This window comes from Microcebus murinus, chromosome 6 (assembly GCF_040939455.1).
Source record: "Microcebus murinus isolate Inina chromosome 6, M.murinus_Inina_mat1.0, whole genome shotgun sequence".
NCBI classification, from domain to species: domain Eukaryota; kingdom Metazoa; phylum Chordata; class Mammalia; order Primates; family Cheirogaleidae; genus Microcebus; species Microcebus murinus.
In genome coordinates, this window is record NC_134109.1 from 54938047 (window position 1) to 55010135 (window position 72089).

Here is a 72089-nt window from a genome sequence, read left to right on the forward strand (position 1 = left end):
GGATTTATGAAATATAAAAGTAGTATTTATGCTTTTGATATTTAAAAATATTTAAATCAAAATAATAAAGGCTCATAGTGAAAAATTTCAAATTGTCCCAAAAGACTGTTAAATTAAATTTTGCATTAGGATGCCTCTGTACCTTTAGTCTCTACGTAATAAACTACAGCCTAACTTAGTATATAAACAAACTGAAAGCCTAACTTAGAAGTATACTTTTGTGTAACAACTACCTTAGACTCAGCCAATCACAGCTGAGCTTCAGCCAATCATAGGCTGCCAACTGATTAGACCATGTTCAAATAAAACAAATATTGAGCTGTAATCAATCATGACCAATCAACCTGTTAGGTAAGGGTTTTGTTGTTGTTGTTGTTTTAGATTTTTGGTCATTTTTTACTTCACTTCTATTTTCTGTCTATAAATGCTGCCTACCCACGTGGTAGACCAGAGGTCTCTGAACTTCTTCTGATTCTGAGGGCTGCCAAATTCATGGGTCATTCCTTACTCAATTAAACTCAATTAAATTTTATTCATCCAAAGTTTTACTTTTAACATGACATAAAGAAGAATAATAGTCCTTGCCTAACTCATCCTCATTCTTCCCTGCTGTCTACCCTTGCTCCCCGTGGGTAACCATATGTAATTATTTTACTTATCTCTTGTGGTAGTAACCTCAATGTCTTCAAACATTATATTTATATTACTTGATGAATTCATATTTTATCTGTAGAAAAGTTTTTACAATGTAATAAGTAAGCCATTTATCCACTATCACCATACTTACCTATTCAGTAGAAATAGAATTAAAAAATAAGTTTCAAATGTTTGCATGAAATTTATCTGAATGGCTCTTTGCCCATGAACTTGAAGTAGACTAATAGAAGTTGAGGTTTTCCACTTTTTTTTTTTTTCATGAAGACATAATGGAAAGAACTTCTTAATATATTATGTTAATCTATTTTTACTAGCTTGGAGGACTTTGTTATATGTCATATGATAGTTACTGGTGGCAGATGAAAGGATAGTAGGCATTGCATAATACTGGTCTAGTAAATGGCTTGGCTTTTCCTGAAGAAAAGGTCTGGCTTTTGACACTGGCTGCTGGAAAGGAATCTTTGGAACCTTGGAATATCATACTTGATAGGAGCAATTTTTTTTTTCTCCTGTTCTGGAGTCAAACTATATATGACTCTTAAAAATGTGATTTAGGGTGGGTACTGGCCACACCCATATACTCTTAGGGTAGGACCTGCTTACTATAGAAAGAACAACAACAACAAAAAAAGACTTAGGGATGGGGTTTTGAGTTATATATTAATTGGCCTGAAGGTTGAGGTCCATCACATAAAAGAATCAATCAAGCAAGCAATCATGCTTACATAATGGAGTCCCAATGGAAGCTCTGAACACTAAGACTTGGGCAAACTTTTTCAGTTGACCAAATTCTGCATATTGTTACACATCAATGCAAAGAGGGTAACACATCCTAAATTCATGAGGAGAAGAAAATAAATTTCCATGTTTAGAAAATTCCTGGACCCTGTCCTTTGTATCTCTTCCTTTACCTGATCTTAATTTGTATATTTTCTGTAATTGGCTTTAACCATATATCAAGGCACACCAAAGTCAAGGGGGAAAAAAGCAGTCTGAAGAGACAAAGCAAGTATCAAGATCAGACTCAGAAATGGCATATGTAGGCATTATCTGGAAGAGAATATAAAATAACCATATTCACAGAATATAAAATAACCATATTCACAGATTATGATATACCCATAATCATTAGAAAGAAAAAAATACAGAAATCTGATAAAGTGATCACCTCAAAATACATTTTCTGATTAAAGTTAAATGGGAAAGTAATATATATATATACACATATATATATGTATATATATATTGTTAAGGGCTCTAATAGGAAAAGTAGATGGCATGCTAAAAGAGATGAATAATTTAAGAAGAAAGAGACAGTTAAATAGATGACTTATTTGAAGTCATAATGCCTGATAATTTTCCAAAGTTAAAAAGCAGCATCAAACCATATATCACAGAAACTCAGAGAACACTAAGCAGGCTAAATATAAACCAATCCAAAACAAAACAAAACACTACACCTAGGCATCCTATACATAAAATTCAGAAGACCCAAGAGAAAATCTTATAAGGCAAACAAACAAACTACAAACACCTTACCTATGGAATAATAAGAATTACAGCCAATTTCTTGTCAAAAACTGTACAAGCAAAAAGGCAGTAAAGTATTTAGAATGCTGAAAGAAAATAAACAAAAAACTAACAAACATGCCAATTTTCCTTCAAAAATTCAGAAAAAATAGACTCAATCCAATAGTAAGAATTTACTTTTTTGAGTTGTTCTGTAAATCTAGATTCTCTGCACAACTAAAAGAATTGGATTCCTCTGTGTCAGATATCTACCTGTAAACAAATCAGGCATACACAACTTAGGAATGATTAGTCTAATATATAAAATTCTATTCCCTATTAGTTAGGATATCTCTATTTTTTATAATTCTTTAATCCTTTACTATATTTTCCAAACTTTCTCTCACACACTTCCAAATAGTTACAATGATATCTTATATGCCAATTTAACATCTTTGATCATTTAAAAGTTTGCAGTATTTTCCATTATTAAAACATCTTTAAACTTGATTTTCTCAAGATTATCGTGTTGGTATTTTCTCCACGTACTCAATTCCTTTCAACATCTGTTGCTTCACAAAATCCGTTTTCTCTGCTCACTCTACTGATACCGAATTTTTACAAGGGTCTATATTTGGCCCCCTTTTTATACTACACATACCAATGTGTTATCTCAATAGTCATGTTCAATTAATATATGTTATGATTCTGAAATGAATATTTCAAAACTAAACCTCTATCATGAGTTATTGAGTGACTGCAGCAATATACTAACCATAAATGAAATGAAATACTAATAGGAGAAAAATAATGTTATGTCTCAATAACACAAATCATTGCAAACTAAGATAAAATGATGAGTAAATATGGCTCCTGGCTTAAAAGACTTCACATTGGAGAAGGTTAATCAGATGCATGAATACACTATTACAAAATATTAAGTAAAACCAGAAATTTATTTAACATGATGGAGCTTCATAGATTAAATGTTAATGGAGTTTGTTTTTTATTGCTCTCTGCTCTGGCAAAGCTTCACCTTGGTTAGCTATAAGAGGACATAGACCTTTTGTAAATCTTCATATAATACAGATTATAGAAGTTTCCCCAACCCATAGATTGCATGGGAGCCAGTGGAGGGATGGACTAGAATAAGATATACTGAAAGTAAAGAATTAGGAGCCAATTGTACTGACCAGGCAAAAAAACAAAGAACATTTTAGTAAGTATAGATATCTCAAGACAATCTAAAAATACTTTAATTTTCTAAAGTTTTGGCTCCATTTGAGAATCAAAGTGTTTGTATCAAGGAGGAAAGTTATAGAGATCATATTGTGTTTCATGGACAAGAAATAAAATTAGTGAATATCCTCGTGAGACTCAGGGCCTGGGACCAGGGAAAGTTTTTGTTGGTTCTAATAAAGGTAGATATTTAACTTACTTTAGAGACTATATCTCTGGTGTTGAAAACTGTAGGTGCAATGTCTGTATCAATTACCTAAAAATTTATACGAACCTTGAGATATAGGGGCTGATCAACTAAGGTGGACACACACAATGTTAAGCATACTATTGAGAGAAAAGCATCTTTAGTGGTGTTTTTTCACTTTAAAATCACCACTTTGATCTGTGTTGGCAGTTGGATATGTAGGATTTAGCTCTAGTACAGCTCTGATTTGCTGGCCAAATGTTCAAGGACACATATACCAGCAGTTCTCTGTGTCAGTAAAAAGGAATAACTGTAGCAACTGTAATGCAAGATAGACAATATGAATTTTCTCTTTGCTCTAAAAGTTTGAGACACTGTTTCTACTATGTATGCCTCTAAATAGAAGAAATTCAGCCCTGTAATAATTTTATTTTATTTTATACTGACAAATGGAGCCATTCAAACTGGCTATTAATGTAAAATTAAAGAATCAGTACATGCCCATGTATGGGGAATTTTGTTACAGAAAGCTTCACAGTAACTTTGCTTAGCCAGAGTTCAAAATAATTTCTAGAATGTTTGCCAAGTAAACATGGTAGTAAAGAGTATGCTGCTAGAGAGAAGGAAAACTTTTTTGTTTTGTTTTGTTTTTGTTTTGAGACAGAGTCTCACTTTGTTGCCCAGTCAAGAGAAGGAAAACTTGAAGAAGTGAATTTACAAGTAAGTGTATTAAGGTAAGAAACGGCATGATATATTCAGGGAATTAGAAATTTAGTTGTGGTAAGATATGTGCCTCAATATAACAATAAATATATTTGCCCGGAGCACTGTGGCTCACGCTTATAAGTCAATCCTAGCACTCTGGGAGGCTGAGGAGGGAGGATCACTTAAGGTCAGGAGTTAGAGACCATCTTAAGCAAGAGTGAAACCCCATCTCTACTAAAAATAGAAAACATTAGCTGAGCTTGGTGGCATGCACCTGTAGTTTCAGCTACTTGGGAGGCTCAGGCAAGATCCCAGGTGTTTGAGCCTAGGAGTTTGAGGTTACTTGAGCCCAGGAGTTTGAAGTTGCTTTGAGCTGTGATCTCGCCACTGCACTCAAGCCAGGCAACAGAGTGAGACTCCGTCTCAAAACAAACAAACAAACTATATATATATACATATATATATATATATATATATATATATATATATTTACTAAAGTTCTGCTCTTTGCTTGAAACTGATTTGGTGCTATAGATACTTGAACAAATATGTATATGAACAAATATGTATATGTGTATATATGCACATATATACACATACACATATACACACACACATACATATATGTGTGTATATATTTGTTCAAGTGTTCAAGTATCTATAGCACCAAATCAATTTCAAGCAAAGAGCAGACTTTTAGTAAATATATAATTCATCAATGAATACCTTTATAAATAAATAAAATATATATACTCAATGAATAAATGAGCACTTTAATTAATGTAAAGTGGGGAGGAGAGTGAAATAGATGAAACATTTAAGAAAAGGTTAATATATGTATGAATTTTCTTGTAGACCATACTAAAATAGTTTGGTTTTACTCTATGTAATTTATTGCTGAGTTACACTTTTTTCAAGTTTTCTATGAAGGCAATATGGAACATACCAGATACAAGGAAGACTATAGCAACAAATCCTCTAAATGCAAATGTTCTTTACAATTAGTACTTGAATTTGTTTCTTAAAAAGAAATTGATTAGAGATGAAGTTTATTTAAAATTGTAGAGGTATCACAAAAAATAAAAATCACATATCTTAAGAATCATATTTTTGCATATTTAAATTCCTTAAATGAAAGTGAAATTTAAAATAATGCAATCGCAATTTAAAGTGTTTTAAATAACCTCATTTACCTCAACACTAGTTTCCTCACCTTATCATCTCAATTACATTTCCATTGCAAATAGCTTTACCTTGATGATTTGTAATCAATTTTATATTTATATTGTGATAACAGAAATTAGTGTTTTGATGACTAAATCACTTAATGCAATAATTTCACAACATAAATTTACATAATTGCTCTGACCAAAACATATTTGTACACACAGCTGGGGAAAATTTTTGTCTTTGATGGTAAACCCATTTTATTGTAATGCTATGCATTTACAATGACTTCTAATTCATTAAGACTGATTGGGGTATAAAATGCCACACGCACGCAAACACACAGCAGCAATGTATGAGTAATCAATTTATATGAATTTATATTTATTATTTGCGTGTGTTATCAATGCAAAGTCTTTTAGATCTCTAGCATTGAAAGAAAGAAAATTTCAGATTCAAGTTATTAGTGCTTTCACAAGGAGTGGATATAACTTATTTTAAAATTTTATATCTTAGTTGTGATGTAATAAAGAAATGCCATGATGAAATGAAATTTACATAATCATATGTGAATAGTGATTCCTATGTATAGTTTCTTAGGATCAGAGGTGGGATTTTATGTTCAATGTTCAGATTAATTGTTATGGAAGATTAATTCAAAAATAAATTAGTGAAGTTCAATAATAGTAATATAATTATTATTCCCTTTTTATGCATGAAATGAAGGAGTTTCCAAAGGACTGCATAATTTTCTTAAGGTTTTAATGATTTTATATAGTACTTTATTAATGAAAGAGATTTGATTTTAAGTTAAGTTGGTAACAAGTGTGGCATATACTATTGAAAAGCTATCTTCCTTGATCTGTACCTTCTAAATTAGTGCTAATGTCTTTGTTTCATTATGTGATTTACTTTCTAAGATAAAAACAAATCAAATTATATTTTGCTACCTGTGACATATATTAACTTGAAAACAAATGCCTTCAAAGTAAATGATTTTAATTAACTCTTCATGGAAACTCAAAGTAATTACAAGATGAAACATTTGAAAAACTAGAACATTTTGATCAAAATTTAGTAATTCTGTAATACTGCTTAATATAATAAAGCTTGTGGTCAGCTTATTGGTAATTTTATTAAAACATTAGCATTCCATTTATTTTTTAGCCTCTGAAATATAAAAGAAAGAACATCTTTAAGAATTTTCGACATGATGTGGATAATTAAAATATGTGTAAAATATAAGCTTTCTACTTTGTATATGTTAAGGATAGACTCCAGAGAAACTCTATTCAGTATTTTAACACTTTTTGCAATTTTATAAGTTTGAGGCACCTATATTTTCTTCACCAATAGTGGTTAATAGTTTTCTCCAGAGATGTCTCACTTGTGTATCATTTATGATATATTTTTAGAAACATTGATTTTTTTCCTTATGATTTAAGTTCATCGCTCTTTAAATTGCATTTTCTCTTATTTGTTGAAAATTAACAATATTTTTTATCTGTTTTTTATTCCAACATTTTGTCAATGTCCTTGGATAATTATAGTAGTAGGTCAATTAACAGGTATTTTGTGGGTTTTTGTTTTATTTGGTTTTCAGTGTTTATGTATGTTTGTAATGTATGTAAGACTGTTTCTGTAAAAACACACACTTATCCTATCTAATTTTTACATTGTCATATTTAAAAAGTTATTTACTTTCTTATTTTATTGCACTGGACAGAGTTTTCAAAAGGAATTTAAATAGTAATTCGGGTCGTCTTTATTTTGTTACTCATTACAAGTATACTTTTAATCTATTTTTATTGAGCACTCTAAGTTTTGTAGTTGCTACCATTTTTTCCAGAATAAGCAAGTTTTCTTCAATTTTTAATTAATTAGGAATGTTTTTACCCCATAAATAATTTTTGAATTTTCCAGGATATTTTTGCACCCATTAAGACAATCATTTATATTTATCCTTAAATCAATTTATATGATAATTCAGTTATTATTATAACTAATATGGAATTAACTTCAAATTTCTGAAACTGAATGTGATAATAGTTTAATAACTCCCATTTGTGGAATGAGGTGGTTAATATTTTAGTATTTTAGTATTTTCTCATTTGAGTTGAAAAAATTTGAATAGGTTAGCTTTTAATTTTGTCCTTATCTAGTTTTGATATTTAATGAATATCAAACACATAAAATAATCTGAGTCATAAGTATTCTTTATCTCATCTCTGAATTAATTACTATACAATAGAAATAATCTATTTCTGGATTACCTTGTAGAATTAGCTTCTATATCCATGTGGGCCTGGTGTTTGCTGTTGGAAGATATGTTATTATTCATGCAAAGTATAATGACAATAGTTTTTTTTTTTTGTTTTCTGTTTTATGCTTTTGTCATTTACATTTTTTAGGAAATTGCAAATTAGCTAATTATACTAAAATTATTTGCAAAATATTTTCCTAAAATGCATGTTCTATATTTTTAGTGTCTCTGGAAGCACTGATGTAATCTTTATATATCAATATATCTATATAACTTATATTTATATGTCATTTCTATAATTAATGTGCACCTTCTTTTTTATTTATTACTTCTGCCAGATTTATTTCTCTTAGTTATTTTATAGAGAAAACCTTTATTTTTATTGTTATACTTTTGTATTAGAGTTCTCCAGAGAAACAGAACTAATAGGATATATATAGATGTAGGTATACAGATTAGATATAGATATATGATATATAGATATAGATTTATTGTAAGAAATTGGCTGATATAATTATGGAAACTGATAAGTCCTAAGATCTGCAGTTAGCAAGTGGGAGACCCAGATAGTGGAATTCTAGTCTGAAGGCCAGAAAACAAAAACAAAAACAAAACAAAACAAAACAATGTCCTAGCTTTAAGACAGTCAGGCACATAGAATTGCCTTATAATCATGGCAGGTGTCCATTTATGTTCTATTCAGGCCTTCAAATGATTATAAGAGCCCCACCCAAATTAGGGAGTGCAATCTACTAAATCTACCAATTCAAATGTTAATCTCATTCAGAAACACCCTCACAGACACATCCAGAATAATGTTTGACCAAATATCTGGGCACTCCATAGCAAAAGTGATTCAATATTAACCATCACAACTCTGTTTTGTGGTGCCTTAATTTCTGGACCTATTTTTGTTAATTGTGTCCTACTTTCTTTAGGCTTATTCTGTTTTTCTAAATGTATATTCTTATGCTGGATAGTTAACTCATTAATTTGGAACTTGTTTTGCTTTCTAGTGTAATTATTTATGATTATAAAATTGCTCCTTAGTACTGCTCTTTCAGATTCTTAGATGAATTACTTCTTTGAAATCTAAATTTTATATATTGCTTATCTATTGGTAAAATAATACTGCATATCAAAAAAGCAAAATATTTCAGTGGCATAAAGCAATAAATATTAACTTATCATGTGTCTCTGGGACATCTGAGGAAGCTCACTAATTTCATTTGAGCTGGTTCAGCTGATCCAGATTTAGCTTAGTTGAGTGGTTCTGTTACAACCTACAGGTTGAGTGGGGCCTGTGTCTTTACTGTGGATTAAGTTCAGGTCTGTTTCAAGTGTATTTATCCTGGGGCCTTGACTGAGAAAATGGCAGCTGGCTACGGGAATCTCTTCTCATGGTGATGGCAAAAATTTAAGAAAAAATCTCCAACTGCACAATCACATTTCAGTTTCCCCTTTGCATATATGGAGCATTCCATTGGCCAAAGCAAGTCCCAAGGCCAAGTACAAAGGATAAGGGTGAAAGAAAACACTCTACCCACCATGACAAGGAGAGAAAAAAGATGATAAAGATTTCTAAAATATAGTTAAAGCTACCTTTTTTTATTTTAACCATATCCTTTTTTTCATTAGGCCAATGAGTTTGAAAGATACCTTTTTTTAAAGTTTTAAATGTGTGTAATTATTTAATTTGTAGTTCTTTTATTCATATCAAAAATTTGCACTTTGGTCAAAGACTGTGATTGTATGACATCAATTCTTTGAGTTTATTAAGAATACTTTGATAAACAAAAATATGGTCAATGTTTGTAAATAGTCCACATGTGCTGAAAATAAGAAATATTCTTTTTTACTTTTTTATTTCATTGTTAAGGGGAAGATATATGGTATAATTTCTATTTTTTTGAATTTGTTAAGACATGTTTTATGGCCTAAGATGTGATCAGTCTTAGAGAATGTTTCATGTGCTGATGAGAAGAAGGTATATTCAGGAGTTTTGAGGTAGAACGTTCTATAAATATCTGTTAGGCCCATTTTCTCTAGAGTCCTGTTTAAGTCCAGTGTTACTTTATTTTCTGCTTGGAGGATCTGTCCAGTTACATCAATGAAGTGCTGAAGTCCCTGGTTATTATGATGCTGTTGTTTATCTCTTTGTTTAGATCTAGTAGGTTTTGCTCTATAAATCTGGGTACACTTGTGTTAGGTGTATAAATATTTAGGATTGTTATATCTTCTTGAATTGCTCCCTTTAGCATTACATAATAACCATCTTTGCCTTTCTTTACTATTGTTGATTTGAAGTTTATGTTATCTGATATGAGAATGACTACTCCTGCTTTCTTCTGATTTCCAGTTGCATGGAATATTTTTTTCCATCCTTTTCACCTTGATTCTGATTGAGTCCTTGTGGGTTAGATATGTTTCCTGGAGACAGCAGATCCTTGACTTGTATTTTTTTATCCATTCAATCAACCTGTCTCTTGAGTGGGAAACTCAAACTATTCACATTTATTAAAAGAATTGATAAGTGGGATGCATTTCTGTTCATCCCATTGGGTAGAACCTTATTGCTTTGTTTTAATTATTGAACTATTATTATATAGGGCTCTGAGCTTTGACTTTTGAGTGCTTTAATACCACAGGGTGTCTATTGTGCTAATTCATGTATAATGCAGACCTAAGTACTTCCTGCATGGCTGATCTGGTCTTAACAAATTCTCTTAGTGTTTGCATGACTGAAAAAGTCTCTTTAAAAATTTTATTTCAGATTATTATGGGGGTACAAACGTTTTGGTTATATAAATAACTTTTGTGTCATTTCAGTCAAAGTTATAAGTGTGCCCATATCCCAGATGGTTTGCATCATACCTATTAGGTGTGAATTTAACCATCCCCTCCTTTCCCGCCACCTGCTTGATTTCTGATGAATGTTATTTTCATAGGTGCGCATAAATATTCACGGATTACTATCAATTTAATGGTGAGGACAGGTGATTTTTTTCCATTTTTGTGATGCTTCACTTACAAAAATGGTTTCCAGTTCCATTCAGGTTAATACAAAAGGTATTAGTTCACCATTTTTTTTTTTTTTTTTTGTATAGCTGAGTAGAACTCCATGGTATAAACGTAGCATATTTTATTAACCCACTCATGTATTGATGGGCACATGGGTTGGTTCCATATCTTTGCAATTATGAATTATGCTGCTATAAATGTTTGAATACAGGTTTCTTTTTTATAGAATGTCCTTTTTTCCTTTGGGCTTGCAGTGAGCTATGATGACCCCACTACATTGCTGGGGCAACAGAGGGAGACTCTGTCACCAAAAAAATAAAGGACATGCTTGTCAAAAAGAATTTTTCATCACACATAACAATATGGTGTAGCAATGGTTCACGTTTTTGTCATAACAACAAAGAAAGGCAAGCTTCAAGAAAATTTTTCTTCTGATGCTCATTTAATTAATGCAGAACCCATCTATCCAGCTTCTTTTCCTTGCAAATTTGTTTCAAATGGTCCAATATTGTTGGAATAGTAATGTCAAACCTTGCTGCTAATTCATGTGTAGGTTGAGATGGATTTACTTCCACTATAGCTTTTAGCTCATCATTATCCACGTTGGTCTCAGGTTGCCCATGTTTCTTATTTTCAAGACTAAAATCACCAGAACCAAACTTCTCAAATCATTGAAGTACTATGTGTTTATTAGCCACATCCTTTCCAAACACTTCATTGATATTTCAAGCTGTCTGTGCTGCATTGATTCCACAATGGAACTCATATTTGAAAATAACAAAAATTTTGACTTAGCCATAGTTTCACAATAATTGCCCCAAATAATTTTTGAAAGATAATCACAAGCCAAACACAAATTTGAAAGACCAAAGATGTTACTTCACAATACACATAAAACAAGATGTGTCCAAGTAAAATATCAGAGATATCAACTGTCAAAATTAGTACTTAAGTAAATCAGACATTGATACTTGATAAACTAATATATATTAATGCTTACAAATATATAAGGAAAAATAATTATATATGCTTATGTGTATATGTATATTTACTCACCCAATTATTCAAACATTTATTATGCATTTTCATTTAAATTATTTTTATGATCCCAAATAATTTATAGACTAAATAAATATAATATTAAATATTTACCATCAAAATTTATCCTGTCAATTAAGGAGCAGATTAAGAAAATGAGTAACTCTTTTAAGGTAATTTAAAAAAATCTTATATTTTACACATTGCTTCTCCATAGTCATCTACACATATTTATTTTTCTCTATTTTGCAACTAAAAAGCACCCTACATAGTATTTTTATACATAAAATGTCAACTTTAGTAACATATACCTAAATAAAATAATGATCATTGCAATGATAACAATACCCTCTTAATACTTGTGTTGAGCTATATAGTTTATAGGCTGTATTATATTGGTTATCTCATTTATGTTAGGAAGGGGTTATCTCCACCTGCTCTAATAAGAAAAATATGATCAGACTGGGATTTTATTACATGTCTTCAGACAATAAATTCAATATTTTAATTATACCTTACTTATCTTCTCATAAAAATTAGTAGCTAAAATAAGTTAAAGTATTAAAATTCATTCACTGAAACTTATCCTATAAATGCAGAACCTATTTTTTCCCCTGAGAATTACATATTCTAATTTGGCTAGAGAAATAATAAAGTGCTGAAAGAGTGCTATGAAATGAATCTCTAATATAATAAAACTGAGATCTTAGAAAAGGCAGATTTCTTTTACACCTTTAAACTAGAAACATAAAAAGCATCTGGAAATTGAATTTTCACAGTAGGGGCTAGAAAGGCAAAGTAAGAACATAGCAATGTAATACTTAATTATCATAATTCACCCCAGGTGTTGAAATGCTCAGAAAAGATATATTTATGATGAGTATCAAACCTTATATTCACAAACTGCTAAAGGGACTTGATTAAACATCATGTGTATTATACAATAATGATAAAGCAAAGTTAATTTTTGCCAAGTTCATAATTTTTTTCTGATAGTCACCTGAAAATGAAAAGTCTTATATAAGTACATGTGTTATAGCCTGCTTACAAATTAGGTCTGTTTTTTTTTTTTTTAAACACACTCCAAAAAGTCTTACAAAAATTTCCAAAAGATATTGTTCACCATTCAATAGCAATTCTATATAAAATGTAATCTTTCATGATAATCTTCTGTTATCACTTCCATTGGGACTATTAATTGTCACAAGTAAATGTAAACATGATATAAACATTAAAAATACAGAGTGCTAACAACATACAGATTCACTAATGTCAAGAATTTATAATTTAGAAAAATCTGAGGGAATTACATATTCAGTGTGAAGTAAAATAAATTCTAACAGTACAACTTGGAAATTTGACTTTTTCAAATTCTTGTTATAATAGCAGAGAAAGAATGAAGAAATCAATGAGCACAGATATTATAAATTCCCATTTCTCTTGTGTATTATAGGAATAGAGATTTATTATTATTTTGCTGAAATACTACATATGAACTAAGAAAGGGGGAGGTGAAAAAAACTTAAAGCACTTTGTGGATAATGGTTCATCTCAGCATATGTATAAAAAGCTAAATATAATGTCTTTCTTAAAAGATTCTCACCAACAAGTTTAGAAATAAACTAATATACTAGTAAACTAATAGTATTAGAAATATAACTTAAGTTCTTATTTGCTATAGGAAAATTGTATAATAAATATAAGACATGCTGTTCTTTAGTCAATAGCTTTTGTTTTTTTTAAACATATATTAAGTGTGAAGCATCCAAGCTCAACAAGTTTACACTGGGGGAAATTCTTATCTCATTAAGTGTCATTAATCAAGTAGGGTGGTTTCTGAAATATTCCTAAGATACCATTATCCTCCAAATAGCTAATACTGAAATAACATTAACCCAATCCCTATAACTGTATGATACAGTGTTGTTATAAAGTTAAAATCTACGGAAACAAAAACCACATATTATAGTTTATCACACGCTAATAAAAAATACATATCAGATTCAGGAAAGCAGTTACTTTAAGTGAGAAGAAGTAAGAGTTTCCTGAATAAAGTTTATATAGGTAGATATCAGTTATTGTCCTTATTCCTGTTTTTGTATTAATAGTTAATTTTTAAGTATTGATTATATTATTAAAACTAAATTTTACATATTCATAATTAATATAATTATACATGTTCATAATATAAACACAGGTGTTTGTGTTTATGTATGTGCATATACTAAATACTATATATACTATATATACACACATACATACACACACATATGGAGGGGAGAGAGAGAGTCAGCCGATTGATAAAAGGAAATATCAAAAAATATAGCATTGTCAGAGGGATAGAGTGTGTTTATTTTGGGGTGGTAAATGTTGCTATTTTATATAAGATTATCATGAAAATCATCACCTATAAGCTGAGATTTAGGCAGTGACTGATGTTTGTGATGAAGTGTGGGGCGTTAGTAGTAATTGAGGCAACACTGTGAGGAGATTAGCTACTTCTCCCCATGGAACCAGGTCTCTAAGATAGGGGTCACCACAGAGGATAAGGAAACTGATAGACAACAGAGAGAAATAAAATAATGCACAGAGACTAAGGTATAGTTTATAGTTATATATATATATCATATATATATCATCTATATATCTATATATCATATATATATATATCATATATATCATATATATATCAGATAAAACACAGCAGGAGGTTCCTAGGGGACTGGCAGAATTCCACAACCACCAGCAAAATGGTTAGATTCATACAGGTTTTTATAATCACAGACATCAATTACCAGTCATCAGTGTAACATATTTGCATATCAGGGAATACAGTTGCTAGGGGATACAGGAAGTGGGTTAGGGGTCAGAAGTCCTCTCAAGGGGCTTCTAATCTATCTAGGTGAACAAACAGGTACAAAGTCTTACAGGGGCTAGTTTCTAAGTTCTAAGAAGTAGTTGTCAATTAACAAAGGTAAAACAAAAGAGGTATAGTGACTCAATATATCTTTGATTAGTTATGGTGAACTTAAAGGTAGACAGACAGGAGAGAACAGGAAGCCCATCTCTAATAAAATAGGTTGTTTATAACCCCTGGGGTGCTTCTCTGGGCAAAGTACACTCATTGTCTCCAGCTCCCATCCTGTGGGCCATGTTTGCCTTGTCTTTCAAGACACAGGGTAGCTCACATGTTTTGAAATGCTGAGAAGCCTTCCTGGAAAACATCCCCACTGGAGATTTGAGAGCTCTCCCATGATAGCAGCCTCTAATAAGTGAACCATTGAGTCCACACATTCCTTCAGGGCAAAACCCTGCAAACTCCTGTTTCTGTCTTTAATATAGTAATATTGGGTTATACAATAAAATAATGGTCTTATAAGCCACACCTCATTAATTCTTCAATCATATTTTCCCCAACAAAGAAGAACTTTAAAAAGTTGTCAAAAAGAAAAATACACTGGCATAGAACACTTTACAGTGCAAATGCTCTGGTATGAGAACATTCTTACATTGTTCAAAGAATAGCAAGTTGGCCTCTGTGGTTTAAATAGAGGACATCACTACAAACTCAACAGTTTTAAACAGGATGCATTGAACAAACTCTATGACAATAAATTTAAGTCTTTGAAATTCTTTGAAAAACACATCTTACCCAATATTGACTCAAGAAAAAATTAGATAACTGTTTAAGAAACTGAATCAATGTTTAACACACCATCCCAAACCCCCCAAACAAGCAAACAAATAAAAACTTTAGTCACAGTTAACATCACTGGATAAATCTTCCAAATGTTTAGTGGTAAATGAATACGAGTCTGACACAAACTCTTCCAAAGAATAAAAAAGAGGAACTACTTCTCAATCATTTGATGAGACCAGCCTCACTGTTTATAAAACATGACAATGACATTACAAGAAAAGAAAGTGACACGCTATCTCTCATGAACATTGCCACAAAAATCCTTAAAAAAATTACTAAATCCAATCCAGCAATTATATAAAAAGGATAATGTATTCTGAATATGCATACTTAGTATAAGGAATGGATATGGGTTTAACACTCTAAAATTATTCATTCACTTAAAAAAAATAAAGGAAAGAAATAATACAGTTAACTTTAAAGGTACAAAAATTTGATAGAATTCAGCCATGTTCATAATAAAAGAGATCCACAATCAAGAAATTGAAATTTCTTAATATAATAATAGACAGTGATTTTATAAATAAAGTTAGCATTTAAAATAACATTAAAAATATTGAAATATGTTGTTTGAAATTAGAAACAAGAATATTCACAACTTCTTGCTAATATGGTGCTTGTGAATCTAATCAGTTCAAGTACTGCAAAAATGTTTAATGGAATATAAATGAAAAGTAAAGCCCTCAATATTTGGATATATTGTACAGGTAGAAAATGTATATATATATTAATATATATAAATATATAATTAAATGAGTAAGTGAACATAGAAGGTCACTTGATGATAAGCTATGATACAAAAATCAGCTATATTATGTAGGTGTGTATATATATATGTATACATAGAAGTTATTTGAAAATAAGATTTAAAAATACCTTTTACAATAGCATTAAAATCAGGTACCTATAAAGCTAATGAGAAAAATATCATGTCTCTATATGAAAAATTATAAAGCATTTTAAGGAAAACCTGAAGACCTAAATAAAAAAGGAATATGCCTTATTAATAAATCAGAAGGCATAATAATGCAAAATTTTTCTCAAATTGATCCATATATTACAAACAATCTTACTACTTTTGTTGTAAAAACTGGGAAGTTTATTCTTAAATTTATTTTGAAATAAAGATATCTAGAATAGGTAATGTGACAGAAAAACATACCTGAAGAACTTATCAAGACTTATTATAAACAATAGTAATTTTAAGAAAACTTCTTGTTGAGTGCAATGGAATGCTCATAGAGCACTATAAGACAATAAAGAGTTCAAAAACAGACTCATTAATGATCATGTCAAGTGGTAAAGCCCGAATGTTTGTGTCCCTCCCTTCGGGTTGAAACTTAACCCTCAATGTAACAGTTCTAACAGGTGGTGCCTTTTAGGAGATAATTGGGCTATAAGGGCTTCACCTTCATGGATGGAATTAGTGCCTTATAAAAGGTCTTGTGGGGTGTGTGTGAATGCTCTCCTTCCATCCCTTTTGCCTTTTAGTCTCTGCTGCCATGTGAGAACATGGTGTTCATACTCTCAAGAGGATGTAACAACAAAGCACTAGCTTAGAAACAGACTAGACCCTCACCAAACACCAATCCTGGCAATGCCTTGATCTTGGACTTTCAGCCTCCAGAACTGTGAGCAATAAATTTCTGTTCTTTATAAATCACTCACTCTCAGATATTTTGCTATAGTAGAACAAATGGAGCACCTTATTTATGGCATGGGTAAAGGATGGTCTTTACAATAAATGGTATTGGGTCACTGTAGTGTCCATATATGATCAAAAATAAATCTTTTTTATTTGTATAAATTTAAGAGGTACCAGTATGGTTTTGTTACATGGATATATTGTGCAGTGGAGAAGCCTGGGCTTCTGGTATACCCATCACCCAAATAATGTACATAGTACACACTAAGTAATTTTTCATTCCCTCGCCCCCCTTACATACTTCCACCCTCTGAATCTCCAGTGTCTATTATTTCACGTTCTATGTCCATATGTACACATTATATAGCTCCCATTTGTAAGTGAGAACATGAGATATTTCACTGTTTCTGAGGTCCTATTTTATAGCATTCACAAATAAATTCTTAATAAGAATTCAATTTATTTGTCCCATTTATTGCATACAGGTTTAGTTAATATATATATTTTTATATAATGCTGTTTGGCATAATAAAGTACATGTTATGTTCCATTATCAATTCTAACTATAAGCATGCAAAGCAACCCTCTTTGTTCAATTTAAGATATACATGAATTATAATTTATTTTATGTTACCACTCCCAGCTCTGTTTTATTTTTGCTTACATTGGTTGATATTTCCATTATTTTGTTTTTAAACATGGTATGCCATTTTGTTTGATGACTTGCCTTTTCATTCCTCATCTAGTTTCCCCAGAATTTCTTCTCAATATTGTATATCTTGTAAGCTTAGTTAAGTATCACCACACATCCTGTATTAAATAGTGGGGGAAAATTGGTATTGATAGGTCTGTGTTTTTCTTTAATGTATGTGAACTATGTTTACACATAAATAGTGACTAGCAGCCAGGTAGATTGACCAATAAATATGCAAGTTTATGTTATTTTAGGTATTTTCTGATTAATAATTTCTAGGATATTACTATCACTATTGCAAATGGAAGGTGCAAATTTGCTGAACAACCAAATTTAGATATAATTGAAAATGTCAGTACAATATAATATTCTGCTACAATTTTCAGAGTATATAAAACATTATAATTATACTGTGTTCTTGTGACAAATTCTTCAATGAAAAATTAAAATTATAATCCATTTATAATATCCAGTTATAATTTTGTACTAAAAGTAAAAATGATTAAATACAGAATTGCATGAATAGCAATAATGTAATAAAGTGCAGAATGTTTACATGTTACATTAGCAGTATTGTGAGTTATCTTTTTCTATTTATTTTGAAGAATAATAATTCATACTTACATATTTCCTCTAAGAGCAAAAGTAGGAGGAAAGCCTAAAATTTCAAGATAACCATAATATGACTGTCATCTTAAGCTCACCCTGAATTATAAGGTGTAAACCATAAGCAGTACAGAATTTAAACCTTGCCATACACCCACAACACACACTCAGAAAATAAATTATCAACATTATATTTGAAAGCATTTGTATTAACATAATTCCAATATTTCTTTAAAGAAAAATTGTACTGTGGCTACAGCTAGAACAAAAATCAACATTTATTTTTACACTTACACATTTGGTTAAAATCAAGTTTACTAAACATTTCTTCATACTTTACAATTATTGAAATCTCTTACCTTGTCTTTCAAACTGACTTTGCTTCAAAATGATCTGTTTTTATTTTTCTGCAGCTTATAAATAGCACAATATAATGCAATATATTATCCCATGGGAAGATTTTTGGTGTCACTCAGTAAAAGTCTGTCCTGTTGCTTTGGTCTTCTTATTGATTTCAGGATTTAGTTTGCAAAGAGTTTATTTTGTTTTTAGGAATATTATCTTATCATTCTTTTCATTGACTATCATTTTGAATTCTGGTATCAAGGATATTTTTCTTTCATACAAAATAATATAGGGAAAAAATTTATTTTGAATTCTCTGGAATAGTTTGGATATGAGGAGAAACATATCTTCCTTTATGGTTGTAAAACAATTACAGATAAAGCCTTGCAGGCCGGCTTAGAGTCCTAGGGTTTTCTTTGTAGATGATATTTTTAACCTACTGTTTCATATCTTCAGTGGTTGCAGGAATAACTTGTTTTTCTATGTCTATTTGAATGAGTTTTTGATATCTTATGTTTTTAAAAATTGGTCCTTCTTATCTAAATTTTCAAATGTAGTGGCTTAAAGTTTTTAATAACATCTTTTTTAACTTTTTGATGGCTGTGTTTTCTCTAGTGGTATCCCATTTTATTGCTACAATTTTGCATGGATGCACCTTCTCTTTCTCTTTGTTCTCATTTTATCAGTTTTAGACTAGTGTTTGTTATGATCTCCCACTGTGTTTGTAGATTTGTTATTTTTTCTGGTAGTCATTTTGAAACCATATTATTCAGTGCTTACTTATTTAGAATTGTAGCTTGGTCAAGAATTGAACATTTTACAATTATAATTATCTTCATTAATTCTTTGTTCTTTATTATCTCTATATAAAAATTTTATTAGATGTAGATTATATCTAGAAGCTTAATTCTGACATTTTTGTGTCTATTAATTCTGACTCATGGTGGATTATTTTCAATGGGAAATTTGTCATTATAGAGTTTGAATTTACTTTAATATGGAAATCAAAGGTTTCTTTGAGATTTTACAGTCTGACCCTCCCCAATAAATTTGTATTTCCTTCTTCCTATGACCTCATGGATATCACAGCTCAGAATAATATTTCATGTTAATTCATTATATTGGGGTATAGATTCAAACCCTAAGCATACGTAGGGAAAATCTATAGTTACAAGTTATCAAGGGAGCTGTTTTTATTTCTACTTAAAACCAGAACAACATAATCTACTTTGTCCACATTATTTGCCATAGAGAAGTATCTGTTTGTGTTTGCTAGATCCTTTTTAATGAATATGCAGGCTTTTTTGGACAATGACTCTATTCAGCAGTCTCATTTTCCATTCTGCAACTAGCTCAAGGCTGCTTCTCCTATAATTACAAGACCATGGGAAAGAGTTGTCACTGGAATATTATAAATAGGTAACCTCAGCTCAAAACTGCCAGGGTTTAACTATTTTAACTATTCTTGTTTCAGTTTCCCTGTTTGTTACTGGCTTCTGAGATCCCTCTTTCTTGAGAATTCAGCTATGGAATTGAAAGAACCATCAAATTTATCCAGCAATTCTAGACATTTTGCAAAGATTTTTGGATTATTTATTCTGCAGAACTGCCAGTGATAGAATCCTGTGCTTATCTTTATAAGCCCTTGAACAATAGCAGATATTTTTTATTATAATTTTTAAAACTATGTAAACTATTTAGCAAAGTGCCTACTACATTGTAAAGCACTTAATATATACTAGATTCCCTTCACCTAGGGTTGAAAACTGATACTTATAGGCTTGCTGAGTTGTTTAATTTCAGTTACCAAGTATTTAAAACACATGAGATTATTCATATGGGTTACAAAGATTAAACCACATTTACTTCTATTTAATATAGCAATGACCTTGAGATTGCTTCATATTTTATATTTTCCATTCACAAATAGAGATAGCTGTCTTAATAAAGTTTTAATTCCAATTCCCATAACATTGTGTAGATGGAAAAGAAGTATCTCTTCTCAGCCTAAGTTCAAGGCTAATGCCCCTGTAACAAAAGATAAACTAATAAAAGAAAAGCATACAAATTTATTTAATGTAAGTTTTATGTGACACAGGAGCCTTCATAAGGAAATGAAGACACACAGGCACAGGTAAACTTGTGTATTTTTACTCTTAGGTTTGGTGAATAGTAGGCAGTTATGGAGAAATACTATTAGAGGACAAAAGGGTATAATGTAATAGTAATAAACAGGGGGAAATTTAGCAAGGCCTAAATTTGATCAGATTCTTGACGTCTCAGTGTCTTTGGCTCCTTTCCTCCAGGTATACAGAGTATACCTTTTAAATGATGATCCTATGACTGGCTTCAGGGGAAATGGGCAGGAGACAGAGAATGAACTTTCTAAGTTTTTAAACTAATTTCAGGGGACAAAGTGGGAAAATGACGGTGACCTTCCTGCTCCTATTTTCTCAAATATCACCACACCATGTTTTAGAGTAGCATGCTCTGAGCCCAATTTATTGTATATCACCTTGGTTCTTTGTTCTCATGGTTTAACTCAGCAGCATAACTAGCATGTAATTGAATGTGTGAAGTAGAGGTCTCAATAGACATTAACCTCCTTTAGCTATGTATGTCTGTGCTTTTTGTAAATTTTAATTGTAGTTTTGTTTTTCCTTTTCTAAAAATATTGTATAACTAGTAGTAAAAATTTATGAATTTTGTGAGATTTTTAATTACTGATAGTGGTGAGATAATTGAGTTTGATCTTTATGACTATCAGATAATATATTGTGAGATGCATGGCAAATGAATTTAAATGCATTTTTGACAGTAATCCTTAAAAGCTTTCTTGTGATAATTAAAATTAGTGGAAAAAATGCATATAGCTTTTCATTATATAGTGAGCTATGTGCTGTTTAAAATTTAATTAATAGTTAAATCTAATTCAGACAATATTGGTCCAAAAGCTGTGAGCAATTGGTAACAGGTAGCTTTTGGGACCCTTCTAATTTAAACATGCATGTATGCTAACTAATTGGGTGAATTTTTATTTGCTTACAGTTTCAGAAATGTTATAACTAAGATTTTCAGATAGACTGCTGATTATTTTCAGACCATATGTTAAATACCTGGATCCTAGCCAAATAGTAGTATTATTTGGATATTCTTAGGGATTTGAAGCAAGTTGATAATATTCTTTGATAGGGGCATATTGCTCTATGTTGACTTGAAATATTTTCATCAAAGTTCTTCTCCACTTTGCTACTCTAGAATTCCATCAGAAATATGAAACAAGTTAATTCATGTTTTATTAAAATTCTTGTCTTAAACATCTTCATTTCACATCCATAAACCAATGTCAGAAACAATATCTATATGTGGTTAACAAAAGATAAAAATATGGTCTGGATCATGAAATTTTTGTAAATCTTATAGGCCATGCATAATATCAATGGTTATCAAAGGCAAAAATTTAACTTGAATAAAACAAATACACTGATATAATAAACTCAATTCCAAAGAGATAAGTATTAGGTTCACAGCATATATTTTCACAAATGTAGATTGTATCATATAGAGAAAACATACCATATGTACTAAATTAATTTAAAAGATCAACCACAGATATAAACTCTTGAGGATTGAAGAAGTTGTAGATATACACGTAATATAAAGTCATGTTCATGGGCCCAGTCATCATATATAAGAGTACCCATTGGAACATTAATAGCAATGGCCAAGTGATTGAATAATCCAAATGTTTATCTAACAGTAGAATGAAGAATCAGTTATGGAATATTCAAAAGTGAAATTCTAACAGCAATGAAAACAATAAACTAAAGCTATATCCAACTATGTGGATATATCTCACAAAATGTATAATTTTTAACAAAGAGGTCAAACACAAAATTTAATGAAAACTAATAAAGCATGAGAAAGAAAGAGAGTAAAGGAGAAGAAATAATAGCATAATTGTGGCCAACTGTCAATAATTATTTTAGCTGACGTATACAGAAATATTCACTACTATTCTTACAACTTCTCTGTATGCCTGAAAATTTTAAAACATAGTATTTGAAAAATAAAGTTTACAAACATGAAAATCTAAGCTATTGTTTCAAGATGCATTTATGAAAAATGAGTATCACAAAATTCAGGGCAGTGGTTCACTTGGGAAGAGAAAAAAAATTGTTATGAGAGAGATGCACAAAGGAAACTTAGGGGTGCTGATGTTATTCAGTTTCTCGAGCTAGTATTGGTGTTTGCATGAGTCTTCATGTCATTATTCTTAATTAAATTGCTCGTATTTCTGCATGTATATTTTATTTCCCAATAAAGGAAGTAAAGAAGAGCAAAAATGTTTACATAGTGATAAGCTATATAAAAATCTTTGGAAACTGAAACAGTTATAAAATTGTTAAACATTATTATAAAAAATAATATAGAATGTTCATAACATTCTTTTTTTATAGTGATTTGCCATAAACAGAGGTAAATTTTTGTAATGCGGATTGTGTAGGGGAAAAAAATTTTTCTTTTTCCTCTGTGCATCATAAGTTCATTTGTGAGGGCTCTGTAAATTAGACTGACAAATGAGAGATTAACAAGAGAAAAACAAAACATGTTTAGTAACATCACGCATGCACAAGGGAGCTTTCAGTAATAAATAACACAAAGGGGTGGTTAGAAGTTGAATTCATATAAAATCTTAGCAAAAAGCAATATATTTGTAGGGAAGTAACAAGGCAAAGGAAACTAACTAGGGGCCAGGAATTATGAGAAGGTAAATATATGGGAAACTAATCGTTCATAGCACTAGTTTTAACATAGTTTGTTGTGTAGATTTCTTTTGCATCATCAGGGGCTGCTAAGGGTCCAGAGTTGGCTCCAGATGATTAACTTCTTTCTGATAGAGAGGAGAGACACCTTTAGAAATGTGTGTTCTGCTTTTAAGCAAATACAAAGGGGCAGAGGGCATTTCTTGTATCTGCTTCTTAATTGTCTTCAGCTCAATCAATATACTAAAGAAAGTCGCATATTTTGGGGTGATGTATTCTGCTACCCTTCAATTAATTACCTGAAATCAACATATCAAAGAGTATTTACTGAGAACCTATTTTTGAAGCCAGCATTTATTAGTGATTTTATTTTTATATAAAACATATATAGCATTAGTTTTAAGTCATGATTAATCCCATAATGACAAATGTTATTTTCTAAATGATACATAATATATCTTGCAATAGTCTGTTTTAAAAACATTTTATTAAAGTCTATTTAACTCAGATTGAAATTTACATATATATAATATAGCATAAACTGAGCAGCTTTTATTATCAAAGTAAGTTTTTCTAACTTCCTATTATGATTTTATTACTTATTTTGTAATGCTTTCTCTGTCAAAATTTGGTTAGATTGCAGTCCTCAACCTAATTTTAACATATTATCTTAATCTACTTGATTTTTATTTTCTGTAAAATCTAAATCAATCACCAAATCTAATTATGAAATTCAAAAACCCCAACATAAGTGTTTAAAGGAACCAATATCAGAAAGTATATTGAAGAAAAATATAATTACGATTTTAAAATTCCCAATAGATAATAGATAAGACTGAAAACTTAATAAAGAGTATTTTAAAAGGGGATGTAACAGAAAGCAACAATAGAATAAAATAAGAAGTATAAAAGGATTGGGAAAAGGGGGGTAAAATGGAAGACAGGTAAATAAGTTGATTCACATTGAAGGGGACTACTAGAAGAAAGAAATCAAAACAATTGGAACTAGTAAACTACAATCCAACAAAATTTTCTAGAACTAAGGAAATATTTGTAACAACATATTGAAAAAGATCATAATGTTTCTGAGAAAAAAAAAGTTTTCAGAAGAGTCAATTCTATGACATAAAATAGTCAACTATTAGAATTTAAAGGAAAAAAGAAAAATGTATGTGGCCAAAAATAATGAAATTATCTATAGCAGTAACAAATGAGTCTGACATCAGTCTTCTCAACAACAACATACGAAGAAATGCATCAGGTGAGCAGCATTTTCAGGAGACTCAAGGGAAGTACAGTGCCATCCAATTCATCCAAGCTTCCTATCAAGTGCCAAACAAACAAACAGTTTTTCAGTATACATGAAGTCAGGCAATATTGTGATCATGAGTCTTTCTGAAAGTATCTACTAGAATATAATATTCTTTAAACTAAGAGATGAATGAGATGTTGCCAGCAAGAAATCTGATAGGGATCATTTAAAAAAATTATATATATATACATACATACATACATATATATATATATTTGTAGATCTAACATTAAATTGAAAGGTGGGGAAAGGGTGGCAGAATAATATGTAAATGTTGATATATTTTAATAAAATATTAATAATTCAACTTTTAAAATTGGGAAAGAAGGGAGAGAGTAAGGTAAAAGTAAAATAAGCACATCATTTGTTTCATAAGTAATAAAAGGAGTAAAAACTGGTTAACTATATGTTAAAGATTATATAAGAAAAATGCTGATCACAGAACTTATAAAAGATGTGATTACAAAAGTTTAACTGCTGAGACAAAATATAAATCTTCATAAGCATGAAAAAAACTAAGCTCCAGAAGGGCCTGTCTCGGTGCTGAATGCTGAGATGCAGACTCCTTCCCCTTTATAACACCTCTCTCAGACAATGAGCACAGAGCTTCAGTGTATTTGTATACATATCTCCCATGACTGTAAAATATTATGCATGTTAAAAATGCACAATGCTAATGAAAAGTGAAAAAGAAATGTGCAATAAATCATTTAAAAATAAAAAAATGGAGAAAAATATTTTATTAGAAAAAGATAAATATAAATAAAATATGTTCAGTAATGTTAACATAAAACAGTATGCATATTTGAGACCCAAGTATATTGTCTATCTAAAAATTGTGAAGTTTAGGCCAGGCGTGGTGGCTCACGCCTGTAATCCTAGCTCTCTGGGAGGCTGAGGCAGGCGGATTACTCGAGGTCAGGAGTTCTAAACCATCCTGAGCAAGAGTGAGACCCCGTCTCTACTATAAATAGAAAGAAATTAATTGGCTAACTAATATATATATATATATATATATATATATATATATATATATATATATATAATTAGCCGGGCATGGTGGTGCATGCCTGTAGTCCCAGCTACTTGGGAGGCTGAGGCAGAAGGATTGCTTGAGCCAGGAGATTGAGGTTGCTGTGAGCTAGGCTGACGCCATGGCACTCACTCTAGCCTAGGCAACAGAGCGAGACTCTGTCTCAAAAAAAAAAAAAATTGTGAAGTTTAACTTCCATGACAACAAAAACAAAAAAATTCAAATTGACTCACAAGAACAAGATCTGATTATATGCTGTATAAAAGGTACAATGGACTCACTTAAATCAAAACTAGAGGAAATGAGGACTAAGATATACCAACCAGTGAGAACAATAAGAAAAAAAGATTCAAATCTTGAAATTACACAAAATAAAATTCATGTTAAAAAGCATTGAATATAACAATTAAAATAATTCTCAAAGATGATATAGCAGTTATGAATTTATATAAACAAAATAAAAGGATTACATTATAAAGGTGAAATTACAAGAGAGTCACATTTGTTAGAAATAGTAAAGGAATAAAATTTTTAGTAGTAAACTTAAGAATTGTACAAAACCTGGATAAAGAAAACTTCAAAATAATCCTAACAGATGCAAAAAACAAAAACACTTGAAAAAACAACAATGTAGTCCTTACTCTTGACTAGGCCCAACATTATAAAAAAGGGAATAAGTTTTTATAGTTTAATTTCTAAATCTAATATTATCCAAAAAAAATCACCAATATATTTTACCAGAGCCAGACTAGTTGATACTTAATTTGCTATTTAAAAAAAGAAACTTGCAAAAATACTTAGAAAAACTCTAATACAGAGAACTCTAGCAGGAGGTCTAGTGCTGTTAACATGAAATCATACCAAAGAGCTACTACAATTAAGACAGTGGTATATTAGTACATGAATAGATAAAAATATTAATAGAATAGAATTGAAAATCCAGAATTATTTCAAGTCCATAAGGCAGTTTATCATATGATAAATGTGGCGTTTCATATCAATAGGCAAATATGACTTTTGAAAAAATAGGCTCAGGAAATGGAAAGCTGTATGGGAAAAATAGATAGCAATTGATCGTACAACACCAAATTTCCATATTGATCAGAAATCTAAATGTTCAAAATAAAATCATTCAGTTACTAAAGAAACCTAGAGTTAATTACTCTATAAATCGACTGTGGGGGTAGGCTTTCTATAAGTTATATGTTAATTTATTTGTTATTAACATACTATAATATATAACATCATTTGTTATATGTTAAATATATGTTATTTATTTGTTAATTGAGGGGATCTCCTTTCTAAGTATTTACTCCTAAGCTACACTTTCAATTATACAAAAATATGTAGTCATAAAGTTATCTACTGCAATTGATGTTTTTAATGGAATAATATTGGAAACAACCTAAATGCTCATATATAAGAAATTCTTTGAAAGAATGTTTGGTTTTTGTGAATGCCATGCATCTGTAGAAAGAGTGGGAAAAAGGATTTATTGTGACATTTAAAAAGTCCAAATGAGCATGGTGTACTTATACAGTATATTATTTTTTGTTAAGATGAAGAGAAATAAAAAAAGAGATAGTATTTACTTTGTAAAAGACACAAGAAAGGTAAAGGAGAAACTAATGAATTTGGTACATGAGGTAAGTGAAACTGAAATATAAAGGATAAGAGAAAGCGACATTATGCATAGATTTGATTTTTTTCTTTTTTTTTTTTTTGGTAGAGACAGGGTCTCACTATGTTGCTCAGGCTGTTCTCAAACCCCTGGGCTCAAGTAATCCTCCCATCTCAGCCTCCCAAAGTGTTGGGATTTCAGGTATGAGCCACTGCATCCAGCCTATTTTGACTTTTGAAAACTTATTGATGTTTCATATACTAAAAAAATAGGATTATATTAACAAGTTTGGGGAGAAATACTAAAAATAAAATCAGCTATACTTCAAATGATTAAGAGAACAACACTAAAGAAAAAAAAATTATCCAAAAAACCCTTTGAAACAGTATTTTCATTATATATTGTCTTTCAAAAGCAAAAATAACTGCAAACTTATCTGAAACTCTACTAATTTAGGCTGTTTTTTCTTTTGAATAGATAGTGGCATTGTCATTCTGAAACTATTTTGTTTTGTAGAATTAAGTAAATGAGTAAATTTGAGACTATATTGGGATCGGGGTTCTCACTGTTGGAGAAAGGAGGAACAACATGGAATCTAGAACACAGAAAAAGTTTTGCTTTGGGTTGGAATGCATATATTGTGCTGAATGGCTTATTTAATGTTTCCACTCTTTGCTCCCTGAAAAGGCCCAGTAACAATGGTGTTTAAGTAGTTATAACCACAACTAGGACAGAGATATTGGTTTGTAAATATTATTCGTCAGTAAAACAAACCCGAGTCTTCTTGGACTGTTAGAGAAATTTGTGATTCCAGGGCTACGGCAAGAAACATGCAATATGAACCTCAACTCTTGAATCAGAAAGTAAGGAAATGCTAAAAAATAATATGGGATCATGCTACTGTCCAATCGGGCATGATTTGACCATTAAAATGCATAATGATAGTATTAGATTATAACCCATTGAATAGATTGCTAATCTAACAATCCATACTTATAAAAATAGCTAATGGTGTTAGATTTTCTCATATAGATAATGATAGAGATAGATAGATAGATAAAGAGAGACAGTAAATTTTTTTTTTTTTTATTTTGGCATATTATGGGGGTACAGATTTTAAGGTTTCAATAAATGCCCATTCCCCCCCTCCCCCCAAAAGTCTGAGTCTCCATCATGACCATCCCCCAGATGGTGCACATCTCACTCACTATGTATGTATATACCCGCCCCCCTCCCCCCTCCCACCTGCCCAATACCCTATTACTGTAGCACCTATGTGTCTACTTAGGTGCTACTCAGTTAATACCAGTTTGCTGGAGAATATATCTGGTGCTTGTTTTTCCATTCTTGGGATACTTCACTTAGTAGTATGGGTTCCAGCTCTAACCAGGAAAATATAAGGTGTGCTATATCACCATTGTTTCTTAGAGCTGAATAGTACTCCATGGTGTACATATACCACATTTTATTAATCCATTCTTTGATTGATGGGCACTTGGGCTGTTTCCACAGCCTTGCAATTATGAATTGTGCTGCTATAAACATTCGAGTGCAGGTGTCTTTTTTGTAGAGTGTCACTGGATCATTTGGGTAGATGCCCAGCAATGGGATTGCTGGATCAAATGGTAGATTCACTTGGATCGCTTTAAGGTATCTCCATATTGCTTTCCACAGAGGTTGAACTAGTTTGCAGTCCCACCAGCAGTGTAGGAGTGTTCCTCTCTCTCTGCAACCACGCCAGCATTTATTGTTTGGAGATTTTTTGATAAAGGCCATTCTCACTGGGGTTAAGTGATATCTCATTGTGGTTTTGATTTGCATTTCCCTGATGATTAGAGATGTTGAGCATTTCTTCATATGTTTGTTGGCCATTCTTCTGTCTTCTTTAGAAAAATTTCTGTTCAAGTCCTTTGCCCACTTTTTAATGGGGTTATTTGATTTTTTCTTCCTAATTTTCGTGAGTTCTAAGTATATTCTAGTTATCAGTCCCTTATCGGATGCATAGGATGCAAAAATTTTCTCCCATTCTGTAGGCTGTCTGTTTACTTTCATGACTATTTCTTTGGCTGTGCAGAAGCTTTGTAGTTTGATCATGTCCCATTTATTTATTTTTGTTGCTGCTGTGATTGCCTTTGGGGACTTCTTCATAAACTCTTTGCCCAGGCCGATGTCTAGGAGAGTGTTTCCAACTTTTTCCTCTAGAGTTCTAATAGTTTCATATCTTAGGTTTAAGTCTGTTATCCAGCGTGAGTTGGTTTTTGTGAGAGGTGAAAGGTGTGGGTCCTGTTTTAGCCTTCTACAGGTGGCTATCCAGTTTTCCCAGCACCATTTATTGAAGAGGGATTCTTTTCCCCAGCGTATGTTTTTGTCTGCTTTGTCAAAGATGAGATGGCTATATGAGGATGGTTTTATATCAGGATTCTCACATCTGTTCCACTGGTCAATATTCCTGTTTTTGTGCCAATACCATATTGTTTTAATTACTACAGCTTTGTAGTATAGTTTGATATCTGGCATATTAATGCCTCCCATTTTGTTTTTGTTGCCTAGAATTGCTCTTGATATTTGGGGTCTTCTTTGGTTCCATACGAAGCGCAAAATTATTTTTTCTATATCTGTGAAGAATGCTGATGGGATTTTAATAGGTATTGCATTGAATCTGTAGATCAGTTTGGGTAGTATAGACATTTTGATGATATTGAGTCTGCCGATCCACGAGCATGGTATGGATTTCCATCTGTTTACATCCTCTGCTATTTCCTTCCTCAGTGTTTCATAGTTCTCCCTGTAGAGGTCTTTTACCTCTTTGGTTAAATATATTCCTAGGTACTTTAATTTCTTTGTTGCTATTGTGAAGGGAATTGAGTCTTTGATTTGGTTCTCAATTAGATTGTTGTTGGCGTATATGAATGCCTCTGATTTCTGTGTATTAATTTTGTATCCTGAGACTTTACTAAATTCATTGATCAGTTCCAGGAGTTTCTTGGTTGAATCCTTGGGGTTTTCTAGATACAATATCATATCATCAGCAAACAGTGAAAGTTTGATCTCTTCTGCCCCTATTTGGATACCTTTGATTCCATTTTCTTGTCTGATTGCTGTAGCCAAGACTTCCAGCCCTATGTTGAACAGAAGTGGAGATAGTGGGCAGCCTTGTCTGGTTCCAGTTCTAAGTGGGAATGATTTCAATCTTTCCCCATTCAGTATGATGTTGGCTATGGGTCTGTCATATATGGCTTGTATCATTTTTAGGTATGTCCCTTCTATGCCTATTTTCTTAAGTGTTCGTATCATGAAAGGGTGTTGAATTTTGTCAAAAGCTTTTTCTGCATCTATTGAAAGAATCATGTGGTCTTTGTTTTTGCTTCTGTTTATGTGGTGAATTGCATTTATATATTTACGTATGTTGAACCATCCCTGCATCCCTGGGATGAAGCCCACTTGGTCGTGGTGGATTATTTTTTTGATAAGTGTCTGTATTCGGTTAGCTAAGATTTTGTTGAAAATTTTTGCATCTATATTCATTAGGGATATTGGTCTGTAGTTTTCTTTTTTTGTTGCATCCTTTCCTGGTTTTGGTATCAGAGTAATATTCGCTTCATAAAAGGTGTCGGGGAGGTTTCCGTTCTTCTCGATGTTGTGGAATAGTTTCTGCAAGATAGGTACTAGTTCTTCTTTGTAAGTATGGTAAAATTCAGGTGTGAAGCCATCTGGACCGGGACTTTTCTTTTTAGGGAGATTTTTAATTGCTGTTTCTATTTCAGCTGTTGAGATTGGTCTGTTCAGGGAATCTATTTCTTCCTGGTTGAGCCTAGGGAGGCTGTGTGTTTCTAGAAATTTGTCCATTTCCTCCACATTTTCCAGTTTGTGTGCATAAAGATTTTTGTAGTATTCATAAATTGTATCTTGTATCTCTTTGGGATCAGTTGTGATATCTCCTTTTTTATTCCTGATGGAGCTTATTAGAGATTTCTCTTTTCTGCTTTTCGTTAGCTTAGCCAACGGCGTGTCAATCTTGTTTATTTTTTCAAAGAACCAACTTTTTGTTTTATTAATCTCCTGAGTAGCTTTCCTGTTTTCAATTTCGTTTAGTTCTGATTTGATCTTGTTGATTTCACTTCTTCTGCTGGGTTTGGGGTTGGTCTGTTCTTCTTTTTCCAGCTCTTTGAGTCGTTTCATTAGATTGTCTATTTGTGATCTTCTTGTCTTTTGGTTATAGGCATTTATGGAGATAAACTTTCCTCTCAGAACTGCTTTAGCTGTGTCCCAGAGGAGTTGATAACTTGTCTCTCCATTGTCGTTTTCTTCATAGAAGTTTTTTATTTCCGTCTTGATTTCTTCATTTACGAAGTAATCATTTAGTAGGAGGTTGTTTAATTTCCATGTTTTTGTGTAGAAATGTGAGTTTCTGTTAGGGTTGATTTCTAGTTTTATTCCACTGTGATCTGAGAAGGTACATGGTATGATTTCTATTTTTTTTAATTTCTTGAGATTTTCTTTGTGTCCTAGGATATGGTCAATCTTAGAGAATGTCCCGTGAGCTGATGAGAAGAACGTATATTCAGTGGATTTTGGGTAGAATGTTCTGTAGATGTCTGTCAGACCCAATTGTTCTAGAGTTTTGTTTAAGTCCATTATTTCTTTATTAATTTTCTGTTTGGAGGATCTGTCTCGTGCCGTCAGTGGGGTGTTGAAATCCCCGGCGATTATGGAGTTGCTATTAATCCATTTGCTTAGCTCCAGTAAGGTTTGCTTTATGAATCTGGGTGCACCTAAGTTGGGTGCATATATATTTAAAATTGTTATCTCTTCATGTTGGACTGTGCCCTTCACCATTATATAATGACCCTCTTTGTCTTTTACTACTTTTGTTGGCTTAAAAACTAAATCGTCTGAAATTAGAACTGCCACACCAGCCTTATTTTGGCTTCTGTTTGCTTGGAATATTGATCTCCACCCTTTTATTTTTAGTCTATGTGCATCCTTGCAGGTTAAATGTGTTTCCTGAAGACAGCATATACTTGGCCTGTATTTTCTTATCCATTCAGCCAGCCTATGTCTCTTGAGTGGAGAGTTTAAGCCATTCACATTTATTGAGAGAACTGATAGGTAAGGTAGATTACTGATCATTCTGTTGGGTTGGATGTTGTTGCTATGATTTGTGTCTTGAGCCATTGTAATATCTGGCCTTTAATATCTTTGGTTTTTGGTTGTTTTTATATCCGTGGATTATTATTATGATGTTCCGTGCATAACGCTGTTTTAAGTACTTCTTGTAGGGCTGGTCTTGTCTTGGTGAATTCTCTGAGCCTTTGCTTGTCTGCGAATGTTTTTATTTCTCCTTCATATATGAAGCTTAGTTTTGCAGGGAATAATATTCTAGGCTGGGCATTGTTTTGTTTCAAAAGAGTGAGAATGGGGCCCCAGTCTCTCCTTGCTTGTAAAGTCTCATTAGAGAAGTCTGATGTTATTCGAATTGGCTTTCCCTTGTATGTCACTTGCTTCTTTTGTCTTACAGCTCTTAGAAGGGCCTCTTTAGTTGATACTTTGGTCAGTCTGATGACTGCATGACGTGATGTCTTCCTGTTTGCATTGAATCTCCCAGGGGTCCTCTGGGCTTCTTGAACTTGTATATCGAGATTTTGAGCAAGACCTGGGAAATTTTCCTCTATTATATCTTCAAAAAGCTTGTCCAGCCCTTGAGTGTTGTCTTCCTCCCCTTCGGCTAAACCTATGACCCTCACGTTAGGTTTTTTCACATAATCCCACAGCTCTTGTAGACTTTGGTCTTTTCTCTTGTTTCTCTGCTGTATTTCTGTGACTGATTTATTTAATTGGAAGGTGTTATCTTCAAGCTCTGAGATTCTTTCTTCTGCTTGATCTACCCTGTTCTTGAGACTTTCCACAGTATTTTGTAGTTCTCTGAGTTGATTCTTCATCTCCAGGACTTCGGTTAAAGTTTTCTTCACTGTGTCAATCTCTTTGTTGAACCTTTGTTCCATTTCTTGGAGGTTTTTTGTGTTTTCTTGGTGTTGGTTATTGAGTTGTTGTTGCAGCTGGGTGAGTGTTCTTATGATCCACATACGAAATTCCTTTTCTGTCATATTGGTTGCCTGATTTTGGTCGGTGTCCGTTTCTAGGGGGCTGGTGCTCCTCCTTGGGGGTGTGTTTTCCGTTTGGTTCTTCATATTTCCTGAGTTCTTTCGCTGATTTCTTCCCATGTTGATCAGTTGTTGTTTCTTTCCTTAGGTTATTGTTTGGGTATTCACACACCTTGTTTAGTTTCTGAGGCGTTAGGTGGTGCCTGTGGGTGAAATTGGACCACTCCCTGTATATTGAGTCAGTGGGTGCCGTGGAAAGGCTGTGCAAGATGCCGTCCCTGTCAGTAGGTGGCGTTTGCTTGGAGGAACAGGCTATGGTGTTGATTTTGAGTCCTGTTATCAGCTCTCGTTCTGGGCGGAGCTGGGTTGGGTAAGCCTGCCCTCAGGCCGTTAGCAGGGGTCAAAGTTCTGTTCTCTGCTGTCAGGGCGGGGCTGGAATGGTCCCGCTCAGCCAGAAAGTCTGGGTGTGGGGGTGGGGCTGTCTGAGACCCACAGTCTGCAGCAGGCCTCGCTTCTTTCCACCCTCCCCAACTCCGCAGCTACTCCTGAGCCTCTGCCAGCAGGCCAGACCACAAGCCACCAGGCCTCCCTGGACTGTGATGCCGGCGGGGAGGTTCCCTGCACAGGAACGCCACCTGGGTTGGGCGCACAGCCTCCTCCTGGGACTCAGTTCCGCCCGATCCGCCCCTGGAGGCACACAGACCTCTAGGACGCCGATCCGCCCCTGGAGGCACACAGACCTCAGTAGGCTGTTCACGTATAATCCTTCTGTGCCCCGGGCAATGCTAGCCCTCGGTGCAGGGGATCTGGTCTGCAGGTCCGACCTCTGGGTCCCAGAGTTCAAACTGTATTCCCACCAGGGAGAGGGTTTCCGGTCCTAATTCACCCACAGGGAGCCCAAGCTGGGTCTATGTCTCTCAGCCTCTGAGTTGGCACCGTTTTCCTGGGAACACGGTGCCAGCAGCACCTGGGAGGGCGGGCGGGGTCCCAAACGGGAAGGTCCCGTTCCCTGGAGGTGCCTCCGGCTGGTGGCTGTATTGTCTCTCTGGGCAGCCGCGGGTAGGGTCGGCGGAGGGGAGGAGGAGGCAATATGGCGCCTACCGCGCGGCTCTCCGTGCACACGGAGGTGCCCGGAGGAAGTTGGGAACCTGGTGCCACGTCTGCTACAGGCTCACCGTTGGCAGGCGGCGGCAGTCTCTGGGCTGATGTCCGCAGGTCTCTCCACCCGCTGGGGAGCCCACCAGCAGTCCCGAATGCAGGGGAGGGGAAACAGCGAATCCACCTACCCTTGCCGCTGGTCTCCGGGCTGCTCCGGTGGTCTCAGCCTCCAGTTCTCCTCCGCAGCTTCCTCCCGTGGAGTCTCCCGGGGTCTCAGGTACCCCTCCTTCCGGCCCTTGTCCGCTGTATGCTCGTCTTCTTGCTTCTTTCCTCTAGTTTCTGCTAGAATCGGTCTTTTCTGCAGAGACCCTCTGTCTGGCGGTGTTATTCGTCCGCCATCTTGCTCCGCCCTCCGACAGTAAATTTTTTTAAGCAATAGAATGCAAAATTATAAATTAATAGAAATAACAGATTTAGAAAATCACCATTTTCAAGCATCATAGTAGTAATTGACTTAGGTAAAATTAATCAATGGAAACAAAGGTTACTGGGTAAATGAATAATAGAATGTTAATAAGTATCAAAAAGTTTCCCTACATATTACTTAAGGAAAAAATGCTTTTACCAAGGACAAATCTGGTGGATACCAACATAACTGTATGATTAAACTTCACCCACCATAGTGAACTAATAATAATACTAATTATCCTACTAAAAATACATACTCTGAATATAATTATGAGAAAATATTAGGCTACCCACATTGAGGTTTATTTTACCAACAACTGATCTGTGCTCTTCAAAATATATCAATATCATAAAAGGAAAGAAAGGCTGAAAAATTGTTTCAAGTTTAAGGGACTGAAGAGACAAAGCAATAGAATGAAGTTTGTGATGGTAGATTGGATCAGGGATGCTGGTGGATATCTAACAGGGCCATCTATTCTTGAGACAACAAAATTTTAATATGGGCTTTGTATTAAATAAATTATGTTATTTTTAAAGGTCCTCAATTTAATCATTTGACTGCTTATGTAACCAAGTGTATTTGGTGTTAAAATATTTATGCTAAAGCATTTGGAAATATAGGAGCAAAATGATGACTTGCATAAATCTGTTTGTAGGATATATGAGTGATCTTTGCAGTTTTATTGCAACTCTTTTGTGAATTTGAAGTTATTTTTAAATAAGAGCTGAAAAATATTTAAGTTAAAATTCAGAAAAGCATAGTAGGATTTTCTGCTCACTATTGGTGCTGAGGAAACAAATACCCATCACCCCTTTTGGACTAAATACTTTTCATTTCTTGGAGAGAATAGCAAACACTTTTAAAAAGTAGTTTTTCTTTCAAACTGTTGCCTAGTATATGCTAAAAATAATAAGTTAAACTGAAAAAGCATGTTAATTATAAATAAGATTAATTGAATATAAATTGACACATCTAACACGTTGACTAAAATTACAGTTTTATTCAAGACTTTTATTTGCCTCAATACTTTGTTTAAATGACTTTTCATGCTATATTTTTAGATAAAATACTGTTCAAATTATAACTTCTAGAATCCCAGAGTCGATATTAATAAATTTTCTCATATTAGCAAAACATATTTTTTCCATTAAAGATGCACAAAATACATTTTGCAACAATTGTGGTCTATATTATTCAACAAAAAACTTAATGAGTTCACAGTGTGGTCACTGAATGATTCTTCTGATCAGTGAATTAAGTAAATGAAGCAGAAATATAGACAATCAAATGAAGATGTAAAGCTCCCTCACCACATATAATCACATATTTAATGTTTATTGAATAAATTCTGATAGTTATTGTGTAAAAAGTTTTTATTTCTTTCTCTTAAAGCAGAATTCAACTGAACAAAATAAAAGTATGTTATATAAGGAGCAAGAAGCTTGTAACATAACTAAATTCTATGCTGCTATTTCAAACAGGATTATACTTAAAAACACAATCAAGATAGTACTATAGATATGAAGGGGTATTAGATAGTATTAATAAGCAGGAAAACTAATTATCACCTTCTGCTTCTAGTACACTTGAACCTTCAACTTGAATGTGATGAGCACCACTTTGAATAGGGTGCTGAACAATTGAGTTATCTTGCTTTTGTGCTTTAGGCAAACTGGATGGCATCACTATTCTCTAGGCTGCCCAGATATTAGCACTACATGTTAAGCACAGGTGAGATTGGCTGGAAGACCAATGAGAAGACTGCTGAGGTTACTGGCAAGAGATGGATAAATACATATGCTGGCTGTTCCGGGGTTCCAGAAATAGGAAAGATTTCTTAACCAGGGTTGCATGTTAGTATCAGAGCCATTGGAACTCAAGAAAACATATGGGCTTAAGCATTAGATATATGTCACACAGAAGTCAATATAGACTGATAACCAAAGCCTCTTCAATAATTTTGATTTCAGTTATTTTATTCTTATAATCCGTACAAATGATTCTCTAGTAGCAGATTACTAGAATCAGATCTTCCAATTTACTTATTAAAATTCAGTTTCCTGATTCCCTTCCTCAAGTATGGAATTAAAATATTCATGATGGATTTCTAAAATCTGCAGTTTTACAAAACATCCCGGGTGACATCTGTGTACTAAAATTTGGAAACCAAGGTACTATGCTCTACTGCATTAAGGAAGATTCTTTCCTTGAAAGATCATTTATAAGTAATTCCTAGGAGAAATTAAATCCTTTTTCAAAACTCATATACATACATACCTATTAACAACCAAATTGCCACCTTTATTCTGCATGAAAAGGTAAAAAAAAAACACAAAATAGTAAATAAAGAGTATAAATTTAAAAAATAAGAGCTTGAAAGCAAATTAGACAGTAGCAATGAGAAAAGAAAAACATGAACATATCTATTTACTAGAGTGCTTCATTACATTGAGGTTTCTAACTATGGGGAAATGGAAATGAAAGTGTAATTCTATAACTAATTGTATATGCTTATAGTAGCTTCAGAAAAATATATTATTTCATTAAATTGCTTACCCTCAAGTTGTCTTTTCCAACTCTTTTAATTGGCTCTTACAGTATGCTAATTGTGAGGCACAATTAAAGACTCCAGATGCGACTGTGATTTAGCTTGTTGAAAGAAATTGTGAGACATTGATGATCAATGCTAATTTCTTACATTCTGTTCAAATCTTGGCAGTAACATGAGAAAATCCCACACAATGTTGTTGCACCACATTAATTATTTTTTCTTTCTTTACTCAAATATGTGACACATTTGAAATTAATAGATTTCTTCACTTAACAACAAATAGAGGAATCTCCGAATATGTATATGTATGTGATTTTTCTAAGTCAGAGACATATACCTAGAAAAAAATTTTAATGACAACTGATTTATCGTTTTATAGCCTGGTAACAGTGCACACAAAAGTACTCTTTCTTTCCTTTTTGTGTGTATTTTGTCATTATTGTAAAGTCACCTAAGTTAAGCATAGGGATTTCCACAAATGAATATTTTCAATATTAGTAAATGATCTTAACCTTGAAGTCAATAATAAATATCTCAAATAACATTTTATATAATAGGTTCTTAATCTGCTTTTTCTGTTATTAGAACTTTGGGCATCAAATATATAGCACCATAAATCCACTGAGGGAGGAAGCGTATGACATAGAATATATTGGCTTAGCCAGATTTGAGTTACATTTGGCTTTGCCATTTACTAGCTCTGAAATCATCGGTAACAGATAGCTCCAAGATTTCATATTTTAATCTACCAATAAGAACATTACTGCCTATCCTACAGGGTGTTTATATTGATTAAGATAGACAATGTACATAAATTATTGGTTTGAGTTTTCTATGTTTAATAAACAACCAATTCTTATGATGATGATGAAGGTAGTTAATAGTAGTAAAATAGAAGTATATTGAATTTCAATTAACTTATAGAAAAATCAGATACCCAAAAAGGAACAAAGAAAACCTTCATAATGACCAACATGATAAAAGCTGAAAGAGAAGTCAACAAATCAGAGGAAATACAAATCCAGGTGAGAAAAATTCACTATAGATCTTTCTTAATATTTTAAGATCATAAGATCTCTATTTTCATTTGTCTTTATCATAATGTCTATAAGGCACTCAAAATTCTTGCTAAAATGGAATTCCTCTTTAATTGATTGGTGATGAAGCCTGTAGACATCTTAGTTATTAATGAGGATATAGTTGTATTCAAAAATTCTGGTGATTCGGATAACACATTAGCAAGGAAAAATTTTTCATATTGAAAACAAATCAATAATGTCCTATGCATGCCTCCATTGTAATGCAGAATGAGAATTACAAAGAGTATTTAATACAGCTTTTGAAGAATTTTAAATAAGGCGTTTAAAACAGTAATGGTATCCTGACTTCAATGAAAGATTCAGGCTATTTAAAAATGTGATTCTTCATTTTTTAGAATCCTTTAGAATCAGAAAAATGTGTGATATTTATTTACATTATTATTATTATTTTTTGCTGTAACACATAAGCTTCCTAATCTCTGTTCTTTAGCATGTAGGATTTTATATCTTGGTCTGTGAAAGTCCAATCTGCAATGTTGAGTAGTGGATTCCACATAGTCATTTACAAATACAGGCTGATGATGGCTCTGCCATCTTCAACAAGTGACTTCCAGGGTTTCTCTGTCAGCAGATGTTGACATTACCCTGTCCACAACCTCATGGAATTTACCAATATAGTACATTTCAGCCCCGCTTCTGCCACCAGCATCTATATCACTTGCTGAGAGCTTTTTTTGATAAGATAAACTCATTCTGCCTGTTAACAGCAGGCTAGAAGTGCTGCCCAGTAATGTCTGTCTGTAGTAACAGCACTCAACTAAAGAGAGCAAGAGGACCAGTACCCTATTTCTCTGGTCTCTTTGGTGGGATAATTGGAGGTGCATGTTCTACACTGACCCTTCAATTCCACAACAGTGTTAAACCAGTTACTTGCAATGTTAATTAACTTGATAACATGTCCTTTATTATCTGTATTCCTTTCCTGATTCTATGAACATGGATGAGAGACTAAGAAAGGCTATATAATCAATTGTTAATATGGATCACTAAATGGAAAATGAGGCTTATGTGGGGTTAGGGGATCTTATGGGAAATGGCTTCGAGGTAAAATAACTGGGAAAAGTACCCAAAGCAAGCATGTACATGATCACAAACAAATCTATATTAAGAAATTAAGTAAACTATCATTTAAAATAACTAAGATAAATTTAATATATAATAAAGTAAAATCACTACATTAAGCATATTTTATCTGGTTATCTGGAAGTTAATCATGTTGTAATCATATATTTGTAAGAATATACACATACACACAAAAACATGTCTTATTACAACATACAAAAATAGAGGGAACACATGGTCTTAACTCTAATATCAGCATTTAACATACATAAAATATGTGTGGTTTTTCTTGCAAGAAATATTTTTATAGTCAATCTAGAAGGATTCAAACTAAATTAACTCTTTTCCAGACTGCCCAAAATGATATCTGTATGGGCATGCCTAGACCAAGAAGCCATATCACTTTCAAGTAAAAAGTAAAAGCAGGAGTGGAGATTTCAAACTGTATGTAATGAAGCAAATAAAAAATATAGTTTTAAGCCGGGCATGGTGGCGCATGCCTGTAGTCCCAGCTACTTGGGAGGCTGAGGCAGAAGGATCGCTCGAGCCCAGGAGTTTGAGGTTGCTGTGAGCTAGGCTGACGCCACGGCACTCACTCTAGCCTGGGCAACAAAGCGAGACTCTGTCTCAAAAAAAAAATATATATATAGTTTTAAATATATCTCTTAAGGCCTGGCACGGTGGCTCATGCCTGTAATCCTAGCACTCTGGGAGGCCAAGGCGGGAGGATTGCTCCAGATCAGGAGCTTGAAACCAGCCTGAGCAAGAGCGAGACCACGTCTCTACTAAAAATAGAAAGAAATTAATTGGTCAGCTAAAAATATATATATGGGAAAAAAATTAGCTGGGCGTGGTGGTGCATGCTTATAGTCCCAGCTACTTGGGAGGCTGAGGCAGGAGTATCGCTTGAGCCCAGGAGTTTGAGATTGCTGTGAGCTAGGTTGATGCCATGGCACTCTAGCCTGGGCAACAGAGTGAGTCTCTGTCTCAACAAAAAAGAGAAAAGAAAGGAAGAAAGAAAGGAAGAAAGGAAGAAAGGAAGGAAGGAAGGAAGGAAGGAAGGAAGGAAGGAAGGAAGGAAGGAAGGAAGAAAGAAAGAAAGAAAGAAAGAAAGAAAGAAAGAAAGAAAGAAAGAAAGAAAGAAAGAAAGAAACCTCTTAAGAACAATTATCTAATGAATGAGTTTTTGAAATTATCCCAGGAATGAGTTTTTGAAACCAGGAGTTTTTGAAATTCGCTTCCTATTATATATTCACATTACCATGAAATAAGAGTAAATCACCATCTTATTTTTTAAATTATTGTGAAAATAATTTGGAGAACAAAATGTCTACATTAGAGTCACCAAAAATGTGTTATTATTTTACTAACAGAAGGTAAGAAAGTATGTATATATGACTTACTCTATTAATATTTACACATTTAACAAGATGAAAATTAACCTAATTAATTTATACATTATATGTGTTTATGTGAGTGTATGATATAAAAATAAATCATTCTTACCTATGCATTCACCTTCCATTTTCAAAGAAATATACACTACACTTCTTTTTTCTCTCTTAAAATAGTTTCAAAGTATGTTTTTCATCATACTTGCTCTTCTGTACTTTCCTTATCACTTTGTATATCTATCTTTCTTAGTAAACTCTGAACTTCCTGAGGATTCTGGCTATATCTTATTCTAAATAGTGTAGAATTAAATATGTCTTCTTGATTTGGAAAATTGAAACTGCCATTTAGAGAAGGTTGCACTACATAATGCTTCATTCATACATTTATAAAAATGTATTATGTACTGACTATATACTCACCCCAGTGCTAAGAGCTCAAAATATAAAATAGTACATGATATGGAACATAAACTTTATTTTAAAATCTTATGATATTCTGCAATTGAAAGGTATGTATGATTTGTATTTAGACAGAACACTCTAAGGGCAGTATGTAATATGGATCTGAGAATAGAAAATTAAAGAAAAATGGATAAATGGAACATATTATGATACTCAAGGATAAAGGGATTTGAGGTACTAATACTGAGTATATTTGATGCAAACATTATGGCACTGTGCTATTATAACTGGTCCACAGACATGGCCCCTAATGAATGAGATCTTTCAGTATTCGTGCTTGTTAAATCTGGGCTTGCTCTGCTATTCTCTTTGATCAATAATATGCAGCTGGGCCGGGCGTGGTGGACCAGGCCTGTAATCCTAGCACTCTGGGAGGCCGAGGCGGGAGGATTGCTCAAGGTCAGGAGTTCAAAAGGGAGACTTTGTCTTTACTAAAAATAGGAAGAAATTAATTGTCCAGCTAAAAATATATATACAAAAAAAAAATTAACCGGTATGGTGGCACATGCCTGTAGTCTCAGCTACTAGGGAGGCTGAGGCAAGAGTATCGCTTGAGCCCAGGAGTTTGAGGTTTCTGTGAGCTAGGTTGATGCCATGGCACTCTAGTCTGGGCAACAGAGTGAGCCTTTGACTCAAAAAAAAAAAAAAATAATAATAATATGCAGCTGAAGAGACTCTTGAACTTGCAAAACTAGTTCTTAGAAGAGTTGAAGTGTCCACCTTCATCTAATAAAACACTCCCTCCTAAAGTCCAGTCACCACACTGTTAGTAGTCCAAGCCACATGGAAAGGCCACATTAAGGAAAAACATGTTGTTATCATTGACATTTCATGGAGAAGCTGCCAGCCAAAAGCTAGCATTAATTAGAACCACATAGGTGAAATTTCTTAAACATTGCATTCCAGTGTAGACTCCAGATGTCTGTGGCACCAGATGACAATGATATAGAGTAAAATAACCATCCAGCTGAGCCCCAACGGCAAATAGAATTATGAGAGATAATAAAATCATTGTTATTTAATCCAGCAAATTTTAGAATAGATTTGTCATGCAACATAGACAACTTAGACAAATATTGGTACCAGAGGTAGGTTGCTGCTGTGACAAGACTGAAATATGTGGCATCAGCTTTGGGACCAGTTGTTAGGTGCAAGCTGAAAGGGCTGTGAGGAGAATATTAGTGAAGGCTGAAAGGGAAATGAAGGTATTGTTATTAGAGGCTAGAGAAAAAAGTGCTGTCTTATATATTTTGACAGCACTATTCCCTGCAAAAAACATGACAAATTTAAAAAGTTTCGATTGAACTTGTATATCAAATTAACGACATTTTCTAATATTAAAAAAGAAATATGCCACTATTTTCTGAGAGGAAAATGGTACAATATTAATTTATGTTGGTTATGTTTCTTTCTCTCCTCAAGAAAAGTACCTTCTGGATGAGGTCAAAGCATCTTAATACGGCTACCCTAATTAATGAATGACAACAAAAAACATTACCTGGCTGTCTGACCTAATCTGGCAATCATTTTTCAATAAGACATGTGTAAACAACTCTTTTAAAAGGTGCTAGGACAGCTATGCAAGTTCTCAACTTGTTACCTAATATGCACTATAATTTTGCCTTAGCTTATTATTTGTAATACCATGGAGTACTAGAGTTTATGACACCACCCATAACAGCCCAATGATGCTTTATTTGCTTCTTTATATTTGATTATCAAGAAGCAAAACAAACACAACTAATTAAATAACTAATTAAAAATCTCATTCCATCCCATTTAAAGAAATACCAACAGCTTTAAATCATTCTACAGTTTAAGTTCAGAAAATAAATGTCTGCTAAATATGAGTTTGCTTTGCTGGTAATTTTATGGTAATAACAAATCCAATGAAATTTTTGTTAAAAGGATAAAACATAGTATCATGGGACAATGTAGTCTTTGAAAACTTCAAGCCAATTGTTTCTTTTTATCCTGTGACCTTATGTAAACTGATGCACATTATTTACATTTTAAATAATTATTGACTCAACTTTAAATGGGAATGATAAATTTTGGCAGATAAGTATGATAATCAATGAACAAAATTACCTAAACCAATATTCCCCACCCTTTTTGGAACCAGGGACTGGTTTCATGGAAAACAATTTTTCCATGGATTGCGGGGAGAGGATGGTTTCAGGATTATTCAGGCACATTACATTTATTTTGTACTTTATCTCTATTATTATTACATTGTCACTTGCCACTCACTGATAGGGTTTTGATATGAGTCTGCAAACAATTGATTTATTATGGTCTCTGTGCAGTCAAATTTCTCCGCTAAGTATAATCTGTATATGGCTCCACTCCCAAAGTGCTAGCACCACTGCCTCGCCACTCCCTTAGATAATCAGGCATTAGATTCTCATAAGGAGAGCACAACTTATATCCCTTGCATGAGCAGTTAAGAGCAAGGTTCCCGCTCCTATGGGAATATAATGCTGCTAAATGCTTGAGGTGATAGATATTCCAATTACTCTGATTAAATCATTACATATTGTATTCTTTTATCAAAATATCACATGTACCCCATGACTATGTACAACTATTATGTATATCCATAAAAAATTTAAAAGAGAATAAGGAAGCAAACCTACATTCATTTTCAAATGTGGTAGTAATGAATTCTTAAGATTTTCTTTAGATTTTAATATTAAAATCAAAACCAACAGGTACTCTCAATTTCATAAAATATGCATGTGATAGAATGAATTATCAAGTTAGATTAAGGCAAATATTATTTCTAATGTGAACATGATGATTACTAAGATAAAGGCTATAGCACTCTTGTTCTGTTATTTATGATTGACAACAATATTTAAGTTTTTTTTAATGTTTCACTTAATATAACAAGAGGAAAATCATATACAATTTTGGCATAAAAAAACTATTTGATTTGAATCCAGAAGAAATGACTCCTTTTACTTGTTTTGTGTTCTTATGAAAACAATGAAAAATTTTGAATGCTTAGTTTGTCCTATAAAAGGATCTCAACAGGTTATTTTGATGAATAATAAGGACAGTATATGAATTTTTAATTATAAAGTTATATAAAAGTAAATTATATTTTATCAGTCATATATACTATTATATTGATATATAATAATTTATATAAATCATTTTGGATAATATTTATTGAATTTTCTACCTTAATATACAAACTTGCCTCACCAGGACTCTGAGGAAAGGAAGTAATGACATTTTCTTAAGGTAAGAAGGACAGAACATTGGGTTGGAATATACTCACCTTGAAATGACCTTGGTATAAAATCATGTACTATAAACATAAAGGGCAATAGACAAAATTGAGTTTGAGTTTCAGCTCTAACACTAAATAACACTAGATAATCGTGACCTTTCCTAGGTACCTTTTCTAGGTAATCATGGTAAAATTCAGGTCTAGGAACCTCTCAGGTTCTGAACTCTAGCCTTTCCAGTTCTACTGTATTATGATGCAGAATAATATCAGAGAATGTAGGGTGATAGCAGAAAAATGGTTTGTGACTGACTGAGCCACATGATACATTTAGTACCTAGCAATATTGGATGAAAATAAAAATTTGCCATTTATTTTTTCTACCAACTCCATGATACACAACTATTTTATTTTCATCAGTAATATGAAATATAACCAGACTGGAGATGAATGACATTGGGAAGAATTGAGAGGAGGAAAAAAATTTATAAAAGAGAAAGAAGAGAAGAAATAGATCATAACAAAAATTAAAACATGGAAAAATAAAAATAGTAGAAGTCTTATGACATTTATTCCTAATAAAACCCATTTGAAAAATAAGAGCCATGCAGAATTTTTAATTTTTGCACACTTTTTAATTTTTTGCAGACTTTTTAATTTAATGCAGACTTTTTAATTTTTCTCCTGCTGAAGTGTATGTTATTTATAAAAGGACAAGCAACTGGCCATACCAATTCACTTTTTTCAGTCTGAAGTCCTGGGACTTGCTAATACACTAAAGAAAAGAATCAAGACTAACATAGAAACATTAACTTCAAGCACTTTCAGAATTAAATGGAATGATTAATTTTTTTAAGAGTATAGGTCTCACTCTGTTGCCCAAGCTGGAGTACAGTGGCATCATCAAAGCTCACTGCAGCCTCCAACATCTGAGCTGAGGCGATCCTTTCATCTCAGCCTGAGTAGCTGGGACTACACCCTCACCACTTCAGCTATGAAGTTCATAATTTTTACTTCTTATTTTACACATCTCACTATCAAAATGTATGTTTAACATAGTCACTAAAAATCACTTAATGTAGTAAACATGTTTACATATGTGTGGATGTGTATTAGCTGTATTTAATTGTTCTAACATATATTCGTATTCCAATGTTTTTTTAAAAATCAATGAGCATAGTTGTTATTAAAACCTTGAAATGTTTTGATTCAAGATTATGATATCTCCTGTTTATCTTCCCAAGAAAAAGGACATTGCAATTCCCATTCAAAAATTATAACGTGGATATATATATAGTGCTTTGTCAAGTCAGAGAAGACTTGAATTATTAAAAAAATCAGTTAAGTAAGAGTTGATGATGATGCATTCTTCCAGAGGCTCAGTTGTATATGTTAAAATTCAGGTAAACTCATCTGGACCCTTAGAAAACTCTTGAAGTAATTGCCATTGCTATTAAAACCTCCTCTCCCAAGTAACTGAAAAAGCGTAAGCAACATCTAAAAATGTTTTATTGATAACCAGGCACAGAGTATCATCTCATATGACTCAGAACTGTGATCTTAGGGTCTAGGACATGTTTATTTTAAATCTCATTGGCTCTTACACAATAAAATGGTATCATAAAGTTATGTTTTTACCTTTCCTAAAAATTACTGTTCTTTTATGAATGAAAGGTCTTTCACTGATAGATAGTGAAGGTCTTTTGCTGACCATACCATATATCACAAATTTATATAGTAAATCGAGCAAGAAAATATGAAGATTACTCCATTTTTAGCTATTTTGTGTTGAAAATTATTCCATACCTTTGTTGCATATAACAAACTGTAGTGTTGTAATGCTGAAGCAAGATAAGAGAAGATACAATTATTAGAATCTATTAACATTTTATCCAACAATAAATTTGGTTTTAATTTTTAATGAAAAAATACTCTGGATAAACAATACAATCTGAAGTTAGTTTCTTGTCACTCTACTAAAAAAATTTTCCTCTTTGTTTTTAGTTGTCATTAGGTTACATAAAAATAAAGAATATACTACCTGCGTCCTTTTTTTCTTATTTTTTAAAGAGTTTAAATAATGTGATCAATAACATTTGTGATAAGTATAATTCATTGTATGTTATAATATACAATGTAAGATTAAATTTATAATAAAATATATCATATTTAATAACTTACTATCCTTTAATTTCATGTTTTTAGGTATGTATGTAAGATAGTAAAAATGGACATTTTTCTAATATCAATACTCTCAGATATTTCTAAATACACTTTTTGTAAAATATTCAAAACCTTGTAATTTTAAGTTAAGTGCATTTACTTTGCTTTTGCAACTCAGGCTGTTTCCACAGAAACAGCAGCTGGCACTCAGAAGCAGAATGTTTATAACTTTGATATTTCAGCTGTACTTGTCAGGTAGATGATGGAAATGTCATTTTTCAAAGAAGCACCTGCAGCTTTTGGGTTCCAACAGGTTCGTGGAATAACATTTTAGCTTCTGAAAAAGTTTTAGTTCATAATGTTCCTTTATAAATCATAACTATGCCTGCTTTTCAAAGAGACTTAATTACTCTAGGTCTATTTTAGAAAATGACTTTTTAAGTGTAATAACTGATTTGAGGTAACTTAGAATTATAATGATCTATAGGGTTCTCAGTGTCTCAGTGAGGAAAATTATGATAATTTGCCTTAGGTCAGATGTCTACAGTAGGTAGATTCTGTCCGGAGCCATTTCTGTGGTGATACAGTATTTCTGTTCTAGGAGTTCATTTCTATTTGGCTATAAATTTATGACTCTAGGAAGTTTTAGTCCCAGTAGTAAATCACATCTGGGTAGTGGGCTGGTCACAACATCTACTACAAGCCAACAAATACCAAAACTTGCTGACTTTTTGATACCAGTAATCTGTTGTGCTTTACACATTTCTGCCAGAGATAGGCTATTAAGTGCTAATACTCTGCTGGTTCTAAACCCCAGTGATGTACTTAAGATGGTCCTCATAATTTCCTCCCATCAATGCATTTACAGAATTTGGCAGTGGCTAAATTTTGTCGATGACAAAAGAGTAAAGTAAAAGAGAGATGACTTGCGGTAAATAAAAAGTTTCTCAAATTAATATATTTCAAGATTGAAATTTCCAGTTAAAGAATACATGGTAGTCTTAAGGAAATAAAATGATATTATATTCTTACACTTATAAAAAGGACTCAGGCAAGACAAACTAAAAAGATTTCATGGATCAGGATAGCACTTCAGCATGAAAAAAAGACACTTAGAGCTTATAAACTTATTACCTATAAACTTATTATTTATTTAGTCAAAACAGCCTAATTAGCTGGCCATAATAAGCTGTGACTGTTTTTAATGAGCACTTACTTGCTAAGGGAAAGTGATCACTTTTCAGTCATTCAATGAAGCTTATTGAGCAACTGCTGCATGTAAGACATTATCATGATGTTGAATAAGAGAAAATAAAGGGAAAATAGTGCTAGATAACAACCCCAGAAGTCTAACTCTGAATCTAAGCCATGTCAACAATCTTCATGAAAAATGGTTAGCCTAACTTATGATGGTGTTTAAATCTCAAATTCAGGGTTGACTTTTAAATTATGTGTGTTCTATTGGGAGGGGGAATAGTAAATGGACTTATGCAAAAGTGATCTTTGGATTAAAGATTTAAAACACTTGAAAAACAAATGCACATAGTACACATAGTAGTAAAAATTAAAACTGACCATACAAGCTACTGAAAGGAGAAAATATTCACAACCTATACACTCAATAAAGGGCTAAGATCCAGAATTTACAAAGAACTCAAACAATTCCACAAGGAAAAAACAAACAACCCCAATTAAAAAAAAGTGATCAAAAGACATGAACAAAAGTTTTTCAAAAGAGATAGACAAATGGCCCACACACATGAAGAAATACTCAACATCAATAATCAAGGGAATGCATATTAAAACCATAATAAGATATCACCATATTCCTATCAGAATGGCCTTTATTAAAAAGTCAAAAAACAATGGATGCTGGTGAAGATGCAGAGAGAAAGGAATGCTTATACATTGTTGGCAGGACTGCAAATTAGTACAATGCCTATGGAAAACAATATGGAGATTCCTCAAAGAAATAAATATAGACTTTCCATTGGACCCAGCAATCCCATTAGTGGTTATTTATCCAAAGGAAAATAAGTCATTTTATAAAAAAGACACCTGTGCTCTAATGTTTATTGCAGCAAAATTCACAACTGCAAAGATGTAAAATCAATCTAGGCCGGGCGCGGATGGCTCACGCCTGTAATCCTAGCACTCTGGGAGGCCGAGGTGGGCAGATTACTGGAGATCAGGAGTTCGAAACCAGCCTGAGCAAGAGCGAGACTCTGTTTCTACTACAAATAGAAAGAAATTAGCCAAACAACTAAAAATAGAAAAAATTAGCCAGGCGCGGTGGCACGTGCCTGTAGTCCTAGCTATGCAGGAGGCTGAGGCAGGAGGATTGCTTGAGCCCAGGAGTTTGAGGTTGCTGTGAGCTAGGCTGACGCCAGGGCACTCACTCTAGCCTGGGCAACAAAGCGAGACTCTGTCTCAAAAATAAATAAAATAAAATAAAATCAATCTAAATGCCCATCAATTCATGAATGAATTAAGAGAATATGGTATGTATATACCATGAAGTGCTACTCAGCCAAAAAAAAAAAGAATTAAATATCTTTTGCAGCAATGTGGATGGTACTAGAGACCTTATCTTAAATGAAATATCTCAGGAATGGAAAAACAAACACCACATGTACTAGACTAATAATTAAGAACTAATTGATGGGCACACATGGGCACAAAAAGATGTAAAGGTCATAGGAAATGAAGAAGGGGGAGGAAAGGAGTAAAGAAGGGGTAAAAACCTATCTATCAGAGGGGCCAGGTGTGGTGGCTCATGCCTGTAATCCTGACACTCTGGGAGGCTGAGACAGGAGGTTTGCCTGAGCTCATGAGTTCAAGACCAGCCTGAGCAAGCACAAGACCCCATCTCTATTTATAAATAAAAAGAAAAGAAAAGAAAAGAAATCTTTCTATCGGGTACAATGAATACTATTGAGTGATGGGCACAATAAAAGCCCTGACTTAAACATTAGAAAAGCTAACTGCATAGCAAAAACATTTATACCCCCTTAATATTTTGAAATAAAAAAAGAATAAATGAATATACATTATGATAAAGTAACCCCAATACAGAAATATCGTAACAGGACATGTTTCTGCTGGGGGGAAAAAACCCTACTGAATGTTGGCAAACTGCAGCAAAATAATACTACATCTATACAATCAAAATGCTATTTTGCTAAAAATATTGTCACTGTTTCTCCCTAATTAAAATTTTTGTTTATGAGATTTTGATGTTTTATCAAAATGTTGCAAACAAATGCATGTAATATATGCTTATTATTATGACAATAAAGTTATAGTAAACAAAATGTATACATGTTCCCATCAATAAAGACATATATATAAAAAAGCATTAGAAAAATGCTAAAATAAATGTATTGGGTTGTTAATTGGAGGCTAATTATAGAGAGATAGGATAGGAAGAACAGAGATGGAGTGGATGATTAATGTTTTATTTGTATAGTTGTTTTTAGGTGTTTTATAACAAAAATTAATAAATCTTTATAAAAAAATGATTTTTAAAGTTATTAGCAATATGCAACATTAAACATTAGATCCCAACTGGTCTACCCAGACAACAATGCATTATAATTTCCTTAAATGAATTCTAAAATTCTACTTTCTGAATATAAAATATTATTTCACATGTGTACATTTTTAAATAAGTGTCATGTTGTGGGTTTATATTGATTATTTCTATATGTAATCAATTAAATAAATTAAACTTAGTCTCCTCCGTGCAATTAATTGAGAATGTTTTAAAATAAAAATAACACTTATTTAATAAAATTAAAGGTAAAAAATAGGCCATACTTGTTAAAGCATGTATTTTTTACAATTTTAATCACATATTAATATATGTTGATAATTTTCCAATGAAAATTTGACTTGTTCACCTTTTATGTCTTTTGCTTGATTTTGGCCCTCACAGGTTATCAAAAACATTTTGAATGCAGATGTAGGAAATTTGGCACAGCATAAATTACATTACACATAGAGTTCAATCACTTGAATACTGAGTAGTTTCAGTTATGTTGCTTGAATATGATGGCATTTGGGGAAATCCAAAATTTTTTAAATTGTCAACATTCTAATCTCTGAATGAAGATAATATATTATCTTAATGAGTGGTTGTAATGCTTTAATGAAATTTTGTGGACATGCTTCAGAATGTAGATATTGGCATGCAAATAAAAGTTGTTTAAAAAAATTAATGAACTTTTTTCTAAAACATAGTCTTGAGGTGTTTTTCTTCCTTTATATTTTTAATTTCAAATAAGGGGTCTATCTATAGTCTTCACAATCTCCTTTCTATAACTTTTACAAGATTAATGTCTTCATCAAACATAATCTCCTGGCTTGTCTTTTTGGCTTTTTAACATTCAACATAATGGTTTTATAATGACATTTGATTTGTTTTTAGTGCCTGAGAATATAGTACACCTGAACATGGATACTACTTCATTTAAAGAATCTATGTACATTTTTATTTTGCTTATCCATCAGGAATTTAGTTTGCTTTTTGCAAGATGGTTTTGCTAATTTACAATTTAAAATTCTTTTCCATCTTGGCTTTAGAAAAAAAGTGTATGCATCTTACACTTATTAACATCAAATCATTTTGGTCAAGCAGTGTATTTTTGAGTACATAAAACTTTTAAAAATATGAGGTTATTTTGGAAAATACATTTTCTGATGCTATTTTTTATAGGATTGAGCCAATAGCCAGTAGATTTAGTGGCATAATAATTTATCCCAAAACTCAGTGGCTTAGAACAACAAACATTCATTAGCTGAAGAGATTGTAGATTGGCAAGTAATTTTTTTGTCCTGATTCAGTTAACGTATGCATTCTCAAACAACTGATAAATCATGTGGAATCTGACCATTGTAAGGGAAGCCACAGGCGGTATGGCATGTCTCAATTCCATGTAGTCTCTTTAATTCCACTGCCTGGCCCAGACTGTTGAAGTGGCATCAGTGAAAAAAGTTACTTCAATCATGGGTTAAAAGGTCACCCCAGATTACAGAGTGGAGAAATAAGCTGATTCAATATTTGAAGATCTTTCAGTGTAACCCACCATAGCAATAAGCTAAAGAAGAAAAACAATGATAGTATCAATTGACACAGAACAATCATTTGACAAAATTCCACACCCATTCATGATAAAAAAACTCTCAGCAAGTTAGGAATAGAGGACAACTGTCACCACTTGATAGGAGCATGTATAAAGAAATTTACAACTTAATATCATAGTTAATGGTGAATGACTCAATGCTTTCTCATTAATATCAGGAATAAGCAAAGATGTCTACTTTCATTGCTTTTATTTAACATAATGTCTAAGATTCTAGCCAGTGTAATTAAGCAAGAAAATCATATTCCTATGGAACTACCATAGTATAAGTGCTGTGTCATTGACTAAAACATCATTATGCAATGAATGGGAACTTAAGAAAATAAACTGGCAGTAATCACTTGATCCCCTATTAAAGGCTACTATTTAGTAACACATTCAAGACAGAGTTATCAGTTGATAGATAGACACCTAGATCAACAGAATGAAGAAAATAGAAATGAATCCATACGAATATACCCAACTGATTTTGCAAAAATGAAAAAGCAATCCAATGTGGAAGATGGATAAGCTTTCTAATAAATGAACAATTGGGCATCCACAGAGAAAAGTAGATACTGAAGGAGAGTGACTTCATCAAAGTGGCATAATAGAAGCAATCTGGCTTCACTCTTCTGTACAGTTGAAAAGCCATGTAAATAATATGATACTCTTCTTTCACACTATATACAAATTTCCTTTTTGTTGTTTACACATCTAAAAATAAAACTAAAAGTTTAAAACAATTAAAAGACAATTAGAGGGACACAACCATAATGTCTTGAAAACTTGGAGAATTTCCTAGACAAATAACAAAGCAGCATAAACAGAAAGAGAAAATACTAACATTTGAAAACATTCAAATTCTACTGTACAAAATGTATAATAAAATACAAAAATACCATCCATGTACTGGAAAATGATACTTTTAAAGCAAATAACTGTCATAGAACTAGTACCCAAACTATATGATCTTCTAAAGGTCAATATTAGACAAACAATACAATCGTTTAATGTAAAAGTTTGTAAAGATTTTATGAAGTAGGAAACCAGAAAGACCCATAAATATAGAGTACTCAAAATAGCTAGCAATCATGAAGGCTATAATACTACTAGTTACTATTTCACTTTATCAGTTTGACTCAAAATTAAATGTTTGACTTGTTACAGCATATTGGAAAACATGGAGAAAAGGGAACTCTCATGTACTGACAGTTAAAGTGAAAATTGTTACAAAAAATGAAATATTTTCACACCTAAAGTTATAACTTTCACATATTTCTGAGTATACTATTTAAAGAGCTATATTTGCTTAATTTCAAAATATTGAGGGGGTACAAATGCTTCTGTTAAATAGATGAATTACATAATGCTGAAGTCAGGGCCTTTAGTGTGCCAGTCACCAGAGTAGTGTACATTATACTTGATAGGAGTTATATTTAATTGGGGAGAGAATGTTAAATAATAGTGTTAGATTAGATAGCAAACTGATTAATATCCTCAACTAATAAAACAATAAATTTGGAGTTACTTTTTACCAAAATAATTCATTCCCATTTTCACCAAAACAAAACAACTCCAAATAATAGCCTTTTGAATGTTAAAAAATGAAAACTGCAAAAAAGAAATGAAGCTAAGGAAAACTGTTAAATCATTAAAGGACTTTTTTGAAGCACAATGTTTAGATAAGAAATTACTTAGGGACAAAGTTGAAAATATGTGAAATATCACTGAGAATTGATCCATATTATTTATACAAATAACTCATACAACTAAATTAGAAACTGAGAAAAGGTCATTATACAGAAATTTCAAACAGATTATATTAATTACTAATAAACACCTAGAAATGTCAATCCAATAATGAAAGAAATGAAAAAAGCACTCAATATCATTTTTAATCTAGCAAATTAGGAAAGATATTGAAAAATGATAGCAATGTTTAAACTAGGGATGCATTAAATACATTAAATGTAGATGCTTTCTAACTTCTTTATCTGATGGGAATATAAATTGACATAAAGTTTCTAATTCAATGTTGCATTTAGAAACTGAACCCAAGAAACAAACTAGAAATGTGCACAAAGATTTTAATTATGGACATTTTAATAATAAAATATCAATTCTACCTAAAGTGATCTACAGAATTAGTGCAATCCCTATCAGAATTCCACCATCATTCTTTACAGATTTAGAAAAAATAATTATATCTTTCGTATGGAACCAGAGAAGGCTTCACATAGCCAAAGCAATCTTAAGCAAAAAGAACAAATCGGGAGGCATCAATCTGTCACACTTCAAATTTTACTACAAAGCTATAGTATCCAAAACATCACGGTACTGCCACAAGAACAGAAATATAGACCTTTGAAATAAGATGGAGATCCCAGATATAAAACCATCCTCATATTGTCATCTAATCTTCAACAAAGCAGACACAAAGTATACACTGGGGAAAAGAATCTCTATTCAATAAGTGGGGCTGGGAAAACTGGATATCTACATGCAGAAGATTAAAACTGGATCCCCACCTCTCAAACAAATCAACGCACAATGGGTAACATAATTAAACCTAAGGCATGAAACCTTAAGAATTCTGGGAGAAAAAATTGGGAAGACTCCTTTAAACATTGGCCTAGGTAAAGAATTTATGAAGACCCCCCCCCCAAAGCAATCATAGCAGCAACAAAAATAAACAAATGGGACCTGATCAAATTAAAAAGCTTCTGCACAGCCAAGGAAATTATCATTAGAGCAAACAGATAACCTATGGAATGGGAGAAAATATTTGCTTTCTATACATCCAATAAAGTGCTGATAACTAGAATCTATATAGAACTCAAGAAAATCAACAAGAAAAAAATCAAACAACCCCATCAATAAATGGGCAAAGGACTTGAACAGAAATTTTTCATAAGAAGACAGACTAATGGCCAGCAAACATATAAAAAAGTGCTCAATATCTCTAATCATTAGGGAAATGCAAATCAAAACTACAATGAGTTATCACCTAACTCTACTGAGAATGGCATCTATCAAAAAGTCCCAAAACAACAAATGCTGCTGTGTATGTGGAGAGATTGGAACACTCTTACACTACTGGTGGGACTACAAATTAGTACAACTCCTATGGAAAGTAATTTGGAGATACCTCCAAGAGCTCAAAATAGAAATACCATTTGATCTAGCAATCCCACTACTAGGCATCTATCCAAAGGAAAAAAAGACATTCTGTAATAAAGACATCTGCACTCAAGTGTTTATGGCAGCAGAATTCACAATTGCAAAGATATGGAAACAACCCAAGTGCCCATCAATACATGAGTGAATTAATAAAGTATGGTATATGTATACCATGGAATACTATTCAACTACAAAAAACAATAGTGAACTGGCACCTCTTATATTATCCTGGATAATGGCCCATTATTATCCAGGATTGACCCCGTCCTTTGAAGTGAGGTATCACAAGGATGGAAAAACATGCACCACATGTACTCGCCATCAAATTGGTACTAACTGATCAATTCTAAGGTGTTCATATGGTAGTAATACTCACACTGACACTGGGTGTCAGTCAGGTAGGGTGGTGGAGGGATGGGGAGGTGGAGGGGTGGAGGGGATAAACCCACAACTAATGGAAGTGGAGCATACTGTATGGGTGGAGGACATGCTTGTAGCTCTAGTTTCAGTGAGGCAAACACATTACATGTAAACAAAATGTTTGTATTCGAATAATATCCTGAATTAAAAAAATTTTTTTTTAAGTTTTTAGTTGTGAAGATATCATCAAAATGCTATGTAAAAAGTCTAACAATTAGAAGCAACTTAAATGCTTAAGCACAGGTGATGTTTCAGTAAATTGAGTAAGTTGTATGTCATATTATTTAACAATAAAATTATATTCAAAACACCAATGTCTCTGGATAATAATCCACAAACAAGTTTTTAAAAGATATAAAACTTGATGTTTTGCATATTAATTATATATAAAATAAATTTAAAATTGAATAATTAAAACATGGCTGGGAATGTATTACAAGTATACATTGTATATTTCTGAGTTGGATTGATTATATATTTCATTTTTAATATTTATTAAATTCTCTGAACTCTGGATTTTTATCTTTTTAATAGGCTGCATATATGCTATTGAATAAAATAATAAAGGAAGGATTATCAGTGAAACACTTTGATACGGTTTAAGGGCTAAAGATTCAACAGAACAACATAACTCTATCTTGAACTATGAGTAGCAAATATATTCTTCAGAGATAGCAATAAAATTTTAATGATTTTTATTTTACATGTTCTCAAATCCATTTCTACTTCGATCCTATAGCCATTTCACCACCTTACACAATATCACCTCCTGAATTTGCAATTGCAATGCCCTCATGACTGGCCTTCTGCTTATATACTTTTAGAAACTGCCATGAGAAATACCTAAAGTGCTGGCTACTACTGAAACGCATTTAAAAACTCCCCACTCCCAACTAAATAAAATTTAAATTACTCTGTCTTACACTCAAGGTCATGGTCTATACAATCCAGACTCAAATCTATTTTTATACCTATTTTATCTTCCTACAGATTCTCTGAATTTAGCAAAACTGGTTAGATATCTATTGTAGTCACTTAATAAATACATGTTAAGTAATCAATAATCTTGTTCTTTCATATCTCAAGGCATAAGCCCATTGAGTTTCATTGATAAGAAATACCCTCACAAGCTCCCTGCCTCTATACCTAACCCTCTTATCACACACATGAATCTAAATTTTATGGTGACATTTATGGCTTCCTCATGGTCTCATTCACATATTGTGTTTGCTATTGACTCAGTCTGAAGTAGAATCCCTTTTCTTAGGCCCTGCTTGCACCTTAGTCCTTGCCCTCCTTAATTCATATCTCTTCATACTGCTTTTTGTTTCTGTATGCTTGACCAGGTCTAGGAAACAAAATAGTCACAGTCATTTTTATTTTCTCAAACTCACATACAAAGCACTTGACCCACTAAAGGAAGAGGCATTGAAACATGTAAAAATGGACAAAGCCAGCACTACGGAATAAATCAAGAGGGGTGCCGTGGCGTAAAATAATTAGAAAACTTCTTGGATAAGGATAGTTGCCTTCTAAATTGTTTGATATGTTTTAGGAGTTTGTGAATATGTAAAACAGGAAAATTAAAATTAATAAAAACATATATCTAATCACTGTCCTTTACCCACCCTCAGTGTACAGTTCTACTAATTATCACATTTCTTGATTGATTTATAGATGATCTATAACAATAGCACACAATAACAGCAAACCAATGGAAAAGAGAAGGGGTGTTTTAACTCAGAGGTAGACCATACCTCAGCATCCCAAACCCACACAATACCATCTCAAAACTAATAGCAGTCAAAAATCCAACATGTTCAATCATCTTTATGGAAATATTTCTCACAAGTATACGATTATATGAGAATGAGTGCATCTGCTATAAAATGAATGCAATCATAAACAGAATGAGTGAATGAAAGGGTATTTATAGCAGAAGGCTAAAACATACCATCATGAAGTGTTAAGATAGGAGTGAATCAAAGAAATATACTAGCAAACTTCTGATATACAGATTTAGGGTAGTTTTTCTTAATGTTTGCTTGTTTAAGGACTCACATTACTGAAGGTCACTATCATGCATAGTAATTTGAGTTTTGCTTTTTAAAAAAAATTTTGCATTTTAAGTTATATATGTAATTGCCAGCTAAGGGGCCAATTTCATTCCAAGGTGGAGTGACCCTAGTGAAAGCATGAAAATAGGAAACAATAACAACTTGGGAAGATAAATTTTTGTATTGCCAAAGTTACCCAATCACAAAAAAATGCATGTTAAACTGAATTAAATAATAATTTATGATCTCTGCATATTGTAAAAGGTTTCTAAAAGTCAGCCACAATTATTAGTGCATGAATTTCAATACTGCTTTGTCATACTACTGTATAAGTATCAATGAGTCATCAGAATATGGGAGAAACAGCAAAACAATAACATCAAAAAATTATAATTTCATGTGGTTATAAAGAATGCTATATAATTAATCCATTCACATACAAACTATTATTTAAAAAAAATGTTCTCGTCAAATGCTTTTTCTGCATCCATTGAGATGATCATATGGTCTTTGTTTTTGCTTCTGTTTATGTGGTGAATCACAGTTACTGATTTATTGACCTTCAACCACTCTTGTATCTCTAGCATAAAGTCCACTTGGTCATGGTGGATTAATTTTTGATGTGCTGTTTAATTTGGTTTGCTAGTGTATTATTGAGTATTTTTGCATCTATATTCATAAGGAATATTGGTCTATAGCTTTCCTTTTTTGTTGTGTCTTTTCTTGGCTTTGAAATCAAGGTGATACTGGCTGCATAGAATAAGCTGGGGGGAATTCCTTCCTTCTCTCTGTCATGAAATAATTTCTGTAGTATGGGCACAAGCTCTTCCTTGTAAGTCTGGTAGAATTTGGCTGTGAATTCATCTGGTCCAGGGCTTTCATTTCTTATTGGAAAATTTTTTTATTACTTCAATCATGCTGTTCAGCATGATTATTGATCTGTTCAGAAGTTCTATTTCTTCCTGATTGAGTCTTGGGAGGTTGAGTGTTCCTAGGAATTTGTCCATTTTCTTGACAAATTTTAGTTTATGTGTGTAGAGATTTCATGATATCTACAGAGTTCATGATTTTAAAAACCATCAACAAACTAGGCATAGAAGGAATGCATCTCAAAATTTTAAAAGCCACATACAACCAACATGCAGCCAACATGATACTGAATAGGGAAAAGTTGAAACATCCTCACTAACAATTGGAACAAGATAAATATGCCCACCATCACCACTTGTATTCAACATAGTGCTGGAAGTCCTAGCCAGAGCAATCAGGCAAGAAAAAGAAATAAAGGATATCCATATCAGGAAAGAAGAGCTCAAATTATTGTTTTTTGTTGATGATATGATCTTATATCTAGAAAACCACAAAGACTCAACCAAGAGACTCCTAGAATTGATACATAAATTCAGCAAATTCTCAGATTACAAAATCAATGTACACAAATTGGTAGCATTTCTATACATGAATAATAGTCAAGCCGAGAGTCAAATCAAAAACTGGATAACATTTATAATAACTACAAAGAAAATAAAATACTTAGGAATATGCTCAACCAAGGAGGTGAAAGATCTCTACAAAGAGAACTAGGAAACACTGAGGGAAGAAATCACAGATGACACAAACAAATCTAAAAACATATGCTCATGGATTGGTAGACTCAACAATTGCTAAAATGTCCATACTACCCAAAGTGATTTACCGATTCAATGCCATCCCCATCAAAATACCAACATTGTATTTCACAGATCTATAAAAAATAATTCTATGCTTCCTTTGGGACCAGAAAAGAGACCAAATAGCCAAAGCAACCTTAAGCAAAAAGAAAAAATCTAGAGGCATCACATTACCAGGGTGCAAACTATACAAGGCTATAGTAACAAAAACAACATGGTATTGGCACAAAATTAGAGACATAGACCAATGGAATAGAATGGAGAACCCAGATATAAAAACAGCCACATACAGCTAAATGATCTTTGACAAAGCAGACAACAGTTTACACTGGGGAAAGGAAGCCCTATTAAATAAACCGGTACTTGAAAAATTGTATAGCGGGGGGAGGAATGGCAGGGGAAATATATGTAACCCTAACAATATTTGTACCCCCATAATATGAAAAAAAAAAAACTAAAAAAAAAAAAAAGTAAAATTGTATATAGCCCAAAGCAGAAGAATGAAACAGGATACATATCTCTCTCCACTCACAAAATTTAACTGAAGATGGATGAAAGACTTAAATGTAAGGCTTGAAACTATAAGAATTATAGAAGAATATGTAAGAAAAACATTTCTAGACATTGGCCTAGGCAATGGAAAAAACAAACACCAAATGTGCTTGCTATATAACTGGAACTGACCAATGAGCACACATATGCACAGAGGAAAGAAAATCAAGTAGCGGGTAAAGGGTAGGAGAAGATGGGCAAAAACCTATCTAATGGGTACAATGAACACTATTTGGGTGATGGGCACACTTACAGCTGTGACTAAAGCATTAAAAAAGTGATCATGTAACCAAAAACATTTATTTGTACTCTCATATTTTGAAACAAAAAAGAAAGAAAGAAAGAAAGAAAGAAAGAAAGAAAGAAAGAAAGAAAGAAAGAAAGAAAGAAAGAAAGAAAGAAAGAAAGAGAGAAGGGGAGGGAGGGGAGGGAAGGGAAGGAAAGGGGAGGAAAGGAAGGGAAAAAGGAAGGAAGGAAGGAAGGAAGGAAGGAAGGAAGGAAGGAAGGAAGGAAGGAAGGAAGGAAGGAAGGAAGGGAGGGAGGGAGGGAGGGAGGGAGGGAGGGAGGTAAAATAATGAATGGGAGGGTATTACAATTTTTGATCATAATTAAATAAATCTTTATAACCTGAAAAGAAAGCTCTTGTTATTTTTTGTCTGAATAGTAAGGAACTTATGAATTATTCCAGGCTTTCATCATTGCACTAACTTTTCATGTAAATTAAGATAGTTCTCACGTGGAAGGTTAGTTATTGGGATACATCCCCATGCATCAGAGAACATGGGGATTAATGACAGTCATAAAGAATAAAGAAAATATTTGGTTGTATTTTGAATGTTAACTCTGTCACTGGACAAGTGATCTTGCATGTCTTTAATAAGTAGTCAAATTTTGCTTTGAACAAATTTCCCAATAAATTTAAGAAAATTGTTGTCTTAGTATACTTGGCCTGCTATAACAAATCACTATAGACTGGATCATTTATAAAAGCAAAATAAATTTATTTCTTGCAGTTCTTGAAGCTGAGAAGTCCAAAATCAAGGCACTAGCAGTATAAGTGTCCTCTGAGAACCCACTTCCTCATAAACAGCCATCTTATCACTCTAACCTTCCATGAAAGAAAAAGGGGTATCTCTTAGGCTTCTTTCACAAAGGCAGTAATCCCATTCATGAGAGCAGAGCCCTCAAGACCTAAAAACATCTCAAAGGCCTAACTTCCTAATTTCATCCCTTTGATGATTAGAATTTCAACATATAAATATGGGGAGCAGGGAGAACATAGCAATGGTGTAAATACAAAGCTGTTCTACTCCATAATGTATGGAAATATCTCTTTAAGAAAAGAGTAATATATCTGTGAATTAAACTTTATCATTATAGTTATTTAAATTAGAATAATTCACCTGCAATTCAATTTCCCCCTACTCTGCCTAATGATATTCTACGTAATTACCAAACTAAGATTTCCATACTTCCAAAAATATAGGTTTAAGTGAATAAAGGGAATCATTATATTTTAATTAATGCACTTTTAAGAAGGTCATTCGATCATTGGCCTTAGCATCATTAATACGTCACTTAGTCTACACCTTGGTTACTGCCAGCCAGCTGGCAAATGGAGCAATTTATCTGTTTTCATTCATTAAATAAAATTTATATTTCTAGAAACCATTTCAAATGTGGAGAGATAAAACTAAAATAAAATGGATATTAGAATTTCATTTAAAAGATTGAATTAAATCACATACAAATTACTTTAATTAAATTACACCCTCATTTTTGTGTTGTATCATTTTTCCTCATTAAAAAGATGAATATATGAAGAAATTAATTTTTGTCCTGGGAATTAACATATCTCCAGTGTGCCATAAATTCACAATGTCCCTTAGTGTTGGATTTGCATTTTGAAGTATGAGCCAAGATGTGAAAAATCACACGTAGGCAGGCAGAGAGCTCTCTGTAGACACAGCCATCTGAAGAGGCACCTGTGTATCATCCATTCTGGCAAGTACATGAACAACCTAGCACTTTTCAAGTACAGCATAACTACTTTTTATTTTCAATGGGAGTACAGTACATGCATAAATGATGTGAAGAACTGAAACCTCTCCTCTGAGAAATAAAACATTTTTGACATAATTCAACAGGTTCATTAAACAGACTCTGCTCTCTTTATAGTCTTTCAGGTCACTAACGTTACCAATTAACTTTTTTTAGGCTAAAATGTAATAACTTCAGAAGTTTTTGCCATTCTCTGCTTTTAGGCCCAGTCTCCCAATATAGAGTTGTAGTGTGCTTCCGTGTAGTAAAGTATCTTGTCTTGGTTTACTAAACTGCTGAGCAGTTTTCCAAAGAGTAAACTTAATTTTAAAACTATGGGAAAGTATTATACAGCCAATATGTAAACCAATTTGTTCAATAAAAAGAAAAACAAATAACTAGATACATTTTGGATTTTGTTAAAATATTTAGCCATTATTCAACTATTATAACTATATCAAGCACCTAAAAAACACTTATGGTATGTTGCCAATCTACTTAGGACAGTCTTCAGAGGACAGATTACTTTCATGAACCAAAACAATGTTTAATCACCAAAATTGCACTTCATGCCCTTTTGCATTGTCCAAAGTAAGTTGAAAAATGCTCTCTTTGTCCTCAGAATTTTTTAATTTCATGACAGATCTTGAAATAAATCACAAGACATTAAAATAATTGAACAAAAAAATAAAATCAGCCATCTCATTTTCAGAATAAGAAATAATAAATTCTTCACAGAGTGGAAGTTTTCTCCTTAGAATCATTTAGGAAGTAAATTATTTTTCTCACAGTTGGACTGATCAAGGGTGAAAGATGATGTTGAGATTAATGTCATATTTTAAGGAAACTTTCATACATAGGGTGAGGCATAAAAGATACCGTGTAGGCAAAAATCACATATCATATAACATAAAATTACATACGTTTGAGAAGAATAAAAATGTTGCCTCAAAATATAGGCATTGACAAATAAGTTAAACTTTCTAGACTTTTAAGAAGTGAAGATCTTATGAATTATGTTTCTGAAACAAACTCTCAAAGAGAGTTGTCATATAGTTATAAAATTTGACCCAGAACAGCCACTACTTTGCTAATAGAATTATAATGGGCTGGAATATCCATTTTTATACCAGCTAAATTCTGTTTAAAAATGGAATTATAGGAGACTAGGGGATAACATATACCTATTAGAGGCAATAATAATAATACCATCCATTCAACTCAGTATTCATCTTCTAGTCTTAAGTCAAAAACAATCGTTTTCCTACCTAGAATTTGAAATTAAATTTCAATATTGTGAATGTACATAGTGAAGCATCTCAAGAATTTTGGAAATATGATTGAAGGTTGACTTTGGATAAAGGAACTCAGGAAAAGAGGTTTATTTTGGCTCCATTCTCAAAAACCATGAAAACTGTATGGATAAAGGATATAGGCAGTGACACTGAATTTTAAATGTTCATTATGCACCACAGTATCTAAGGGATGATGTGACTTCTTCAAATATATGGCAGCCAGCTTGATTTTTCCAATGAAATACAAGCCTTCAGACTGTACTTCTAATAATTGTAAGGGACTGGAAATAAATATTCATATGATATTAAAAATATCCAGTGTAATGCTATGGAATATTAACTACACTAATAATCACTACAGTGTTGATGTTTACTGAGCATTAGAAATATTTGTGAGAAGAAGTATATTTCATTTATGAATAAAATTATATCCCTTCTAATTTCATGAAAATGAAGTGATCTACATCCAAACTAACTTTTTAAAAAAATATGATCTTTGTTCTCATTACTTAGATGAAATAAAAATAGACAATTAACTACAAACCAATAAATAATTGCCAAATGTCCTTAAAAAGCTACAGTCCACAACCAAGTGCCCATCAATACAGGAGTGGATTAATAAAATGTGGTATATGTATACCAGGGAGAACTATTCAGCTTTAAGAAACAATGGTGATATAGCACCTCTGGTATTTTCCTGGATAGCGCTGGAACCCATTCTACTAAGTGAAGTATCTCAAGAATGGAAAAACAAGCACCGCATGTACTCACTAGCAAATTGGTATTAATGGATCAACACCTAAATGGACAATTAGGAATGAAATTTATCGGGTGTTGGGCAGGTGAGGGGGAGGAGGGGGTGGGTATATACAAACATAATGAGTGAGATGTGCAACATTTGGGGGATGGTCACGCTTGGAGCTCTGACTCGAGGGGGGCAGGGAGGACAATATACGCAACCTTAACATTTGTACCCCCATAATATGCCAAAATAATTTTTAAAAAGCTACAGACCACAAGAAGTATTTAAAATAACTTCCTAAGGCTGAATCACTATAAATGACATGGATCTATTAATATGATGGTTGTTTTTTTTAAAAAAATTCTGATCTACTTATGCAAATAAAGGGATTGCATGCATAGATTAATCCTCAGTGAGAGTAACTTTTGTTGCCATATTTTGATTTTTTCCAGACAATTCTAGCTTATAGATTATTCTAAAGTAATTCTCATCAGTCTCAAAAGTGTTCTAGTTTGGACAACATATCATATAATCACCTTATCTAAGATTCTTAATTGAGGTAATACATTTATTTTGCTTTGTGTCTTTGAAAAACATTAGAAATTTATTTGATGAACATTTGTGGATGTAATAAATATGAATCAAGGAGATGTTATTTTGTCATTAAGTAACATAAACTAATTCCTATGCCTTAGTCTTGTAAAAATTTTCCCTAAGAATGAGTTTTTTGAGGAAAAAAGATTTTCTTTTATCAACAATTCACTTATTTTTCTTTAAATTATTTTTTTAAAATCCACACAATCCTAATATGTAGAATAAATGGACTTAAGAATTACTTAAGGATTAAATTGGATATAGACAGACAGTGGTCTCAAAGGATCCTGTGTTAGAGGACTGAGAGCACTGCTCAACATATTCAATCCTGGGGTGTTTAAATGAGCCCTGTAGCTCTCAGGCCCTCATTTAAATTTCAATGTGCCCATATATCCTAAGTTCAGAGTTATTTATACAAGATTGCTTATGGCAGAAGTCCAGAGTCATATAACTGTGGATTTTTCTCTTGTCTAATCTAAAGAGATGGCTGTAGCTTGTATTTGCATTTCTCCTGAAGTCAGCCACCATATCTCCACAGGAAATAGAGTTAATGACTAAGGATTTGGCATTTTCTACAGACCAGTAAACAAATGACAGTCCCTAAATTACTCATGGAGAATGGTTCTGATGTTGCTGCCTTTAAAATTGCATCAGTACATCTAAATATAGTTTAAGGCTTTCTATTTAAATATGATAAATTATTAAGCTCTGATTTGCAATTGAAGTGCAGCTCAAGGAAAATCATGAGGTAGTACTCAACTTGATCATACACCTGCTATAAAATGCTGAATCACCCGGTTGCCCTTAATATTTGTCATCAATGTTCTCTGTATATTTGTACTATAATGTGAATTTGCCTGTCTAATGGCAGAGACTCAGTTTACCAAATTCTTACATTATGGATAGGACTTGCTGGTTCAAGGAATGTTTGATGAAACCTCTGGGGAAAAAAAGTGTTAAATATTCTAAGAATAAAAAATTAATGTTAATTATAGAACATAAATGGGTCAAAACAAGTTGGAGTTAAACTCAAGGAGACAGGTCAATCATAGAATCAAAGAGATCAGAAAGTATTGAGAGACAAATTGCCATTTATATATATTTTAAAAGTAAGCAATTAAGATGATCTTAGGGTTATTTGGCATATTTACAATATTTGAGGGTAAACAGGGTAGATAATAAATGAGTTTGTGTCAGTATTGAAGAAGTTCACTTAACATTAATACAGGTAGGGTTCATACTTCATGGATTTTGGAAAACTAACCTCCTATACAGCCACAATTATTAATAATTTCTTATACTTATTCAACCTTTTGATTTTTTGCTTTATTTTATCTTAATAATATTTTAAAAGCTCTTTGGAAAGAGAAATAAAAGATATAGATGTAGGATATAAGTAAAGGATACAAAATGGTTGAAAGAATTTGATGAAATGATAAAGGTACACAGAGCAATAAGAACATTTGGAAAAAGAACTCATGCAGCAAATGGGCAGTTTGATTTGAGCAAAGTTTTGTTTTACATGTCATAAAGTTATTCAATTATAAATATCAAAATAAGTAACAGAGAAACACAAGAATATTAGGAGAGAGAAATATTGATGGAGTATAATATAAAGTATACAGCCAAGATGCTTTAATGTTACCTGACATGTAGCTTTAGTAAAATTTCAGTGGCTAATGAGAGTTTAAAAAGGCAGCCCAAATGGGCAGAAAGTTGAGAAGCTGTGTCATAAACTGTCACAAAAAAACCCATCAGTCTTCCTGAATTTAAGAATATATAATTTCCCTCAAATAATATTAATAATGAGCAGTAGACAAAAAATGGAAAAAATAACAAATTTATTCTATATTGAGCTACTTTAGCCCTTAATAATTTAACTATGGGATATCTTTGTGTAGTGGTGTATCTATGCATAGCTTTCTTTAATTTTACTTGCTTGGACTTTGCTGGGCATTATGGATTAGTAGGCTGTTTTCCAATCGTTTAGGAACATTCTTACATTGTTAGCTGTATTTTTTCACAGATTTTTTTTTTTTTTTTTTGTGATCTAGGCTTTCTGTTCTCTTCTACTAGGACATAAAACTGCTTGAGTTTACATTCATTTTTTTAAACTTTGTATGTTGAAGTAATACTTAGGTTACAGATATGTTGCCAAGATAGTGTAGAAAGTATACTTTTTATCCAGCTTCCCTTAATGGTAACAATCTATACAACTACAAAGCAATTATCAAAGCCAGGTAATTAAAATAAGTTTAATATATTAACTAAACTAAAGACATTATTGGAATTTCACCAGCTTTTTCCCTTTTAAGGTAATTTTTTTATTGTAGAATCCAATCTATGATCCCACATTGTAATTGTTCTGTTTCTTCAACTTCCTCTAATCTGTGACAGCTCCTCATTCTTTCTCTGTATTTCATGACTTTCACCAGCTTTGAAAAATCCTGGTCTGTTATTTATAGATTTGTCTCTCAGTTAGTGTTTGTCCAGTGTTTTCACATGATTAGGTAGAGGTTCTGCATTTTGGGTAAGAATATAACATTTGTTATATCCTCAGTGCATAATATAGGCAGTTACCTGATGTTCATATGTCTTTTATTGGTGACGTTAATTTTGATTAATTGGTTAACATGGTGTCTGCTGGGTTCTGCCATTATAATATTACTGTTTTTTTTTCCTTCTTTAATCAATGAATATCTTGGAGAAAATAGTTTGAGACTGATAATAGCCTGTTTCTCCTCAAGGTCTTTTCCACTGATTTTTATCATCCATTGGTGAATCATGTTTGCATCAATTATTTCTGTGGTGTTTCCTTAAGTGTAGTTTTGTGTTTGTTTCATGACTTTTACAATTATTAATTGGGATTCTTCTTTCTTCTGTTTGGAAGACCTCTCTTTCACTCCCTCTTTCCATGTATCTTTATATATATATATATATATAGAGAGAGAGAGAGAGAGAGAGAGAGAGAGACAGAGAGAGAGAGAGAATGGACTCATTGGTATTTATTTTGTTCCATGGGTATAATTCAATACTATTGTTAGTCTGTTCTTCAAATTGTTTCAAATTCGACTATTGAGAGCTCTACATGGCTAGCGGCTGTACCTTTAATAGACCCCCATATTTATTACCTGGCGTCAGAAGGCTCACCTTATTTTTCCACTATTACAGCCCTAGTAACAAACTCTTCTTGAAGGAGCCACTATTTATCAGAAACTGTTCTATGCCAGACCCTATGGAGACTCACCATAAATGTACTGCTAAGCATTTGTCCTGAGAATTGTAAAAACTTCATGCTGCCTTGTTTCCTTCTGTGCAGCTCCTTCTCCTATGGTCCCTAACATTTCAGCAGCCTCAAACACTGTGCTGGACTTCATCAACCAATACACTATCATGCTCCACTGCAATGTGCTGAATTTTAAAAACTTCCCCCAGATGTAAAATCTGAGTAAAAAGGATTAATGTGTGTCCTTTTTTGGAAGGATCATAGTCCTGTCTACTGTGTGTTGAATGCCTAAAAGCAATCCCTCATATATTCTGCTGGTGTTAATAGCTTTTTGTTTCAAGTTGGCAAGTCTGGCATACATTACTCTGTTATGGCCAGAGAATCATATTTACTTTTGATTTAAGGCAAATAATTAGCTTAATAACATAAAGTGATCATTTACAGTTTTTCAGGATTTCTATTCATGTCAAATTATCAAAATTGCCATTTACCTTTCAGAAAAATACTTTGAAAAAGCAAAATGCCATTTTTCTGTTAAAAGAATTACTTACAATGACAATTCATTTACAGAACCATAATAAACTACAAGGATCCACTTTTATCAACCAAGGTATTTTTACTCCTTAGAGACTAGGAGTCTAGGCCAGGAGGTGGCTTACAAACTCTAAGGAAATTTTATTGGAGTCTAATAATATTTCAAATCACAACAAAATGTTTTTAAATAAGTATTTCTGGGGGAAAACATTACAACCTCCAGAAGTACAAGCTTCCAGGATGCTTCCCACATAACCATTCAAGTCTCAAGGGGGAAAAAACATAACACTCATACATGAAAAGAAAAATTTCTAGTTTTGAAAGGATGAGATATTTACCATTCACTTCTCAAAAAAAGTCCATTGTAGTATGAATACATTTAAAATTACTTTGTGAAAAACCAGATAAGATAGTATTTAAAGATAATTTATAGCAGGAACAAACCACAGCTTAACAAATGCAGTAAAGAAGGCTATAGTGGGCCGGGCGCGGTGGCTCACGCCTGTAATCCTAGCTCTCTGGGAGGCCGAGGTGGACGGATTGCTCAAGGTCAGGAGTTCAAAACCAGCCTGAGCAAGAGCGAGACCCCGTCTCTACTATAAATAGAAAGAAATTAATTAGCCAACTGATATGTATATAAAAAATTAGCCGGGCATGGTGGCGCATGCCTGTAGTCCCAGCTACTCGGGAGGCTGAGGCAGAAGGATCGCTGGAGCCCAGGAGTGTGAGGTTGCTGTGAGCTAGGCTGACGCCACGGGACTCACTCTAGCCTGGACAACAAAGGGAGACTCTGTCTCAAAAAAAAAGAAAAAAAGAAGGCTATAGTGGTATTGGGAAAATTTATTTTTCCAGAATGGAAAAAAAGAGACAGAGAGAACTGTAAACCTGTTAGCAGGATAATATTAAATTCATGAGTTGTCTATATTATTATTTTGCCAGTTAACTCATATACCAACCAATGGACCGTAGCATTTATCAACTAAAGCCTGTGTTTTCGAAGCAAAATAAATGTTTGTCTCTGGATAATGTTTAGTGTCCTGCTGGATATGCAACATGATAAAAATAAAAGCCAGACTATCCATCTTTGGTCATTTAAAACAAAAGTATGGAATGAGAGCAGAAAAGGTAATTCTATCCAGAAATGAAAAGCAGTAAAAGAGCATTAAAATACTCTGTAAGCAGAAAATAAGAATCTCTTATTTTGAGAAATATCAGGTCATAAATTGAAACAATCTATGACAGCTACTTATATACTAACTGATGATATTTTAAAATCTGTTAATGTGAATTAAGGTTAGATGCAAAAGAAAAAAATTATTAAAAAATAATGAAAGTACTAACTTCACAGGAAAAAGAGACAAAATATAAGAACTATATATACTTAGAACATAAATTTTAATTACTTACAGTCTAGATGACATGCCCTATGAACATAAGCATAGCTTGCTATGAAATAATTACAAATGGAGAACAAAAGATTTAATTGTGAACAAATAATATGTCTACATATGGAGTTATATGATATGTGATAACAATCTAACCTGGACTATTTAGCCTGAGAAGCCTAATTTAGATATTAATACTCCAAATGGGTCAGGAACTGACCTGCCAAAACTCAAATATCTTAAAATTCCAAACTATTTATACAAACACATGAAAACAGAAAAACTTCAACTTTGATATACATATCTAAATTTACAGAAACTGAGAGTTAATTCCAGGAATTAAAATTATTCTTTTTTAATGAAGGTGGTATAATTCATTTTGTTGTGAAACCAAAGAACAAAGAAAAATAATTATTTATTTTAAAAAATGTGTTAAGCAGAGTACATGAACCTGAGATACACTAGGAGGAAAAAAAATTTACTTAACCAGGCAGTCAAAATAAATGCAAAAAATGTACAATTGCAGCTGTTGTTTATATTACATATGCTGGTATAAAAGTAAACCTTGGGAAAAATTAACCTAATCATGGGGATGAGGAAGTTATAATGGAGTAAAAATCAGAAGAAAGAGTAGAAATTAATTAGATAAAGGAAAAGTAAACGTTCCAGACAGAGGCAGCAGCATATATAAAGGCACAGGAGGTAAGGTTGGAAGTGTGGGAGACAAGGAAGAAAAGGAAGGAAGGGGCCAGATCATACAAAGCCATACACACTATATTAAATATTTTCCTTTTTGTCCTAGGAGCATTGCAAACTTGTATAGGTATTTCAAATGAGGTAGAGGACAGTGGCAGTGGTGGCAGCAATATGATCATACTTATATTTCTAAATCATCACTCTGCCTGCTTTTAGGGGACAAGAGTCTTGGAGATGGGCATGAATGGCCACTTGAGAAGACATTCATCTTTGACATACTCACTAGCTGTACATGAAAAAGGAATCATAGCCTTAGATAACTAAAATGCTTAGTAATAGAGTAACTTGATATGAACTGCAATGTGTTCAGTTAAATAAATGAGAAAACAGTAAAAAAAAAGTGCCAATGAAGAAAATATTAAACATTCTTATGCTTTTATCATTGTTGAACAACTGTTTTACTTGAAAGTCATTCTTAAGATTGTTCAATTAGATATCTGTGTGTGATCAAATATAATCCTTTATTTTCCAGGAAAAAACAATCTCCCTTTCAGGCAAATGTGTTCTGTAGCTTAATAAAAGCTTAGTCCCTGATCTGAGGTTCAGATTTATTAAATTCAAACTGTAGCAACACAGCTTCTTCCTTTCAATCAACTGTTGATTATTCAATTAGGAAAGGGACATGTATTTTCAAGTATTATCCTTCAGAGTGGGGATCATTTGGCTGGTGAAACCTTTTAGGCTTTTGGAAAATCCTAATTGGAAATATAATGCTGACAATTAATATACAAAACTGAGAAAAACAAAGATAGAAAACCAAAAACCTATCTGGGGAAAATTATTCCCAGAACTAATTTTATAACAGAGATAATGTAATAAAATAATATCAAAAAGTTTGATACTTTAGAACTCATAAAAATATATTAATAACTTTTAGTAGGAACAAAGAATGAGCATAAGTGACCTCTTTAACCTCCTTTATCCAATTCACTGGCTGCACTTAGATTTTAGGCATAAGAGTATAAAATTGAGTTGCCTCTAAAACTTCAATGACAGAATGTTATAAAGAAATTCTGATGTAATTTTCTCTATATCCACTGTTTTTCCTATATCCACTGTTCTTAGATAATAGATGGGCAAGCTATAGTGTAAGTTTATGAAAGAAATTTGAATAATATCCCTGAGGCTCCATGTGCTCATTGTTTATCAGTATATTCCATGTCACTCAATACCATCTGCAAGCAAGTAACTGCAGTGACTATTTGCCCAAGATACAGGTGCCTGCTGAGATGGAGCCAGTGCTCTCTGGTTGCTGGCCTGTGCTCTTTCTTATCCTGTGGAGTGGCTGATGAACCACAGCCCATTGCTGCTAGTGCCGCAGGTACCGTCCCCCTGCATTAATGGTGATCTCTCCTACTGCTGTGAA